The sequence below is a fragment of the Ambystoma mexicanum genome, chromosome 5q, assembly GCF_040938575.1.
Source record: "Ambystoma mexicanum isolate Mex_15411 chromosome 5q, UKY_AmexF1_1, whole genome shotgun sequence".
Taxonomy (NCBI): Eukaryota; Metazoa; Chordata; class Amphibia; order Caudata; family Ambystomatidae; genus Ambystoma; species Ambystoma mexicanum.
This window is the reverse complement of record NC_090933.1, coordinates 1,211,700,322-1,211,772,410: the sequence shown is the minus strand read 5'-3', so window position 1 is coordinate 1,211,772,410 and position 72,089 is coordinate 1,211,700,322.

The following is a 72,089-nucleotide window of genomic DNA, read 5'->3' as shown; positions in this document are numbered from 1 at the left end:
TGTTGGTTTTGGATGGTGACCTGATATTTCCATCTCCGGAGCCCTCTCTTCTGTGTGCCGCGTCCTCGATCCAGGGCTGAGACTAGGTAGACTTTTCTCCCTTTGGTCCGCTGCTCTCTGCCAGGGTATAATGGAGTCCCTGTGATGTCGTCACCGTCTTCCTCAGTCGAGGAATTGTTTGCTACGACGCGCCTCGTGACTCCCTGTTTCTTCTTTTTTGTACTACTCCTCTCCTGAGGCTTCGGCGGAGCCGGTAGTGGAGCACCTGAAGAGCAGCACACCTTTGCATAGTGGTCCTTTCTGCCACATGCCCCGCACGTTGTGCCTTGTGCCGGGCAATTTTGCCGTCCGTGACGCGGTCCACCGCACCATCCACACTCTGTGGGCCCCGGGATCTGTGGTTGCCATCTGGGCGGTGTGGAGTTTCCACCGTATTCATTCCTTGGGTATTGACTATTTGTGACCTGGGCCACCCTGGACGACGCGAGAGCCGACTGTAACTTGTGCAGAGTCATGCCCATGTTGGCAGCCCTGGTGTGCGCTAGCTCCCTCTGCCGGCCTAACTCCAAAATGCGTGTCAAAGAGATGCCCCTCTCACCCACCACCAACCTCCGTAGTTTCTCGGAATGGATGCCATTGATAATTTGTCTCCGGATCTCTTGCTCAACATCCATGAACTCACATGACATCGCTAACTTCCTGAGCCGGGTGTGAAACGCATCCAACGTCTCCTCTTCCACCTGAAAAGTGGTGTAGAATATGAATGTCTCGTAATCGGGATTTAGTTGTGGGAGGAAGTGAGCCGTCAGCGCGTCCTTCGCTCGCTGGTAGACGTCCAGGCCATCCGCGATGACGAGCGCGTTGAAAATGCATAGCACCTCGTCCCCTACGTTCAGAAGTAGGTGCGATCTCATCTTCCTCGACGATGTCACATCCTTGCACTCCATGGCCATCTCAGATTTTTGGAGCCATAGCTGCCAGCGGGGACCAACTGATGATGGATCCGTGAAAGGATCGAAAGGTTGAATCATCGTGGTCGAGTTGCTTTGTGGGCGACCTGGCGGTGGCGACAATGGCAGGTTCGCCGCGATTCTGGACGGCGTGCCAGGGCCGGGGGTGGACGTGCCGGTCGCCATGTTGTGTGACGATGTCCCCTGACGGTTCCTGTTGAGGCTGCCCTTTGAAATTCGTAGGCGGATAGGGCCGCTTCCTGTCCTCCACTGTCTACAACCGTGACCGCATGTGCGTGTTTCGTGCGCGGTCGGCCCACGTGTCGACAATCGGTGCCATCGGCTCGCTGGAAGGAGGTGTCAGTCGTGCGATGCAGGAGGGATGAGATGGTTGGGCGCCGAGCGCTTGTGCTGGGTCCCATTTCCATCGTTGCCAGTCGTTCCAGCCCCGCGCGGAGGCAGCTCGTGGTAGGCCGCAGCAGTAGGCCTCAATGACGCAGCTCCAGCCGGAGCGAGAAGAAAGACACGACACACGCTGCTAGGGTCTGTGCCCGGAACTGCCTCCCTCACGCGGGGGCGGGACTTTTATTCAGACGCCCTACGTCACCACATAGCGGGGCGAAGGGCGGATGTAACAGGCACTCCTGTACAAACGCCCATGCCACATGGCCTTGAGAGGCAGGAACAAGGCGAAAGCATGCCGCAGACACATGCATCTTACATGACAGACATCCCGACTCTGACATAATGCCAGGGAATGGCAGAAGATCCACCAGATGTCACATGTATACCAAGACCACTCGGACTATGTGAACATGGCAAACACTATGCAAGACAGACACAGCATCCACAGGATATACACATCACACAGTGACACTGACACATTCCAGCACATTCCAAGATAAAAACATACAAAATGCACACAATGCCATGACTACACATGTGACAGCATCAATGCCTCCTGGCTCCCCAATCATCAAACAAGGTGCACAAAAGGAAAATGATATAGCCCTGGTCACATAATGGCCATTATACCTGTGAACACACTCAACCAATGCAGCACACATGGATAACACTACAAAGTGTATGACACATACCTGTAATCAGTGTGGTAAACACCACCACCATCACCATTTAAAATAAATAAATACCCTCACTCCAGTAACCCCAATCGACCGACAGAGATGTCGTGGTGTCCAGCAAAATGTAAGCTACAAAGGAGATCCTGTACAAGATGAACTTTGCCAAAGTTGAGGTGGACCTGATAGTGGAGTTCATCCACAGCCACCAGACCTGCATGCTCCGGATGCCGGGACATCGCACGATGCAGAGCCAGCGGCATGTAGACAAGCTCAGACTCACAGAGAAAATCAATGCCATGGGTATCGAGTAACGTACCTGGTGGGAAATCAAAAAGAAGTGGTCGGACGAGAAGCAGCAGGTGAAACTAAAATACACCCAGTGCAACGTTGCCCATGCTCTTAGACAAGAACCACCAGGCCACGGGTTGTGACGGACACCCAGGGAAGTGAAGATATTTAGCCTCAGCCCAGAGGGGGTGTGCACTGGTTTACGAGGCACAGCGACAGGCATAGACTTCCATGGTAAGCACATCACCTTTGCGCACCCACTCACATCCACGTCTCTGACACCCACACATCACTTTAACAATTCCTACAAGTTGCTCAAAGGGAACACAACATACATGTATACAGGCCATGGCTCATATGCATTGCAAGTACACCACATGGTCCTAAATCAAGAATTACATGCCATAGTTTGCTTGCCACATCCGTATCTGGACTCAGATGTCCACAGATCACACATTCACATTACACACACTCACAAGTCATCATACCACATGGTAGACAACATTGCTACAGTATCATGCATCACAACTCCACAGAAAACACATAGAACACATTTAAATGTATGTCTCAGTTACAACTAAAGGGAGAATTCTACAATGCCACATGTGCCACATGTGCACTGCCAACAATCAACATATTCCACCCCTCTCCTAAAGGAACATCAATGGCAGACTAAGGCAAGGGCAATGACTGATAGAGGGTGGGGGATGCTGCTGAGCAACCTGCAAAATGCCTGCCTGCTTCTGATCCTCTATCACAGTGACTCATTCCACATGCATTATGCCCTAGAAAAGGTAGACAGTACGGAACAAGACAAGGTATCCGAGTACGTACAGCACTGACGGCCAAAACCTGGAACACATCGTCTAAAGAGGAGCGAAGATATTTGCATCGGAAGGTTGAGCTATAAGCAGCACTGGACTGGGGGTAAGAGCAGAACTGAGGGACACGGCCTGCAGTCGAGTAGTCACCTCATCCTGCAGTGGCGGTAAGTGGACTTTGGCCGGGAGAGCACAGGGCCGTACAAAGCCCATTAGAAAAGGCTGTAGGACAGAGGAAACAGTACAGCAGACCACAATTCTCCAACTGAGGGGATGCAGAGAGGGAGTGCATAGATAAGTCCTGTTCCAACACTATAGCTGGATGTCACTGGATGTAAAAGAGGGAGTCATATTTACAGCCCCCCACCCCTCGAACATTAGCCGAGATAGGCGGTGGATGGCGGCTGCGAGGGAACTGATCATGAATGGCGCACAGGGCCAAACAAGCCCCCTCAGGAACTGCTGGAGGGATGGAGTAGAGGGGGTCCTATATACCCCCCACCTGGAATATTAGCCAAAACATGAGGTGGACAGCCTCTGCGTGATGCTTCAACATAAACAGTTACCAGGGCATGATACTGCAAAAACCGACGTGCTTTGGGATGCAGGCACATTTTAACCATGATGAAGGGAGGTGGATGAAGCAAAAAGCAAAGCAACATGAAGGCACAGGGTTTAGCAGACTGGTGTGTTTATGCTCCATGTTGCATATACACAACAGGCTGCTAAACACTGTGCCGAGTGTGGTACTGCAACTGGTGAGATTGTCACAGCAGTCAAATCAGGAGGACCTGGACCTGCACCAAATCCTAGCCAGCATTCAAACTGGATTTGCTTCTGTTAATAATAATCTGGACGACATAACATCCAGTATAGGTTCCCTTAGAGACATAATGGAGCAAGAAAGTAATAGGATAATGGAGGCAGAGACTTGAATCAGCACGGCAGAAGACAGCATTCACGACTTACAAAACCAAATGTCTAAGGTGACTAAGGAACGCAAGGTAGCTCTGCAGAAATGCGACGACCTAGAATCAAGATCGAGGTTCAATTACATCCGTAGGATCAGCCTCCCTGGGAACATTTGACAGAGTCCTTTGCAGGAGCTAGTAAAACAGCCACTGTGCCAAATCCTGGGTGACCCCACTTTCTCCAGCACATTTGTGGTTGAAAGGACACACTGCATGCCGGCGGCCAGACCAAGGCTGGAAGCACCACAGAGACCTATCATAGCCTGACTGATGAACTACATAGACAGATAGAAAATCCTACAACTGGCACAGGAGAAACAATCCCTACACAGTATGAGATGAGTAAAGTTCACATCTACCCAGACTTCTCTATGGCAGTACAAGCAGAATGGAGATCCTTTGCAGGGGTTAAGAGGCTACTGAGAGAAAGGGAGGTCCAATATGCTATGCTCTTTCCAGGCAGATTGAAGATACAATACAAAGACAAACTGTTCTTCTTTACAATACCTGAGGAAGCAGTGAACTGTGTTGAAGTAAATATTTACCTCCCACTTGTGATTGGAAAGCGATGCCAGAGCGGTAACAGAATGAGGAGAGAGTGAGAGATACGTACTATGGCACTCAGATTCTCCTTATGTATTGTCAAGATTGGAGGCAGTTCAACCTAATGGTCATAATATGTACACAACACCTTGTTTATTGTAGAAGGGCATGAACCAAAATGTCTTGTCTAGTTAAAGATGCTTTTGATTAATGGATGGCCGAGTTAATAAGTTGAGGACGCACGCAAGCACCAGCAGCCGTCTCCACCCATGCAAGGATGCTGGCTTTTGTTATGGGTTGTTACTCTTTTTAGTGTGTTTAAATGGGATGATATCACCCTGATTGGGAGGTAGAAGAGGGTTGGGAGAGAGGGAATTATTTCTTCAATAGTTAGCTAGGCAGACACGTTAAACTGCATTAATGGATTCAATGTGACCTGAGCAATGCAGGGCAGCTGGCAGAGGATTTCAAGTGGGCCCCACCGGTTCACCACAAATGAATGACTGGCAATAATATACTAAGCTGAAATAATAGGGGGATGGGCAATCTGACTAAGTCCTGGAAAATTATGACCTACGTGACAAGACATAGAATTAATATTCTACTACTCAATTAAACATATGCTACTGGCACTATACATAATAACTTTTCCAAATCATGGGGAAGCCACAGATACTACTACAAACTATGATTGATAAATATTGCAGGCATTCACTTGGCCTCTGGGCAAAAACGCTATGTATGTTGAAGAACCCGCTGCTTGTCTAGCAATCACCACTCTTGTATCTGCCCAAGAGATTAGAGAAAATGACTATGTTTATTTGTTATGATTGTTATCTGCTTAAGTGCTAGTCCACATTGTTGATTATCAAAACATGCAATAGACGACTCGCGATTGACATTTTTGAAAAGCATGTTCTTTAATTATGATGAAACGAAGTTTTGTTCCAATGTTTTCTCAGAAAAATATTTCTATGACTTTCAATTATTTAATCATTACAACTTCAAATTGCAGTCCTTCAGTACTTTCAAATTGGAATCCTAAACACATGGTTCACGGTACAAAAGCTACAAATCTGGCTCGAGAAGACAGCTGTTCCAAATGAACCCAACAAATTCATCAAGAAAACCGTCTACAAGAGCAAATATTTCAACTATATCACGCCGCACAGAAGAGAAAAAAGGGTGGGGGAAAAACATAGAAGAAGACCAAACAGGGGTCACCACAAGATCACGTACAAACAAAATCAACAAGTAGATATAGTATTCAACTTATCAAGTATGGAACCTTCAAGTGACCTTATATCTGACAGGACAACACTTATGATGATTATTTTTTCAGCCTTTATTTGTAGATTTCGTGATGATGATTTCTGTGTTTGATCTTAATAAATCCAGGTGTTTACTTTCTGCCATTGTGAGATTGTGTTTGATTTAACTTTTAGTTTTGTTCAGATAGTCTTCTTAGATCCTCCATGACTGCCTATTGTGACATGTGGCAGACACTATATCCAACGGTAGAACAATACACATACTATTCCACAGTACACAACATTGCCTCTAGAATAGGCTTGAAACTAATTTTACGTGAACTGGTGCATCTTGTACATATCAATCGCACTATGCTCCTATGACATAAATATGTTATCTCGTCTTCTTTTAATCCCCTGCACCTGTTCATTTATTCTTCTCTCTTCCTCATCTCTCTCAATTCATCTTCCTCTGGCCTTCTTTGGAACCTACATACTTCTATTCTGTGGGCTTCAAGCTCTTCTCATTTCTTCTCTTCTTATCTCTCCTTTTTTTTCCTTGCCACATATCTAATTCGTTCTTCCCTTTGCTTGCATTATTTATCCCTTTATTCTTTGTTTGTTCTTTCCTCTTTTTTCTCTTTCTTGAAACCCATCAATACTCTTATCAACTAGCTTAAGTAATATTTGTCCTCCCATCCATTTATTCTGTGCTATCGTTATTCCCCTCGCTTTATCCTTTATTTCTTTCTGTTTCTTCACTTCTTCCTCTATCTCCATTTGCCTGTTTTGCCAGTCCTCTATCTCATCATGCTGTTTACTTTCATTGCGTGTTATTATATCTTTGCGTTCTCTGCTTTTTCTCTTTTCCAAATGATCCTTGCTGTTATAAGCGGGGGGCACATACGTTTATTAACATACCCCTGTAAAGGGTAAAATCTCTTCTCCTCTGTATCTACGGTATTATCTTCAGGATGGGAAAGTGGCTCCTTTGATTGAGCATCCACTCCTTGTAACCTAGATCTTCTTTCTCACTCTGGTACATCTTCCATTATTCGAAAAGGGCCAGCCATTTCTGTAACTTTTTTCCCTTATATGTGGCTCACAAATAAGTTGACATATGCCCCAATATGGTTTTCGACAGCAAACCCTCCTGAAGCCACAGCATGAGTGCCTTATTAGTCGTGCCTCTGACCCATTCTGAATTATATTTCCTATTCTTCGCTGTATACCTTGGCAACGTTCTGCACAGATGTAAAAAAGGAGTGTCCCCCATAATGTCGATTCCGACCGTCAATACTTACCCGTCCTTTTATTCGATTCTTTATTTTATCGAATACACCACGCTGATCAACTGGTGCAGGCACCATCAATCACTGTTTATAATCCCAATTTTGACTGCATACATTTTTATCTAAAAATCCATGCATTAATATTCTATTTGCTTTTTTGTTTATGCTTTTTATCAGGTTTTATCTTGCTCTTTTATTATTAGTATTTTACGGTATTGATTTCTTTTTAATTTTTACCCTCCTGTTTGACGTCAGTCTTTTGGTCCAAATGTTAATTAATCTCCTTAATTTTGTACTATTGTTTTATAATCATTCGTTTAAACAAAACACAAGCTTTATATTGACATTGTTATAACCCCACACGTGCACTTTTTCAATTTTACTGCTTACACCTTCCTTTACTATTTTAGTAAATGTATCCCTTCTCCGTTTTACTCCATTTCAGAGTTTGATATGCACCCTTCTGCTGGCCTTGCTTCAAGAATCCTTAACACCCCTTTTTGGAGTCTTGACTTTAGTGCATACCCTTCTGACCCTCTTAGAGCATGATTCGAGCCATCTACATCTCTTTATAATCCCCCTAAAAAGTTCCATTACTTTTATAGGTTTTATTTGCAACACAATGCTTAGCCCTGTTTTTCCCCCTTTTTGTTCTACTTATATCCGTGACTCAGCTCGAGTCCCTCTCCATCGACTCTCCCTCATCCGACCAGTTTGCCTTCCTTACACGGGATGCCTGTGGGGACCGGACAAGAATTTCATCAACGGGGAACCTGCCAACAAAATGTTCTTCAACGTGACTCTGTGCACTGATCTCCACATGAAGCCCCGCAGTCTCCTGGTTAATGGCGGGAGCAGAAAACATCCGAGGGTCTGGATCTGGCTAGGTCGACTAGACTGTAACCATCTGCACTGCTACCAAATGTGCTCTAGCACCTTGAAGCATCTTGTTGTGCTAGATGGAATTACAAATAAGGATCTCAGACCAAATAATCAGACAGACTCAAGGAATATGGCAAAGTACTATTTATACTCATTTAATAAAACAAGGAGAACCAACAGGCATTGGACTGATGCATACACACTCACACATCAGCAACTACCAGCGGACAATGCCATATATCTATTTAACCAGGCAGTCACACATCAGCGTACATTATACCCCAATATGTGTCATATATGACGTCATTCTATGTGGTAAATAACACATCAGCGCACATTATACCCCAATATGTGTCATATATGACGTCATTCTATGTGGCAAATAATAAATCCTATTGAGGGAAGGGATTGGTTAAGAAAACATATCTACAACATCATTCCTATCTTAAAAAAATCTACAGCTAACCCTCTTGTGTCAAATTTCTGCCCTATTTTTCTCCTACCCAATCTCTCTAAACCTTTAGAGCATCTTGTGTACACTCCAATTTCATCCTTTGTCACTGATCTATCTCTCGTTCCTCACTTTCAATCTGGCTTTTGTCCTCTTCACTCAACTGAGACGGCTCTGATCTGTGTGCTTAACTCTCTTCTCTCAGCTCGCTATTCTAAACACTCTTCTTTTCTTATACTTCTTGACTCATCTGCTGCTTTTGACACTGTGGATCATTCTTTGATCTTGTAATCTTTTTCTTTGTGTGGTCTTAGAGATTCTGTTCTTTGCTGGTTCTCTTCTTATCTGTCTAATAGAACTTTTTCTGTCTTCTGGGCTGGCAAGACCTACGCGCCTTTTCCCCTCGAGCACGGAGTTCCACAAGGATGAATCCTGGGTCCTTTGCTCTTTTCTCTATACACTTCCCAACGTGCTACTATAATCTTGTTTGTAGGTCTTTCCCATCTCATTTATGCTGATGTGACACAACTTTTTCTATACTTTTTGTCCTTAACCCTGAAATTCATCCCACTCTCACTGCCTCTCTTTCTGCTATTAAATCCTTGATGGCTTCGCACTTTCTCACCCTAAATGAACGGAAAACTGAAGAATTTCAAGAACAAGAATTTCATCAATGGGGAACCTGCCAACCAAATGTTCTTCAATGTGACTCTGTGCACCGATCTCCACATGAAGCCCTGCAGTCTTCTGGTTAATGGGGGGAGCAGTAAACATCCAGAGGTCTGGACCTGGCCTAGGTCGACTAGACCGTAACCATCTGCACCAACTTGCTACTATAATCTTGTCTTTTGGTCTTTCCCATCTCTTTTACGCTGATGTGACACAACCTTTTCTATCCTTGTTGTCTTTAACCCTGAAATTCATCCCACTCTCACTGCCTCTCTTTCTGCAAATAAATCCTGGATGGCTTCTCACTTTCTCACCCTAAATGAAGGGGAAACTGAAGTTCTATTCTTCTCTGCTAACACTCTTCCTCCCCATCCTTCACCTTCTTTTATATCTCACCCCCCCTCTAACATCTCTATTTCTACCACAGCTCTCAATCTTGGTCTGTACCTTGATTCTAATCTCGCTTTTGCTCACCATATCTCTCTTACTTCTCATTTGTGTCATTTTCACTTCTATAACATTTGCAAAGTTTGTCCTTTCCTCACTTTTTAAGCTACTAATCTTTGTATCTCTTCCTTAATCTTTTCTCGGTTGTTCTACTGTTCCTACACTCTTTTTGGTCTTCCATGTTCCTGTCTTTCTCCTTTAAAATCCATTTATAATTCTGCTGTTTGTTTTCTTTGTTCTCTCTCGAATAGAGATTCTATTTCCTCCTCACTTTCCTCTCTCGGCTGGTTACCCTTTCACTCCCAACAAAAATTTCAATGTCTTTGCTTAGTCTTTAAATCTCTTTATGTGCTTGCACCTGACTATCTTGCTGTATTCTATACTCCCTCCCATTCTCTCTGTTCTTCTTGTCACTTTCAACTGAATGTTCCCCATCCTCAATGCGCTCAGTCTACCTTTCGATATTTTCAGCTTCTTGCTCCCCTACACTGGAACACTCTCCGACTTTCTCTCTGTTCTATCACTGTTTACTCGCTCTTTCATCTTTCTCTGAAAAATCATCTCCTTTATTGCTCCTGATTGCTTGCTACCAGAACCGAAGTACTGATGAACTGATGTTTGATGTTTATTACTTATCATGATTCTGTACCGTACCTTGTTTTAATAATTGTTTTAATAATTTTCAGCGCTTCTTATAAAAGCGCTAAATAAAATACAATAATCACGTACATGAAACAAATCTTAGGTATTTGAATCCTGTCAGACTACTCCCTATTTTTCCGATTAGTCCATCTCTCTTCAATTGGCCATATCCCAAAGTCTTCTGTCTGTAGTTGACCTTGTGGCCTGCTCACTGTCCTGGAGCACACCACTATCTCCGTCTGAGGGTCTAATGAATAGCCATTGTCTTCAACTTCTGAGTCACATGTGAAGAGACCACAAATGTGTCAATTTTAGCCTCTTATTTAATGCTATTTGATTCAATTGCGTCGGGTGCTGTTACTCCTCTTGACATCTAGGGACTTGTTCACTCTACCTTGTATGGCCTTCATACACTTTTAATTGTGCAATACTTTGGCCGCAGCAGATGCTTTTGTCTTCTAAGAGAAATCTGCCCTTTGTTCATAGCTTATCTGGGTTAGCTCCTATTGTACCTTGTAATTAAAATAGCATCCTCGATCCTTGGGCAACATAGCCTTCCTGTTGTTCTGCGTCTGGAGCTCTTCAGCCTCACCTGGTTCTGTAACCTTGGTCTGTCTCTAATGTAGCTCTAAAGTAGCCTGGTTGAATTCGATGTGAGCCAGCGTACATTTTCCTATCATGGCCAACCTTGCCTCGTTATATATTACTCTCTATACCAAGCCGCTATATGTTTCCTTTCTACCTTGCGTTACAGCATATTTACAGTTATTGACTAGTACGTTACTCATCGCCTTTGTATTCACGATTGCTTTAGCTTTAGGTACACGTTTCTCTTGGTGCTTCATTTATATTGTCATATTAAGTATTTCCATATTGTTTCAGCATAGGTTCATATATCCTCTTTATGACATTACTCTGCCTTTGTCAGAGTTCTCCTTAACGTTCCATAATGTCCATAGGTGCATACTGACATTCTTCCATGCGTCATCCTTCTACATCTTCAGTGTGAGGGTACATTCTGTATGGCTGGCTGAGTGCATAACATCTCTCTTACACTCAATGTGGTATAGGTACGATACAGGGGGTCCCATTTACTGTTCTTCTTCTGTGGTTCCAGTATGATGGTGGTGAGTGATATGATATGATATGATAGTTTATTTGTATAGCGCCTATACACAATGTGTTTCAAAGCGCTTCAAGGCAAGGGAGGGAACAAGGGAAAATACAATGACATTCTTACAGGCCATGAACAGTAAGGATGTGAAATTAACTATCGTACTCGGCCTGACGACATTTCAGATAGTGCAAGAGCTATGACATAGATAAGGAAGGGAGGGGGAGAGTGGGAAGGAAATGGAAACAGACAGGCGACTACCGTACTAGGCTTGACGACATTTCTGGTAGAGCCGGAGAAAACAAAAGGTGAGGGAAAGGGGTGCAGAAAGGGAGGGGAGGAACAAAACAAGCAACTTTTATACTAGGCCTGACGACATTTCAGCTAGTGCTGGAGCGGTTGTGGGGAGCAAAAACAGTAATGGGAGGGTGGAGGAAACAGACGAGGTTGCTATCATATTAGGTCCAGGGACAATTCCGATAGAGTAAGTGCACAGAAGAAAGTAAGGGAAGAGATAGGAAAAGGGAGAAAGGGAGAGAAGGAGAGAACAGAGAGTAAGCAGTACAAAAGAGTGGAGAAGCAAGAGGGGGGAGCGAATACAATTGCAGAAGTCAGTAGTAACACATAATGTTGGCAGATGAAAGGGTAAATGCATGTATCTGCACCTCTACCGAACGAAAGAAAAACATGAGAAGGTTAGAAATGAGTATAGTTCATATGGAGTACAAATGTAATTTAGCCTCGTCAGTAATACTGCAACATTTCACTTTAGAGTTTAAGAATGTGCTTCCTGCAGTCATCAGTACTCGAAACGCTGGAAAAGGAATCGTGGAATAGTCCCATGTTTTGAATCATAATAGAGTGAAAAGGAAACTGTAAACTGGCTTTGTACAAAAAACGATACGGGGGCTCCTTTGTGGAGTGAAATAAGACATGTTTACAAGGTAATTTCAGCTTTTGTGATGTGGCACTTCATACTTGTCATCTTTAACCTTGAAAATAGTTTATGTTCGGGATTGCTCTTTTGTATTGAGTCCTAACTAAAGATAGCTCAGTGGGTTAAGCGCTTGCTGTTGCAATCTGCTTTTGATTTGCATTTTTGGAAGTTGGAATCTCAACAAAGCCAAATTCGGTTGGGTGATAATTAGATGTTAATATGTTCTATGTACTGCACTTTGGCAAAAGTTCTATAAAAAACCTCATCATTAACTGTTGAGGTCTCAAAAATGACCTCTGCAATCTAGTTCCAAATGATAACGATGTGTTTACAGCTCAATCCAGAGCTCAAATTCTTATCTGGAGCTCTGGCTCAACCCAATAGGTTGGTCCTTCTAATCTCCATGGCATTTTAGAGGTCTCTGGGTGCATTGCATTGCTCTTAGCCTCTCATTATACACCCTGTAAGTAAACACCAATATATTCCCCTTGTGTCGTTGCCCACAGAATTGGAATATGCTGCTCTTCAACAAAACTTAGTGCATGCATCAACGGGGATGAAAACCAAATCCGCATGCACCCTGCTGGCTACTGCAGTACCTCATCTGTCAACTGTACATAAAGCAGAAGGGAGACCTCTGTGCGCACTGGGATCTTGCTGGTCCCTCGTACACTTGCTTATGGAGTGCACAGCGTCGTAGCGAGAGATGCCATGGCTCACTTGCTCTGAGATTCGCAAACCCTTTTTAAATTTGCATTCCTCTAACTAGACCGGAAATTTCACAAACTGCTCTGCTTTCAGTCACAAATGCTAGTTATAAAAGTGGCTATTCTGCTCTTTAAAAAATTATGTTGGAGTTTTCCATTTCCAGAAGTATCAGTCTCACTGCCTGTTGCAAAACATTCATATTTTTAGCGATTGCTGTTGAAATCATTACGTTTGGTGCTGAAATACCGAGGTGCGTATCTCTCTCTGGTGTGAAACCCAACAACAAAAACTAGCGCTGCATTACAAAGGCCACGTGACCCAGGCAGAGAGTGAAACCAAACCAAAAGGAACACGGTTCACATTCACGTGCTTTACAATTGACCCAACAACAGGTGCCAATCTGCTTTCACTTTATGTGACGACCTGGCTCCCTCCCCAATTTGATGTCACGTGTACTACGGGAGACCGGTGTCACGCGATGGGGCCAGGGATTATAATAAAGGAATCACCGGAACTGCGTCAGTCAGACAGCAAACTCAACTGGGAAAGCCACATTGAGAATACTCAGCAGAAGGCAACAGGAAAGATGGCAGCACTGTACCCACTCCTGAAGAGCAAGTCCATGCCACTCCGGACAAAGATCAACGTCTACAAGGCGATCATCAGACCAACCCTGACTTATGCCTCCCCAGCATGGATGACCTGCCATGAGCGACACCGGAAGAGTCTTCAGATAGTCCAGAACAAGGCCCTGCGGATATCGTCCGGAGCACCAATCTTCACAAGGATAGCAGACCTTCACAGAGACCTGGACATCGAGATGTTGGATGAACATCTAGCGAAGCTGAGTAAGAACTTCTGCCAAGAACTGGATCAGAACCTGAACCCTCTGATCAGAAGACTCACTGCCACCACTGCAAACCCCTTCGACCGCTACCCGCGGCCCATCACTGCGAAGACCCTGTGAAACAAGCCCTACTGTGACAAGACCACACAGACCAAGAAGAATACAAACCCACGACTACACACTCAACCCGAGAAGATGGAGTAATGAGGCTCAAGCCTCGATATCCAAAAAATCACCGCTGATGGATAAAAATCTATCAGCAAGAAGAAGAACAAGCGCGTCAGTCAGGCAGTCCGGGAATATGAGCCATACCTGCGTGTTGTGTTTGATTGCTGTGCTCCATGCTGAAGGCCCATGCGGGCCTGCATATGCTGTTCTGGCCTCCTGCATCAACAGAGGACAGAGTTTATAATATTGGAAAACCTGCCATCCGTCTCTACACCACAATACATACTATAATGCCGTTGAAGTGCACGAGGCTGTGGAAGGCCCTGTGCGGACACAGCAAGCTCACCTCACGTCTCATAGAGTCTTCTGAATACCATGATGGGAGGGAGCTGTGGAGTGCTGGGGTGACCAGCCAGCAGAGAAAGGACCACTACACTGCCTGAATAAGATGAAAACATGTGATTTTAAATGGGACACCCAATTGGCACAATTACTGTACGTTTCCTCACTGGTTGAAATGGCCTCAGCACACCGAAATGAGCACTCTCTTTGTAACTAAGCATTTCTCATTACCACGGTGACCAGATCCACTGCTATCAGAAACCCTACTTCTCTCTTTTCCTTTAGAAATCTTTTGCCACTTAGGGGGCTAGCACCGCCAAATACGCCAAAACCAAAAATGTATTGAGTGTGTTGATAGGTTTTCTGTTGACCTCAGGCAAAAAAGGGTAAATACACATTTTTTTTTGTCAACGCAGAAAAGCATTATTAGGAAAAATCTGTAAGTGACAAGTCAAACTATGCATCTGCCATATCCATTTGTATAGTCACCATTAATGTGGAATTCTTATTCCACAGATGCATCAGCACAGCTTCCTTTATTCGAGCGAATACCAAGGCTAATCTGTCACCCTTGTTAGGCAGAATTATATGCAGTACCCTTTGGGAACACTACACACAATTAGGACTAGAAGTGACAGTACAATTTCACCTTTGGTAGAAGCCTGTACTACACAGTTATAGTGGTAGCGGAGCAGCCAGACTTATCTCAAGAGCAAGTGAGCAGTACAAGGAGTTACACAAAGGGACAGCAATTACTATCGTTCAGGCAAACACTGACCCAAAGTTTCTAAGTAAAAGAATGTATATTTATTTACTCAACAGTTGTATAACATTTCACTATTCTAAACAAATTAGAAATCACAATCATAAATACACCACACCACTTCCATTAAATTCCAGACAAGTTAAGCTCACAAAATGAAGTGGGAGCAAAATGGCACTCCAGCAATTTAAAAGGGAGGGAAAGACAAAGTTATTTAGAAATTAGGCAAAACCAACAGGTACGTACTCAGGGCAATCTGAACAAGTATACTACAGTGAGGATATCAGATAGAAAAGGTTTAGGGCCAAAGCCAATAGGACAAAGGTCTTTTGCTCAAGATCACACAGTTCAGGGTATTTTGCGGTAAAATTTGTGGCACAGATTCCGGACGAGGTTGGTTGGTAGAAAAGTTAGTTCAAAGAGAACAGAAGGACAAGCCCTCGGATTGGAAAACACTTTCACCGTGGCTGACCGAAACGGACAACCGGATTTGCACAGTACTTTAAAACGGAGAGGGAGCTGTAGCTGAGGCAGACGTTCCTGGTGGTTACTGCAGGATCACGGTTCCTGAAAGGACTTTTGGACTGAAACGAAGTAGGAAGACTGGAGGGTCCTGCACCACCCAGGGAAGAAACCAGCAGCAGAGCAAAACACTGAATAAAAGGTGCGCTCCATAAAACCCAAGCAAGGTCCTACCTTCCTGGCTATCTGGCCCACTGTAGTTCTGTTCAGCGAATTTGACCAGAGGAGGGGTCCTGGCTTGTAGTTGGGGCCAACTTGTTGGTCCCACCAGCTCAAGGGAAGAAGTTTCCTGGAGGATCTTCTCTGTTGTCAGATTCAGAGATTCGGCCCTGCAGCATGGCTTCACCGAGCGGTTCAGTCGTGGTAGGGGTCCTCTACTTCCAGTTCCTCATTGGTTCTTTCGTTCCAGTGGCAACTCTGTTCCTCCAGTCCCGGAGACCTGCTTTTTATGCAGTTTTCCCCCATTCATACAACCTGGCTGTCAATCACAAAGCAGGGTGGCTGGCCAGGCAAGGCCAGTCCCCTTAGCCAATCAGACAAGAGTGCGACTTGGGCTACCAAGGGAACCCATGGCAGGGGTCCAAAGATCTCTCCCTCACATCCTGCCTACCTAGACTATCAGGCGCCTTAAGTAGGGCTTCTGTGCAGAAGTCCGCGAAAAGACAGCAAACAAAGGAATCATCCCCGGATTGGCGAACAGAGAAAAAAAGACTTTAACAAAAAAAAATGGTGAATAAACCCAGCCGGAACCAAAATAAAATGTATTTGGTCAAGCTGGTTTATGTTCTAGGCTAATATAATAGCCTGTACCAACACATTTATATAAGATAATAGCTGGAGAAAAGTTAGGGTAGTTACCACTGCCACCAGCCAAGTCTTAATGTTAAGGGAGACAAACAAGGCTCCAAGAGGTACATACAAAAAGGGAGAAGAGTTACCCCTCTCGAATACTCCATGTAAGATGGGGTGTACTGGGTCTGTGGTTTAAAGTGACTATATAAAGCTAATGGCAACTTTACATGTTTCTGGGGGACAGTAGTCAGCCCCAGAAAAATAGAGTCAGTGGGAAGTCTCAAAGACAACGCTGTGTCACTGCACTGAAGGTGCTGTGTAACACACACAGAAGTGGTGCACATGGAGTAGGTGAGGCTCTAGTGCCCAAGATCACAAGTAAAGTGAAAAAACACACACAGCAAAACACATGTAAGAGTGGAAACAAGGCTCACACCCTTACCAGGTGAAAAAAAAAATCCTAGAAATCCAGCAAAGTTGCTGGGGGACTCTTTAGTTCAGAGAAATCAGCCATTTATGAGAATTCTCCCTAACAACCCTTTACATGAGAGGATAGCTCAGGGGCAACACACAGGCCTTGGAAACAAGACAATGCTCCCGGTCCGCCTTAGAAACCTCTGGGTATTAAGCACATTATAAATAGCCACTTACAATTACACCCTCAAATGGACAGAGCAGAGGCATTGCTAGGGCTGGGGATGGGGGGGCGGTTTAGGGGGTTATAGCCTTGGGTCTTTTGGTTGTAGCCTCGGATAGAAGCTCAGGTGCTACAACCAAAATACTAGCTCACCCCAAGTCCTGCCAGTCCCGATATTAGCTTAGCCTGCTGAGCTTTTCCAAACCTAGCAACACACCTGGGGCAGACATATGTGCATCCAGTCCTCGGATCGCATTTCCATACCACTGACATGAAGACAATAAACACCATATAAAATCGAAAGACGACTTATGTTGCGAGCGAGGATCAACCTTAAAAAGCATAACTTTGAATCGTGGTTAGACGGCAGTTCATTGTAAGGTGAACCGCTATGCACTCGCTTCGGCGTAGCCCGGGGGACTGACAGCTGTGAATTTTAAAAACATTTCCAGCTGACTCTCAAATGTGCTGTCCATAAAGATATGATTTTTTAGAATGTATGAGAGAATAGTTTGGCATGCTGTTACTGTGAAGTGATCAATTATGCCACATCTAGTGATGTGAGGACAGTGCCACGAGCAAGAATCAATACACAATAAAGGTGATGGTGAATAAAGGAAAGGATGTCATTTGCACTTTGGATAGTGTGAGAAGGAAAATCATGTGAGGCGGGGAGCATTGCTAAACGGATGGCAAGTTTAACGTAGGTGAGTGGTAGCTTTACATAAATAAAAATTATGAATATGATATTAATGGTGGATAGCGAACTGGTGGACATCAATTAAGTGACACAAGCGGCCTTTACAATAGGGTCCAAGGGACTGTTCATATAGTGATGAAAGAGAGAAGGTGTTGAAAATTGAGCCATGCCACAGTAGCTGGACTGGCTTTCTTTACCCTGGAGAATTGCCTTTAAAGGACTCTGTATTGTATTCAAGGCCATCCACCTCAAAACCCCATCTTACGGTCACAACTAACTCGAATCCATCACCCACACAAACACCAGACCAATGAGACAGTAGCTTCTACACATTCCACTCTACAAACTAAAAAAATGCGCACGAAAACAAGCATGTACCCAGTGGTCACACAAAGCTTGGAACACCCTACCTCTTCACATATGGTACTGCACCCTCCATTGCTACTTTCATAAAGAACAACAAAACATACCTGTAAGACACTTTATACCACGGAATTCTGCTTCAACGAGATGGACACTGAATTATTTTTCGGGGTCTTGCGCAAAACCATTAAAACTATCCAACCAAAGCTGAATTTCAGTATTACATTTTGAAAACTAGAAAAGGTCCTGTATTTAGCACTGAGCATCCCAAATGCTCAGGCCTCAAAAGACACTGATCCCACTGTTACCTGTTACCAGGAAGAATTTTGCAAAGGTCTCCTGTTGAAGAATTGTATTCATATTCACTGCACCGTCTGTGAGTGACTGTGTCTCAACATTGTATTGACTGCACACTTGAGTAGAATGTACTAAAGACCATGATCCTTCCCCATCACTTGCTTCAGTTACCCTGGGGTCCCTGGCGCTGTGATTTGAGATTCTTCAGACTGTACACCCACCCTGGTGTAGGAGTCACGTGAGGATCCTCCGGTCCATTCCAATAGATTCTTACACACAGTGAAGCATTGCTATTCCATATACCTTCATCGGAAGAAGTTACTTCAGCAGCTTCTTCAGATTTTTGATTTTGTAAAGGGGGATTTATTTTATGAAGTAAAAGGGCACTTCCAATTTGGGTTGACTTTAACAGATTTTCACAGTAGTATCAATGCCCAACAAGAAATGGTGCTTCTGAGCAAGCCATCACACATCTGCTCTGCTCTATTTGACAGCTTTTCTTATGCAACTTCGTTCTGTCTGTTTTTTTTTAATGTACATTAACAGTTTTAGAAATGTTAGTATGTGCAAATACTTTACGGGTGTCAGTGAGTATAATGGTTTCAGAAAAGAGTTGAAGGAAGGGCGGCTAGGGCTGCAGCTGTCTATCAGGAGCTACATCACCCTAGATCAAGGGTCATGATCCGAGCTATGCTATCCATGGAGCAGGCTAAGCGGTGCCTCAGGATGATAGAATGGGGCGCCGGAAGGAACTCATTTGCAGGGATAGAAATGGCTCTGAATGGCTTTTAACCTGGGTGCATGGGAAGCCCTGCGAGTAGCAGCTGTGTATGTAAGTTAATTGCAGAGACATGTGTGGTATCTCAAGATGAAGGGGCATTGTCAGAGCTGTGGTGACCCCATGTTTAAAGTAATGCATTTTCAAATCTGTTCTGGCATCAGAATTGAGATGGGCCTTGATTAAAGGAGAGTTCCGGGACTTTTTTTTTATTGTCCCTACGGTTCGGCCATGTGTTTTTAAGCATAACTCGGTAGATCGTGGAAAACTTTCCTATGGACCTTACCCGACTTTTCGTCCATTAACGCACTCGAAATCAGCTGCCATTTTATGATAATCCTATCACTTGCCGCATCGCCCTGGCTCACCTGCTTTTGCGGCACTAAATCAAATCCCCCGCCCCTGAAACAGACTTGATCAAAACATTCATATTCCCCGCCTCTATCCGTGACGTGACTGAGCTGCGTAGGCAAACGCGCCCAGGCGTCTTCTACGCGACTCCACACAGAACCAGGAAATCAACACAGATGAGCTCAAACAACACAGCGCGCCACAATTGGGAATATGAAACTGTACTTTTAAATTAAACCGCAAGATTGTAAATTTGGTAAAGTACATTTATTTGACATCAAATGTTTTGAGAATATTCAGCGATTAGCATTTTTATTTGCACATGTTCCAAAAAGTTCGTTTTGAGGCACACGATGTTCCTTTGCTGTACACAGGGTCTTAGATCATCTCACAATACAGCGCCACAATTCGGAATATGAAACAGTGGTTTAAAAGCAAACGGCAAGATTGCCTTTGATAGGGCGGGGGGTGGATTGGGGCGGTGGTCGTGCAGACAAGACACAGGAAGACTCGTGAATGGAGACACACTTATGTGGATTGCAGGGGGCCGTCCAGCGTGAGGGGAGATGCTTGGCAGGAGACACGGGGTCTGGCGGTAGACATGGGAACAACAACCCATGCTCTATAGACCACTTTGAAGTGTACATGGTCTTTGGCACCTCTTGGCCTTTATCGCTCCCTGACAGCTCCACTTGCCAGCGCAAGTACCCCGGTGCGAACTGCCTTTGATCAGCCTCCCAGGAGAATATATGGGTGCAGTTCACCCTGGAGACCCTGAACAAAGTGGTGTGGTAAGTATTTTTGGGGGAGGAGGCAAGGCCGGGAGGCTTGATGCCAACCCGCAAAATAACATATGTATGTCTGCTGCATATGGGTTCAACGGTTATGTGGATTGAAGGTGGGCGGCCAGCGTGAGGGAGGATGCTGGCCGGAGACATGTGGTGTGACAAGACAAGGCACAGGAAGACTATTCAATGGAGACACACTAGATTCATTTAAAAAATCAAAACAACCATTGTTAAAATATATGTTGGGTTTTATTTTAGATCTTAATTTCAATTGAACATAAATAATAAACATTACACATTGTAAAGTTGCGGTTGCAGCACATCCCGGGAAAAGCCGCGGTATTGTCCACTGTCGCTGGGGAAATGTTGTCTAATGGCAAGTACCGCACAGGCAGGTATTACTCTCCGAACGCGGTGTCCGAGCCTCCCGTGAAGCCACCAAGTGAAGCAACGATAGGCCACCAGCCTGTACCACCTGTGAAAATGAAAGATGCAAACTGTATTAAAATGACAAAACTTTCTTATCACTGTCGATTCAGGTAAAAAATGTCATTCTGCTTTGAAAAAAATTCTATCTAGAAAATGCACAATATGGAACCAATTTACATGCGTTCGAATGATATGTAGATGTAATTTTATATGTGGGAGACGACCATGAAATAGTAGTGGCATCACTGACATCACAACCAGAGTATACTTACTCGTTACTCGGATTACGCGGACGAACAGTGCCGCGAAGTTCGTGCATAAGCACCATCATCATCCTCAACACTGTCCGTGAGAGGCAGGCTTCCCTGAACTCTGGCAGCTCGGTGATGCATTGCGGACTTGGCTCGCCTTCCGAAATGTAGGCCAAGCACCCGGAATTTTCACGGCAGCAGCAGTTCTCCTCCTCAGTTGGCATTAGCTCGCACCGATTGCACGTGCACCAGGTGGAGACGCCGTCCATGCGACATGGTCCAGGCTCTTCATCCGTTGACTGGTCCTCCCAACTGCCGTCCGAATCCCCATCGTTTTCGCGTGCTTGCCTTTCCAGTAGTTCTTCCTCGGTGTACTCGGGCTCGTACATATACGGCATTATTGTAGCCATTGTGTGGTAAAGAAAGTAAAATAATTTATAGCGGTGGTACTGGTATCTGTTCACACGGGCTACAATCAACGAAGGTAGCTGACCAGAGCACAGAAACGAGTCACAGAATACTCAAAGTAACACAGCGAGAGTAATGGAATCGAAAATCTGCTGCTGTGTGTTGTGAAACGGTGTGTTTATACTTATTGAGGAAAGAGGCGTCCTGCCGTTTCCATGGCGACACTTCATTAGCTGAGGCGCAGCGATTGTTGACACGAAACGTGCTTTGGCGTTGGGAAATGGGCGGTACTCGTCTGCTGATGTCAGCCTCGGGGGCGGGGGATTTGATTTAGTGCCGCAAAAGCAGGTGAGCCAGGGCGATATGGCAAGTGATAGGATTATCATAAAATGGCGGCTGATTTCGAGTGCGTTAATGGACGAAAAGTCGGGTAAGGTCCATAGGAAAGTTTTCCACGATCTACCGAGTTATGCTTAAAAACACATGGCCGAACCGTAGGGACAATAAAAAAAAAGTCCCGGAACTCTCCTTTAAGTTTGAAGGAAGACTTATCTTCAAAGCTAGTGGGGTTCAGAATCTCGGTGTGTTGTTATCGCTGTGTGTGCGGGTGCTGGGTTGCGGTGAAAGGGCAGAACCTGGGCTTGAGATGTAGGTGCATTGAAAGAGCAATCGGCAGAGGCTTAGTGCATAGTGTGGAAGAGCATTGGGAGATTATGTGGACCTCCACACAGTAAACAAAAAATAAATGAAACATTGCAAGAGTCATGGTAGTATGAGTACACATGCCTGCCACTAACAAAAAAACTGATGACTCCGATAGAGAGCCAGAAATGAGATGGGCTCCAGGAGTCACCACTTTAACTAAATTAATTTAAGATACAAAGGGTCTCATCACGAGTTGTGCGGTATCCCGACTGGTACAGCGCCCAACTGTATTTGCGTTACCGCCCACCCATCCGGTGGTATTACTGCGGATCACCGGTTGGGCGGTAAACGTAATTCCCCCTTCCCCATTGGGTCCATAATTTTCAGTGCAATTACCACCAGTGGTATTACAGCATTGTAATTGCACCGAAAATCAGCATTTTTCCGGCACATTTACACCCAGTTTAGAGCTGAGGGTAAATGCTGCCAGACTCGAGATTGGGCGGTCCCTTAAATACAGCGGTAACACACTTCAGACTTGTCATGCAGTTTCCTATTGTACATGGATCTTCTCACCTTTGGAAAATCTCTCTGAATGAATAAGGAGTCGGAAGAATATTCTTCCAATGTTATTGTTGAGTCTTCTCTCACATCCAATCTTTCACTTTCACTTTGTCTGATTTGTGAGCATCTGATACTTGGAGCGGTAAGGGAGTCAACTCTCCTGTGTTTGTTTGACATGACATTCGAGTTAGATTGTTCAACTGCATGAATTTCAAGTTGTGCAGTATGTTTTTGGTTGTCAACTCGACTGTTCTCCATTTGCAATGATATTTCAGCTATGTCACGTAATAGCCTGTCAGCAACTGCTAATGAGTTCCGCTGGGACGATGATGCTACTCTGATAAGTTCTAACTCATTCGGATTGTTCCCTGATTTTATTTTCGTAGGTAATGCAAGCTTAGAATTTCCTTGAAATTCGGGAGATGTGTTCTCCATTCCACATTGCCCTGCTTGACTTTACGTATAGGTTTTATTTTGCTTTAATGTGCTGATGTCCATTTTCTGAGCTTGGATTCCAGGTGTCACTTGCCCAGGTCTGTGAGGAGCTGTCATCTTGGTACTCAATGTGATGTTGCCTCGTGTTGGATCAAGCTGGTTTAGGCAAGGCTCCATGTTTAAGCTGACAAAATCATCTGGTGGCCATGGAGGTCCGTCTTCTTCCTTGTTCCAGTCGTGAGTGACAACAACCGTGGCGTCAAGCAGCCATTCCTGCCGCTTGGCCAGCTTGGACTGAAAGTGAAGTTTAATGGCACGCCAGCGCATGAACTGCCCCGCTATCGCAAATCAAGGATGTGTCCGTTAGAAGAGTGAGAACAGAATAAAAGCAGGAGGTGTTCTCTGCTGTCCTACACATGCCCTGCGTCCCGTTATTGGTTTCTGTGTGGGTTTACATTACACCCCCCTAGCTCTTTGCTTCTGGAGTGATCGTGCAGGTGGGTGGGGTTCACAGTGTAAGGTGCCCTTACCTCTTCCTCTGCCTTGACATTTGTTCTGCTTACATGTCTTGAGGCTCCACATAGCTCCTCAGCGAAGCTTGATTGTTTCAGGAGGAAGAGCCACGTCTGATGTCTCATTTGGACTGGAGCTCTGGTCATATGATCCGGCTCAGGTTCCGAGTCAGAAGTTGTTGTGGAGGGATGGGTTTTTCCAGATCCGGTCCCATGGTCCCAGATTTACCCAGGGAACATAGGAAACAATCCTGACACTCTGCGACGCTCTGCGTCGTGGAGTGGGTATTTATGAATTTGCTCCTCCTCGTCACAGCTTGCAGTAGACAGCAAGAATAGACTTCCAGGAAAGTAGAGGACACAAGTAGATAGGACGCTGACAGCCCCAACATAGGAAACACTCCTGACAATCCACAACCCCCCACGTTGTGCAGTGGGTATTTATGAATTCACTCCTCCTCCTCACAGTTTGCAGTAGACAGCACAAATAGATGTCCACGAGAGTACGGGACACAAGTAGATAGGACCCTGACAGCCCGAACACAGGAAACACTCCAGACACTCTGCAATGCTCTGTGTCATGGTGTGGGTATTTATGGGTTCGCTCCTCCTCCTCACAGCTTGCAGTAGACAGCAAGAATAGATTTCCAGGAGAGTACAGGACACAAGTAGATAGAAGGCCAACAGCCCGAACACAGGAAACACTCCTGACACTCTGCGACGCTCTGTGTCGTGGAGTGAGTATTTATGTATTTGTTCCTCCTCCTTGCAGCTTGCAGTAGACAACAAGAATAGTCTTCCAGGAGAGAACAGGACACAAGTAGATAGGAGGCCAACAGCCCCAAAATAGGAAACACTCCTGACACTCCACAACACTCCACATCATGCAGTGGATATTTATGGATTTGCTCCTCCTCCTCACAGCTTGCAGTAGACAGCACAAATATACTTTCAGGAGAGTACAGAACACAAGTAGATAGGACACCGACAGCCGCAACACAGGAAACCTTCCTGACATTCCCCAATTACAAGGGGGTGAAAAGGGAAGCCGTCAAATAGACACACACTTTATAAATCCAATAAGAACATCCCAAAGAGCACAAAGGGGGTGAGAGAGAGGCAATACAATTTGAACAGTGGGAAGCAGATAAACATACCGCGAGGGACACACGGAATTCATGAACAATGGTGTGAACAAGTGGAACCAGAAACGCAGAAAGAGGTTCTCTCCAGGACGACAGGGAACTGGGTTATCTTTAAGTTGGATGAACAGTGAACATTTAACTGTATACATTCTTTTGCGGAAGAACTGCTCTATGGTGTCACCATCCCGAATGGAAGAGGTCTACTTCTGGGATTAAGAAGACACCCATTTTCCTTTGGTTTGGATTGAAAGTGTAAGGGACGGAAACAGGTTTAAGACACAAGATGGTGGACATGTTTTGTTTGCCAGACATCCTGGCCGGGTACAGAGTATTCTTTTGTTGAGGAAGGGAAAAACCTCATAGTAATTAGGTACAGTTAGGCCTTTCCCCAACCCTTTTCCCTTTCTCCAAGACAAATACAAGTCTATAATAATCATTTCCACCAAATTTGTGTCAGGTTTCTTACTTCTGCACCCGTACAGAAGACTGTTTAAATTACGCGTTGTGTTGTCTTCAATGACACTTTGATTAGTCCTTGCTCTTTATAGTATGGATTATTTTGTGCAATGACTCCATCTGAGTTTCCCTCACTTATGAGTTGTAAGAAGATTCAATTCAACACTACAGCTAAGTCAATGCCTAGTCTGGGATACTGAATGGAAACCCTTATTGATATATCTTTATGTCCAGTTCATGAGTTCTGGATGACTACCCCTATATAACACCCCTCTCTTAGAATCCCCCTGACCCCACTGAGCCAAGAAGTAGTTCTGTTTTGCAAGTTTAAAAGGTTTATTTGAGAAATAAGACAAAATATAGATACCACGCTTTTATAATAAATTAATAATCAATATCGCCCTTATAAATATAATGTTAATCAACAATGGGTAATCTGACACTAGCACACTTCTTTATAATCAATGAGGAGTTAGTATAGGATGGATCAAGTAGCAAAAATACTTTTATGATTTCAAGGGAAAAGCAATGAGGAATAAAAGTCAATACAGAAATACTTGAGATGATTTTAGCAAAAGATAATATAATCACTTTTTCTCTGGCAATTCACCCCCCTCCCCTATGCAATGTAAGACATGGAAGTAGATGGAAAGAGGAGCACACAGTTCTCAGGAATGCAATCAAATACAATACGAAATTCAGTTCCCCCCCCCAGCAAGCTTAGAGAAAACCGGTATGAGTTTTAAAACACAGGCCCAAGTGCTTTGAATGTGGTGGCAATGAAGTGAGAAATATGCTGAAAATGCTTTTAATTCCCTTTAGGAGGTTCAGGGTGAGTGAGAGATACTTGGGATGAGTTCAGGCTCACTTTAGCAATGATTCAGAGATGGTGATTAAGAGGTAAACGAATTTTTAGCAAGGAAAGAAATGACTGCTGATGGTTACACGTGGCTGGATTTTTAACCAAATCGCAAATCGCGGTAAAATTCGCGAGTGCGTGAATCGTGATTGCGGTAAAAGTATAAGGAGTAGGAAGTCGTTTTTAGGCTTGTTGGAAAGCTTAGATTCTAAGCGTTCAGAGGAAAGTTGAACCAAGTTCGTAGCCCAAATGGTTCCAGAGATATGAACGATTTTGTAAAGGTCGTTTTTCGGATTTAAAGTAAACTCAAAATGACAGGTGACAGCTTTGCAGCTGCAGAATTGACAAATGACAGTGGTGCAGCTTTATAAATGACAGGTGACAGTTAGGAGGCAGTTCTACTTAGGTTAAATAGATTGAATTATATTACTTTAAACTAAGAGATTTGTTTTTGCCCTGTCCTAGCTGTACTCACAATATATTTGGAAGGTCTAGGTCTCGCCACGGATCTGTCAGGTTTTCGACTTCGGTTCCAGTCTCGCCACGGACGGTCTCTGCGCACAGCGTCTGGTCTCTGCTCTGCTGGTCTGGTCTTTCCAGATACAGCGGTCTCTGCACGGCTCCTGGATCTCTGCACTGGTCCTAGCAAAAGTTCTTGGCAAGGGGTTCAAGCAGCTCGCCCGGCTGTGAGTAGCTTGCAATGATTTGAGGCCTGCTGCAGAGAACTCAGCTTGTGGTTTTAGGCCTCTGATTTAGGTTCTAAAGTATAAGTTCTAGGTTCTGGAGTATGTAGCTGGAGTCAGTCTAGAACTGGTATCTTCTGGATGTTGTGTGGTCCGGCAAAACGCTCCGCAGCAACTGGATTTGAATGTTCTCTCTAGCTTCCAGTGGCTCTTTTTATGTCTTTTGAAAGTGGGTGTGTGCGCAGCATCACTAAGCCAGCCCCTCTCTCAACTGATCATTGGTCAAGCTTTTCTCTCTTCCTTGATAGGGGAAAGGAAATGTGAGTCATGGTGATGCTGTTTTATGGCCTGCAGAAAGGACACTCCCCTGTCAAATTGCACATAAATCTATATTTGACCCAAATACATATTCCACAGATACACAGTTGTTTGTCATTGCATACACACATCATGCATTACTGATGGGAGGCACTGTTCCGACCCTGGCGTTTCTAGGAGCTTGGGTAAAGAAATGGTAACTTTTTGCGCTTTTTAGTAGCTTTCCCCATATCTGATTTTTCTCCAAATTTAGACAATTGTGTGCAAGGCATGTGGGCATTTAGATAAGGAAGTGTCAGATTTTTAACCTGCATACATTTAGAGTAACAACCTCTTTTCCGCTCGTAAACCCCCAGATCATACCACCAGGTCCTAAAACCTCTTAAACTGTGGGCAGAAAAATCACAAGAATTATGGTATCATTTAGATAATTTTGACAAGTCCGCACCATGAGTTATACATCTTTCTTAAAATCATATTCTGGCCAACAGGGGTTTGTCTTCCCAGGTCACATGGTTGAGAAACCAGTTTGCCCACTTTCTTTAAGCTCAGTCTGTTCTCAGAGGGGGCTGCCCCTCCCCGTTTCTGCCAAGAGGTGCCACTTAACGACCTCCCCTATAAACCATCTGCCTGAGTCAAGGAAGGGCTTTGTTCAAAAGGAAGCCATTTACGACCCCCCAAATAAAACGTGGCTCAGGACACCCAACAAGGCCCCCCCACGCGACTGCACTTTGAATTTGAGTTGATGGGGAGTCGGGTGCACAGAAGGTTTTGACCCACGCACTGGTATGTCCGCATACTCTTCTTCCAATTCTGCAAATGGCACAGTTCAGCATCTTTTCCTCCATCCGGTACTGATCGATCGGTTCTCTTCGCCGGTCCTGATGGGAATATTGGGCGGTACCCCGGGCCCCTTGGGTCTCTGCTCCCGGTCTCTGGATCGTCCTCCTTGGCCAGTATCCAGGTTTTCTTTCTCCTAGGACGACAAAGGAAAAGCGGCAATACCTATTCATGGACATTTCTCCCCCACCATTGATATAGTGGGGTGGCAAATATATTTTAGAACTCAACAGATATGAACATGCGCATTTTTTTAAATTAAGAGACAGGAACACATAAACTTGAGAAACACAGAATTTGATAGGCTATATGTAGGATATTTAGGATATTTTAGGGTAGGAATTGAATTACTCTGGAGCGGTACCCTCTGGGATTGCAGAGGACTCCTCCAGTTGCTGCAAAGTGTGCCTGGGATGGCAACACTTCAACTGGTTTATGTGGACCCACTTGTCTTCCCCCTCGGCCAAACCACCTTTGGGGATGCGGATCTTGTAGGCCACAGGGGAGATCTGGTCTATAATCTCAAAAGGTCCCTTCCATGTAGGCAAAAATTTGCGCTGTCTTACCTGGTTTCTTTGGAAGTTGTATAAATAGACCCGATCACCCACCTGATATTCCTTCCTGGAAGTTTTCAGGTCATAGTGGGTCTTCATACTCTCAGCTGATCTTTCTAGATTCCGCTGAGCATAGGCAAAAGCATGTTGAAGGTGTTTCCTTAAATTCTCCACATACTCATGAGTTGTGGAGGCATTTATCAACGTTTGCTCTTGGGTTCTGTAGAGCAAATGCTGGGGAAGCACCATCTTTCGTCTAGTCATCAACTCAAATGGTGACATTTTGGTTGCAGATGAAGGGGTAGATCTGATGGCCATTAGGACCAGAGGTAATCGGATATCCTAACTTGGCCCAGAATCTGCCACAAACTTCTTTAATATGCTCACAATGGTTCGGTTGTATCTCTCCACTGCACCAGAAGAAGCTGGCCTGTAAGCAATGTGTAGCTTCCTTTTAACCCCCAGTATCTCCCACATCTTTGTCATTACTTCACTGGTGAAGTGGCTACCTCTGTCTGACTCAATCTTTTGAGGTAGACCAAAACGGGAAAAGATGTGGTTAATCATCAGGGCAGCTGCAGTTTCTGCCTTGCAATTTGGGGCTGGGAGACATTCCACCCGCTTGGTAAACAATCATGTAACAGTCAACATGTACTTGTTTCCTCTAGACGAGCGAATCACAGGGCCTACAAAGTCGATTTGCAAATCTGACCATGGCAGTGTCATCCCCCTCTTTTGGAGGGGTGCACGGTGTGTGAGGGATGATGGCTGAAATTATGCACACACAAGACACCCCTTCAAGTATTGGTCAAGGTCGTGCCCCATGTGTGGCCAGTATGCAACCTCTCTTAAGATTTCCAGTGTTGTGTGAAACCCCCTATGACCGGCGGTGGCCGCGTCATGGGTGTGACTTAACATCAGGCTTCGGAATGAAGTAGGAACCACCCACTGATCGTGGCCAGCTTTGGATTTCCTTACCAGCAAACCGTCTTGGATCCGGAACATTTTTGGACATTTCATCAACACTCTTAGGTCCTCTTTCCCAATGTAATCGGTATCCGTCAGGGGAAAGTTCTCAGGGTCCTCAAGGTGTTGGTAAAACTTACCAATAATTGGATCGCCCTTCTGAGCTGTAATTAAATCAGCATCAAGGGTCTCCTTGCTCCATTGGGCAGTTGAAAGATCATTGTGAGCATTTGTCTGGGACCTAGTGATAGCAGTGACCTGGATTTTCCCCAACAGGAACTCTATTTCTATTAGATCCCCTTGGATGGCCCCGGTTTTGGCCAGCTGATCAGCTAAGTCGTTTCCAGTTTTGTCTGGTCCCTCTACTTTGGAATGACCCGTGGTCTTTTTCCAGTAGATGGTCATCCCATTCGATGTGACCAGATCATCAATATTTTGGATTAGCTTCCCATGTTTCAGGGGTTTGTTATTAGCACATAACATGCCTCTGGTTTTCCAATTAACCAGGTGCTCCACAAACCCGTTCCGTACATAATCCGAATCTGTGATTATGACCAGTTCGTGGAGTTGATGCTGGACAGCAGTGAGGATGGCCTGATGCACAGCCATCAATTCTGCCACCTGACTACTTCAGGGACCAATTTTGTATCCAGCGGAGGTTTCTGGGAACTCCTTCACCCAGGCATTCCCTACGCCGGCCACCAGTTCTTTCTCCCCGTTGTTGTCAACATGGTATGAGCATCCATCCTGTAAGAGGATTCAATTCAACACTACAGCTAAGTCAACGCCTAGTCTATAATACTGAATGAAAACCCTTATTGATATAACTTTATGTCCAGTTCATGCGTTCTGGATGACTACCCCTATATAACACCCCTCCCTTGGAATCCCCCTGACCCCACTGAGCCAAGAAGTAGTTCTGTTTTGCAAGTTAAAAGGTTTATTTGATAATTTAAACAATAGATATAGATATCAGACTTTATAATAAATTAATAATTGAATATCACACTTAATCTGGTATGATAAAGATTAACAACGGAGAATCTGGCACTAGCACACTTCTTGATAATCACTAAGGAGTTGACATGAAATGGATAAGATAGCAACAATACTTTTATGGTTTCCAATGGATGCAATGTGGAATGAAATGCAGTACAGAAAATAACTTGATAGGATTTCAGCAAAACAATGTAATCACTTTCTTGTACAATTCACCCCCCCCGTTTTATGCAATGCAAGGAAATGGAAGGAAGGCACACAATTCTCAGAAATGCAATTAAATGTGATTCAGTTAACCCCAGCAACTTAGACTACAGACGTTGAAAACACAGGCAAAATGCTTTGATATGTGCTGGCAATGGAGTGAAAATATGTTAAAATGCTTTCAATTCCCTCTAGAAGTTCAGGGTGAGTGGTATCTAGTTAATATTAGTCCAGGCTCACACTAGCAATGATTCAGGGATGATTAGCAGGTTAAACGAATTTCTGGCAAATGGAAGGCAAGCAGCAGCAGCTTTTTACACGTGAAGAAATTTGCAAATCGCGGCAAAATTCGCGAATGCGTGTTCCGCGATTGCGGTAAAACTATAAGGGGTAGGAATGTGGTTCTTGGTGCGATTAAAAGCTGAGATTCTAAGCTTTCAGATGAAAGTTACTGCAAGTCTCTAAGACAAACGGTCGCGGAGATATGAGCGATTTAGTGAAGGTCGTTTTTGGTTTTGCAAATTTTAAACGCAACACTTTTTCAGCCTTAAAAATGATGGCAGAATAACACAATTGCTAAGCTGCAGTTCTACTTAGATTAAAAATGGATTGAATTATATGATTTTAACTAAGAGATGTGTTCTGAGTTTTGCTGAGTACTCACAAGAGATTTTGAACCGGAAAGCGACTTGGTCACGGACTTCAGTCTGGTCAGGTCTTCCCGAGTTCCGCTCACAGCGCCTGGCCTCTGGAACTGCTCACAGCATCGGGGTCAGCACTCTGGATACAATGGCCTGGTCTCTGCTAGGCACCGGTTCTCTGGGTCGGGTCCTGCCTTCTCTTTGGATATTTCTGTCACTGGGTTCTTGCAAAAGTTCTTGGCAAAATTCAGACGGCGTCAGCCGGCTGTCTGAAGAGTTCAGTTGCAAAAAAGATTTTCAGGCCTGTTGACAAATACTCTTGCTGGCAGTGGCCTTTTTGGTTAAGGTTCTGTAGTCTCTGTTTATCTTGGAGTCTAAGTGTTGGCTCCTTGAAGGTTGATGGAGGTAAGTATGGATTTTTCCGGCAGAGCGTCCCGCTGCAGATGGAAATGAAAATCTCTACCTAAGTTTCAGTGGTCCATTTATATGTTCTGCAAGTGGGTGTGTGTGTTGGTCATAACTAAACTTGCCCCTCTCACTTGTCATTGGTCCAGCTTTCATTTCTCCCCTGATTGGGGGAGCTAAGTTGTGTCAGAGTGATGTCAGCCATTTATGATCTCTTGAAAAAACTCCCCTGTCATCTGTGCACCCAAATCTATATATGATCAAAATACATATTTCACAGTTACACAGTTGTTTGAAATTACATACCCATGTCACATATCACATGAGGTATACTCTGTCCCAAATCTGCTGTTTCTAAGAGCTTGCATTAAAAAATGGCAACTTTTAGCACTTTTTAATGTGCTAAACAACATTGGATCTTCATTAAATTTTATACAACTGTTCCTCACATATCTACCCACATACCAATGCATTTTCATTTGTCTAGCTGAAACAGGGAGTCTGTAATATTAATAAACAGCAGGGTTTTGTCCCAGAATATCCCACAATTTGGAGTTTGGGCTTGAATTAAAGGTACATTTTTTAAATTAAGTCTCTCAAAGTTATACATTTCTGTCATTTGATTACAAAGAGTTATCAGTGTTTTTGTAAAATATATATTTTACTTTCAATTCAGTCCTCAGAGTGTTGGAGTCCGCCTCCAAGACTTGGGTGGGTCAGTCACATGCATCCTCTGGGCAGGCAGGCCTTTGTTGACAGGAAACAGTAAAAATCAACATATTCCTTTCAGAGGAGAGGGGCCATTGTGTGGTCTCTGGGAAGCTGACATCAGGAGGTCAGGGAGCCACTTTGCATTTAATTAACAGAACCCTGTGATTTCCTGGCTTCTTGTGTTGAGTTCTGAAGTGTCAAGAGTTCTCAGGACAGGCAACCCCTTTGAACTTTTGATGAAATGAGACCCCTTTCTTTGCACTAGACAGTTTTGCAAGACAGCTCTCCTGTCAGAGTTTAGACCGCCAGCGCCACCCTCAGGATTTTGTTGGTACTGCATGCAATTTTGGGATCTTTCTTGGATTAATGCATTCTAAACAGGAATGGTTCTTACATGGTAGTAAATCCTTGCTTAACATTGTTTTGATGGGGCTCCTTACAGTAAGATGGTTATGTGGAACCCCACAAAAAGGTTGAATCTTTAAAGTGGTCCAATGAGTCATGATTTCAGCAACTTTTTGACATCAGTAACAGTGGATTTTGTTAACAAAGACCTTTCTTTACACTGGTGGGTGGCAAGTTAGGTAACCATTTTGGTGTGCGCACAACTGCGCAGCTCTCCTGGATTCTGGGATGAAATAATGGGCGGCGACAGCGCATCCCCATCTTTACCCACTCCAATGATTTATTTTTGTTCTGGGGTAAAATGATGGGCAGCGACAGCTTAATCCCCACATTTACCCCGTCTAATGATTCCACATGGGTCAAAACCCTCCACAAACCCCCCCGCCCGACTGCGCTTTGACTTGAGTCGAGGGGGAGTCGGTTGCAAGGGAGGTTTTGAACCCTGGTGCTGGTATGTCCACATTACCTTCTTACAATTCTGTAGATGGCACAGTTCAGCATCTTCCTCTCCATCCGGTCAGATCGATCAGTTCTCCTCGCCGGTCCTGATGGGAAGATTGGGCGGTAACCCGGGCCCCTTGCGTCTCGGCTCCCGGTCTCCGGATCGTCCTCCTTGTCCCGTCTCCAGGTTTTCTTTCTCCTAGGACGACAAAGGAAGAGCGGCAATACCTACTCATAGACGTCTTTCCACCACTGTTGAGATAGTGGGGCAGCATATGCATTTCATCAAAACGAAACATTACATTCTTATTTTGAAAAAAAAAACAGTATAACTAAGAGACAGTTTCATGCAAATCACAATATTTTAGAGACTAGATGTGGTATGTTTTATGGTTGGAACTGAATTAGTCTGAGACAGTACCCGCTAGGATTCCAGAGGATTCCTCCAGTTGTTGCAGAGTGTGCCTGGGATGGCAACATTTCAACTGGTTTATGTGGACCCACTTGTCTTCCCCCGCTGCCAAAGGACCTTTGGGGATGTGGATTTTGTAGGCCACAGGGGAGATCTTGTCGATGATCTCAAAGGGTCCCTTCCATGTAGGCAAGAATTTCCGCTGTTTTGCCTGGTTTCTTTGGAAGTTGTATAGATAGACCCGGTCCCCCACCTGATATTCCTTCCTGGAAGTTTTCAGGTCATAGTGGGTCTTCATGCTATCAGCCGATCTTTCTAGATTCCGCTGAGCGTAAGCAAAAGCATGTTGGATGTGTTTCCTTAAATTCTCCACATACTCATGAGTAGTGGAGGCATTTATCAGTGTCTGCTCTTGGGTCCTATAGAGCAAATGCTGAGGAAGCACCATCTTGCGTCCAGTCATCAACTCAAATGGTGACATTTTGGTTGCAGATGAAGGGGTAGATCTGATGGCCATTAGGACCAGAGGTAATCGGATATCCCAACTTGGCCCAGAATCTGCCACAAACTTCTTTAAGATGCTCACAATTGTCCGGTTGTAGCGTTCCACTGCTCCAGAAGAAGCTGGTCTATAAGCAATATGCAACTTCCTTTTGACCCCCAGTATCTCCCACATCTTTGTCATTACTTCACTGGTGAAGTGGCTACCCCTGTCTGACTCAATCCTTTGAGGTAGACCAAAATGGGAAAAGATGTGGTTAATCATCAAGGCAGCTGCGGTTTCTGTCTTGCAATTTGGGGCTGGGAGACATTCCACCCACTTGGTGAACAAGCATGTCACAGTCAACATGTACTTATTCCCCCTAGCAGAGCGAATCACGGGGCCTACAAAGTCGATTTGTAAATCTGACCATGGCAGTGTCATCCCCCTCTTTTGGAGAGGCGCACGGTGTGTGAGGGATGATGGCTGAAATTGTGCACACACAAGACACCCCTTCAAGTATTGGTCGAGGTCCTGCCCCATGTGTGGCCAGTATGCAACCTCTCTTAAAATTTCCAGTGTTGTGTGAAACCCCCTATGACCGGCGGTGGCCGCATCATGGGCGTGACTTAACATCAGGCTTCGGAATGAGGTAGGAACCACCCACTGGTCATGGCCAGCTTTGGATTTCCTTACCAACAAACCGTCTTGGATTCGGAACATTTTTGGACATTTCATCAACACTCTTAGGTCCTCTTTCCCAGTGTAATCGGTATCCGTCAGGGGAAAGTTCTCAGGGTCCTCAAGGTGTTGGTAAAATTTACCAATTATTGGATCCCCCTTCTGAGCGGTAATCAAATCGGCATCAGGGGTCTCCTTACTCCATTGTGCAATTGAAAGGTCGTTGTGAGCATTTGTCTGGGACCTAGTGATAGCAGTGACCTGGATTTCCCCCAACAGGGACTCAATCTCAATTAGATCCCCTTGGATGGCCCCGGTTTTGGCCAGCTGATCAGCTAAGTCATTTCCAGTTTTGTCTGGTCCCTCTACTTTGGAATGACCCTTGATCTTGTTCCAATAGATGGTCATCTCATTTGAGGTGACCAGATCATCAATGTTTTGGATCAACTTCCCATGTTTCAAGGGTTTGTTGTTAGCACATAACATGCCTCTGGTTTTCCAATTAACCAGGAGCTCCACGAACCCGTTCCGTATATAATCCGAATCTGTGATTATGACCAGTTTGTGGAGTTGATGCTGGACAGCAGTGAGGATGGCCTGATGCACAGCCATCAATTCTGCCACCTGACTACTTCGGGGACCAATTTTGTATCCAGCGGAGGGTTCTGGGAACTCCTTCACCCATGCATTCCCTACGCCAGCCACCAGTTCTTTCTCCCCGTTGTTGTCAACATGGTAAGAGCATCCATCCACATAGACAGTGGGCATTCCCTCACACTTGTCCTCTTCAAAGACTTTGTGTGGGGAATTAAGGTATGCCTCCGTGTTGTCCTTGATTTTTAGACTTTCGTCCTCGAGACAGTTTTCTCTGGCACAATCATGCAAGTCAGCCAGACCTTGCGCGAGGGGACTCTTCTTGTTTTGGCCATATCGGACCTCCACAGGAAAGCCTTGCATTGACAGAATCCAGGAAGTAATTTGGGAATTACTCACATTTCCGGTCCGGATTCTATCACTTTGGAGATATTGCAGAGGCTGGTGTGGAGTCTCCACTATGATGTGTTCCCCCTGGATAAACGGGCGGTAATTCTTCAATGCCCACACCGTTGCCAGGAGTGCCTTCTCACAATCGTTGAATTTTTCCTCCACAGAGGATAAAGTTTTGCTCGCATAGGAGATTACTTTATTGACCTTGTCATGCTTTTGGTATAATACTGCCGTCAAGCACGTATTAGAGAACCCCGTCTCCAGGAAGAACTCCTTGTTTCTGACAGGGTAAGCTAGGCAAGGCGCTTGTGAGAGGCTTCTTTTGAGTTGTCTTACTGCCTCGGATTGTTCTGGACCCCATTCCCACTTGACCCCCCCCTTCAAGAGATGAATCAGGGGTCTGGTAATCTCTGCGTAGCCCTCAATGAACTTTCTGCTGTAATTAGTCAGTCCAAGGAGGCTCCTTAGTTCTCGCAGAGTTGTGGGGTCTTTCAGTTTCTGAAGTGCTTCCACTTTCTTTTCCTGGGGACAGAGACCCTGAGGAGTAATCTCATGCCCCAAGAAATTAACACGGGTTCTACACCACTGTGCTTTCTGAAAGGAAAGTTTTGCTCCGGGGGCCCTCAACTGCGTCAGAACATAACGGATCTCCGCTATGTGTTCCTCCACAGATGAACTTTTGATGAGGACATCATCTACATAAACCAGGTTACCCCTCGCACCCAGGTCGGGCATGGCCTTATGTAGGAAAATGTTGAATTCATTGCCGGAGTTGAGGTATCCGAAGGGAGTCCGGGTCCATGTGTACTGCTGGCCCCCAAAGGTAAAAGCCAGTTTGTATTGGTCCTCCCTGCTGACAGGCACAGTCCAGTTTCCATTGGTCAGGTCTATTGCAGTGAATACCTGTGACCCCTGGATCTGGGCCAGCCCTTGGTCAATGTAGGGCAGAGGCCATCGGGAAGTATGGACCCGTTTGTTGAGCTCCCTAAGGTCAGCGCAGAGTCTCCACTGGCCGTTTGGCTTCAATATTCCCAGCACCGGATTATTGAAGGTGCTGTGGACTGGACGGATTATTCCCCGGGACTCAAGGTTCTTAATTATTTCAGTAAGGGACTCCATTGATGCGAGAGGCAAACGATATTGCTTCACAAATACAGGAGTCATGCCAGGGTCCGTGGGGATTGTTGTTGTGTGGATGTCAGTGCGACCACAGTCATATGAGTCTACCGCAAAGAGATCTTGGAAATCCAAGAAAACTTGTTTCAACTTTTGCTTCTGTTCCAGAGTCACACAGGCATCAGCTAGGTTGACTCTCTCTTCCACCAACTGCCTGAAGCCTGGAAAGACTTCTGGTTTGGCTATCTCAGCGGCCTCCTCCAGCTGGGTGGAGAAGTCCCTGGTCAGAGTGCTGATTTGGACTGGAGGCTTCAGGTGGGAAAGGCAGCCCTCATGGACCTGGAAAATCACCTCATCCCTCCTGAAGTCACAAGTCACATCTTCCTTACCATAGGGGCAGGAAGTGTACACCAGGAAGTTCCCCCCATGCCGGGTAAAAATCCTGTCTGGTGTTGTATTGTCATCACTGTCACTGTCAAAGCAGTCCTTGGGGATTGGCCCTAACAGTTCATTTACTAAGTCGATGGAAAAATGTCGGTCATCAACCGCCATTCCAATAATGGTGCCTGCGGCTAGAGTAATACTCTTTAAGTCGCTGTTATCCACCTCTATTAGAATGGTGTCATGTTCTATGTTGACTAATGGAGTTGGGTTTACCCCTAACCCTTGCAGTTGGAGAGAAGCATTTAGATGTATATAAGCATCAGGGTTTTGCAAATATTGTCCTCTTTTAACTTTCACTTCCAGGGAGAATTGTCGGGTCCTTTCGGGGATGGTGACTTCCTCTTTGATCTGAATTTCAACTGCATAAGGTAGCAATTGAGCTGACCTAAATGCTTTTTCTGGATCATCAAAGCCCATGGGGTTATCCGCTAATCGGGACCAAGCTTTGAAGTTTATTAGGTCCAAACTAATGGCAAAGCGATTGAGAATGTCACTGCCTAAGTAAAAGGCGGCAGTGACGTCTCGCACGACCCAACAATTATGGACTATGCTCTTGTTGCCAATGGAGATTTTGAGCATACACCTGCTTGGCAGAAGATGTTTGGAATTAGGCGCTTCCAGGTCCATTTCCCATTTGTCTATCAGTTTGAATGTGGGAATGGCTGGATCTTTTGGGAGTTGGCGGAACATGGCTTCGCTGATGAAGCTCTTACCGTTGTTCACACACACTCGAGCGAGAACAGAGTCCTTCCCATCATTTAACTGAACAGGGATGAACAACTGCTCTCCAATTTGCTGAATATCAGCCAGGCTCTGAGCTGATTTCACATCTTTCTGGACTATAGGAGTGGGAGTTTCTGATTGTGGATTAGTATAGAATCTCAGAGTGTTTCCTTCCAGCGTGGAGTACCACTTTAGACTGGAAGGAAGGTTGATTTTCAGAAATAGAGAGGACCCCCCATCACCAGTCTGTTGTCCTACTGCTATTACTGTCACGTCTGGAATTTGGCTATTCTGGAAGTGAAATTCTACTTGGTCAGATTTTTGTTCAACCATGTGGCAGGTGCCGTTTAAACTAACATGGTTGACACTCTGTTTTAATTTTATGAGTCGGCTAGTCTGGGTCCAGAGGACCTTGTTTACGCAATCTATTAGGGGTGACAACCTTCTCAGGAGGTCATTCCCTAGTAAACAAAGGGTGCCCTCTGGAGTCACAACTATGACTGGGTGTTTCAACTTGTGTCGCCCGATCTTAATGTCCAAGTCTGCAGTCCCCTCAACGGGAATTTCCTTCCCGTCAAAGTTCTGCAGTTGTCCAGGAAGAGAGGTGAGAGGAATTTGGTAATTCTCTTCCCTTCCTGCATTCAGTTCGTCAAAGGCCCTTCTGGACAGAAGGGTAGCTTGAGATCCAGTGTCCACCAGTGCCAAGATTGTACCCTTCCCCTGTACTTGTACCGGGGCATAGTATCTTCCCTCCTTCTCCTCAAGGGGGCACAGATAATGTACATTTTTGGACAACTGGTGAGCTAACTTTCTGGTTTTGGACATCGCTAGCGAAGATATTTGGGCAGAATTCTGTGGAGAGCCTTGGGAATCTGAAAGAAAAAATTGGCAACTGGAGATCAGAGCCGTTGTGGGTTCCCCTGGCTCCGGTTCCGGGCCGCCCCCCCCTTTTTGGAGGCAGTCACCAGGATGGGTTTGAACCAGGGGATTTTCTTGTTGTTGGTTCTGGGATGAGATGGTGGGCGGCGGTAGTTCAGTCTCCACATCTCCCCAGTCTGGACTTGCTTCCCTAGGGACCCATTTTTCTTTGGGAGGAGTTCCCCCCTCTCTGAAGGAGAAGATCCTTTTCCCAGGATCCTCTGAGGAGCCCTCTCCCTCAAGTTGGAAGATCTGTACCTCCTCCTCAAACTGAGTCTGTTTGGGTCTTTTGTTTCTCCTACCCCCCCTCTGCTCCTTAGGAGGCAGACTTTCAGGGGCAAGAGATTTTGTTTCCGGTTCCTGGGTTTCCAGGGGCTGTTTACAAGTAAGGAAGGAAGCTTCCTCCAAGGCTTTACACCCCCCTTCCCTTTGTGCCTCCTCCCTGGGAACCGGTGAGTTATCGGGGTGCTGCCCCCGTCATTGTTCTGGAGCACCAGGTCCAGAGTTGGGTGCGTTCTGCGCCGGCACGCCCATCTGAGGGTTCTGCTGAGCCCTCAGTATGTGACCCAGATCCCACACCATGTTTTGAACCTGGCGCTCTAACTGGGAAACCCGCTCAGGCTGATACGGGGCCCTGTTTTCTCCCCTGGGCTGATCCCGGGAAGGGTAGCTGTCCCTCCTCTGGTAATACCCCGGGTTGGGAAGATTTGGGTACCCCTCCACCCTCGGCCTCCCCTCTCCCGGATTCAGTGGTCTGGGCTCAGGGAATTGGGGAAAGAAGGATGGATGGTTTTGGGGCTGAAAGTCGGGTGGATATCTGGGGAAAAAGTTCTGCCCAGGGTTTGGTAAATTTCTGCCCTCCTGTGGGAAGTTTGGAGGGAAGTTCCCTGGGTTAGGTGCTTGGCTGGATCCCCCCCCTTGGGCTGGAGGAGTCCACACATAACCCAGGATGGGTCGATTTCCCTTGTAACGGGGACTTACATAATCAGGAGAGCGAGGGACCCCATTTGTGGGGCTGCCTCCTTGGCTCCCTGTCTGTGACTGACCCGAGGACCTCCTGGGCCTAGCATTATTAGGTGCAGGTAGGTTTTTAGGCCCCCCCATCTCCAAATCCAAAACGGGGGTGACCTTTACCTCTGCCACCTTGGCAGCAGCAGGGGTGCTGTTGGCTTTGGGGGTTTTCTGGGCATTACTTTTGCTATCTATCGGTTTCTGCACCTCATAGATCCGGGTAGCCTGTTCAATGACCCAGTCTAAAGATCTTTTCTCGTGAAAATCCCTCACGAGCTGGGTCATGATATATTTGGGCAAGGCATGGAAAAACGTATTAATAAATTCTCTGCTATCCGTGCGCACCCTTCTTGTGGTCTGTGCAAAAGCACGCTTTAACTCCTGCACAAATTCTTGTGGGGCCTGATCCTCTCCACATTGCAAATTGTAGGCTGCCTTGCGAGCCTCTTGAGGATTTCTGTGAACAGAAAAATGTTTCAAGATGGCCGCCTTATAGGTGGACCATCTTAAATGATTTTGGTCCTCCAGCCCCGCAAAGAAACTGGAGTATTCCGGGGAGAAGGTCCACTTTACATATTGAATACAGCTTTGGCTGTCCTTCAAATGGAAAGTCTCCATCATTTGTTCAAACAACAATAAGTGCTCCCAAACAGAATACTTAGCGTTCTTATGGTAAGGCGTGATGACGCTCCTGATCGCCTTAATCTGCTTTAAGGGGTCCTTAAGCAAGGCCCTTTTTGCCTTATTGGCCTTTTTGGTTCGGATAACCCTTGTCCATTCGTCCTCAGACTCAGAGGCACTGCTCCCAGAGGTTCCGGTCTGTTCTTCCAGGTTTTCCCGGATTCTGCGAGCCTGGGAATGGCTGGCAGAATGTGGGGACCTGGTCTCCTGTGTCCTGCGCAGTTCAGAGGAGTCTTCAGATTCCTCCTTGCTGCCAGGATTTGATGGGTACCCCCTCCACTGACCTAACTGGGCAGAGGTTTTCAGGATGCCCTTAATGGGCCTACTCTCCTGGGGTTCCCCATTGAACTGTACTGTACTTGGGTGCCCATACCCGGATGCCCACCCCTCCATTCCTGAGTGGTACTGGCCTATGAGCCCCATACTCTTAGCTGGATAGTAATCTGCCATCCCTGTGGCCCTGTGCTCATGTGCGCCAGGGGACATGGGGGTGGTAGAGTCCAGGGACTGGGGGAGATGAAGGCCCCTGGTGTTAGGGCTCCTGCGGTTATGGTCAGGAATCTCTCTTTCCCAGCGGACCTCATCTCTATCCGCCCCTGCTCCCTGTTGCAATGCAAGAGCCTGCATTTGTGCTTTCAGTTCCTCTGTTAAGGCCTTACTCGACTCTATCAGTTTCTCCTGCATCGCTACCTGTTGCTGGAGCCTCTCATTGTGCTGGCAGAGAGCCTCATTTTCCCTCCGTGCTTCCTGGTTGGTCCTGGAGAACTGGGCCAGTCTTTGCTGCAGGAGGGTTACCTCCTGAGCTGTGTCCCTATTGGCCTGCTCCTTTCTTGCTAGAGCATCCTCCACCCTCCTGGTGTGCTCTAGCAAGTTCTGGTGTTCTTTTTGGAGGTCACCCAGTCCCTGGTGGGCCAGGTGATTTTCTTCCATTTTTCTTTTTAAGTGGCAGACTTCCTGGCCTAAGGTGTCCCTTTCCTGACTAAGAGTCTGCATCTGTACCGTCAGGTCGTCCCTTTGCCTTTGGAAGGCACCAGCTTTCTGGCGCTCCTGATCAAACTCTGCCTGGGTATCCAGGTCTTTCAGAATCAGTTTATTGCTCTCTGCCTTCTCCCTATCTAGGTGGCTTTGCAGGGTGACTACCTGCTCAGCACATGCCCTATTGAAGTCTAGCTGTTGCTCCAGCTTTTTCTGGCTTTGCAGTAGGGAGTCCAAACCTTCTTGGTGTTCCTTCTGCAAGGCCAGAAATCTGGTATCCTGTTCTGACTTTTCCTTTTGCAGCACATCCATATCCTCCTTTATTTTAGTGATGTACTGTCTGGTCTCATTTTCTGACTCCTGGCTTCTGTGCAGCCTTTGCTCAGAAGAGTCCAGATCAGATTGGGCCTTCTCTAACGCCATCTGTTGCCTTTTTGCCAGATCATGGCCTTCAGCACATTTATTCTGTATGGCTCCCATATATAAATATAAATATGCCGCTATCCTAACGATCTTGTCGTGTTCATCTTTGGCCTTAGGAGCCATATATAGTTCACTCAGGGCCACATGTAATGGACCCTGATCTCTCCATAAGTCTGACCCTGTTTCAGTGACCTGTCGGGTGATGGCCTGCAACCAGGCATCCTGGCCCTGCTCAGCCCATTCACCTCTCACAAATAGTTTATGTAAGAAGTGCTCTCTGGCTATTTTCATATCTACCAAGGTCGTCATTCTAGAGATTGGTCTCTGTCCTGACTTACAGAAGTTAGTATTTTATTTTTGCAGAACAGAACTTTTCTTGGAGTGTCCCTTTTGAGGAATGCTTCACAGCGTAATGCAGCGTGGTGATCCGACTGGATGTATGTATCCCGTCAGTTAGCACACTGTATTAAGCCGCACAAGTGGTATTCTAACCCAGAATCCCGGATACGAGCCCCCAATTTGTAAGAGGATTCAATTCAACACTACAGCTAAGTCAACGCCTAGTCTATAATACTGAATGAAAACCCTTATTGATATAACTTTATGTCCAGTTCATGCGTTCTGGATGACTACCCCTATATAACACCCCTCCCTTGGAATCCCCCTGACCACACTGAGCCAAGAAGTAGTTCTGTTTTGCAAGTTAAAAGGTTTATTTGATAATTTAAACAATAGATATAGATATCAGACTTTATAATAAATTAATAATTGAATATCACACTTAATCTGGTATGATAAAGATTAACAACGGAGAATCTGGCACTAGCACACTTCTTGATAATCACTAAGGAGTTGACATGAAATGGATAAGATAGCAACAATACTTTTATGGTTTCCAATGGATGCAATGTGGAATGAAATGCAGGACAGAAAATAACTTGATAGGATTTCAGCAAAACAATGTAATCACTTTCTTGTACAATTCACCCCCCCCTTTTATGCAATGCAAGGAAATGGAAGGAAGGCACACAATTCTCAGAAATGCAATTAAATGTGATTCAGTTAACCCCAGCAACTTAGACTACAGACGTTGAAAACACAGGCAAAATGCTTTGATATAATAAATAAAATAATAATAATATGTGCTGGCAATGGAGTGAAAATATGTTAAAATGCTTTTAATTCCCTCTAGAAGTTCAGGGTGAGTGGTATCTAGTTAATATTAGTCCAGGCTCACACTAGCAATGATTCAGGGATGATTAGCAGGTTAAACGAATTTCTGGCAAATGGAAGGCAAGCAGCAGCAGCTTTTTACACGTGAAGAAATTTGCAAATCGCGGCAAAATTCGCGAATGCGTGTTCCGCGATTGCGGTAAAACTATAAGGGGTAGGAATGTGGTTCTTGGTGCGATTAAAAGCTAAGATTCTAAGCTTTCAGATGAAAGTTACTGCAAGTCTCTAAGACAAACGGTCGCGGAGGTATGAGCGATTTAGTGAAGGTCGTTTTTGGTTTTGCAAATTTTAAACGCAACACTTTTTCAGCCTTAAAAATGATGGCAGAATAACACAATTGCTAAGCTGCAGTTCTACTTAGATTAAAAATGGATTGAATTATATGATTTTAACTAAGAGATGTGTTCTGAGTTTTGCTGAGTACTCACAAGAGATTTTGAACCGGAAAGCGACTTGGTCACGGACTTCAGTCTGGTCAGGTCTTCCCGAGTTCCGCTCACAGCGCCTGGCCTCTGGAACTGCTCACAGCATCGGGGTCAGCACTCTGGATACAATGGCCTGGTCTCTGCTAGGCACCGGTTCTCTGGGTCGGGTCCTGCCTTCTCTTTGGATATTTCTGTCACCGGGTTCTTGCAAAAGTTCTTGGCAAAATTCAGACGGCGTCAGCCGGCTGTCTGAAGAGTTCAGTTGCAAAAAAGATTTTCAGGCCTGTTGACAAATACTCTTGCTGGCAGTGGCCTTTTTGGTTAAGGTTCTGTAGTCTCTGTTTATCTTGGAGTCTAAGTGTTGGCTCCTTGAAGGTTGATGGAGGTAAGTATGGATTTTTCCGGCAGAGCGTCCCGCTGCAGATGGAAATGAAAATCTCTACCTAAGTTTCAGTGGTCCATTTATATGTTCTGCAAGTGGGTGTGTGTGTTGGTCATAACTAAACTTGCCCCTCTCACTTGTCATTGGTCCAGCTTTCATTTCTCCCCTGATTGGGGGAGCTAAGTTGTGTCAGAGTGATGTCAGCCATTTATGATCTCTTGAAAAAACTCCCCTGTCATCTGTGCACCCAAATCTATATATGATCAAAATACATATTTCACAGTTACACAGTTGTTTGAAATTACATACCCATGTCACATATCACATGAGGTATACTCTGTCCCAAATCTGCTGTTTCTAAGAGCTTGCATTCAAAAATGGCAACTTTTAGCACTTTTTAATGTGCTAAACAACATTGGATCTTCATTAAATTTTATACAACTGTTCCTCACATATCTACCCACATACAAATGCATTTTCATTTGTCTAGCTGAAACAGGGAGTCTGTAATATTAATAAACAGCAGGGTTTTGTCCCAGAATATCCCACAATTTGGAGTTTGGGCTTGAATTAAAGGTACATTTTTTAAATTAAGTCTCTCAAAGTTATACATTTCTGTCATTTGATTACAAAGAGTTATCAGTGTTTTTGTAAAATATATATTTTACTTTCAATTCAGTCCTCAGAGTGTTGGAGTCCGCCTCCAAGACTTGGGTGGGTCAGTCACATGCATCCTCTGGGCAGGCAGGCCTTTGTTGACAGGAAACAGTAAAAATCAACATATTCCTTTCAGAGGAGAGGGGCCATTGTGTGGTCTCTGGGAAGCTGACATCAGGAGGTCAGGGAGCCACTTTGCATTTAATTAACAGAACCCTGTGATTTCCTGTCTTCTTGTGTTGAGTTCTGAAGTGTCAAGAGTTCTCAGGACAGGCAACCCCTTTGAACTTTTGATGAAATGAGACCCCTTTCTTTGCACTAGACAGTTTTGCAAGACAGCTCTCCTGTCAGAGTTTAGACCTCCAGCGCCACCCTCAGGATTTTGTTGGTACTGCATGCAATTTTGGGATCTTTCTTGGATTAATGCATTCTAAACAGGAATGGTTCTTACATGGTAGTAAATCCTTGCTTAACATTGTTTTGATGGGGCTCCTTACAGTAAGATGGTCTTGTGGAACCCCACAAAAAGGTTGAATCTTTAAAGTGGTCCAATGAGTCACGATTTCAGCAACTTTTTGACATCAGTAACAGTGGATTTTGTTAACAAAGACCTTTCTTTACACTGGTGGGTGGCAAGTTAGGTAACCATTTTGGTGTGCGCACAACTGCGCAGCTCTCCTGGATTCTGGGATGAAATAATGGGCGGCGACAGCGCATCCCCATCTTTACCCACTCCAATGATTTATTTTTGTTCTGGGGTAAAATGATGGGCAGCGACAGCTTAATCCCCACATTTACCCCGTCTAATGATTCCACATGGGTCAAAACCCTCCACAATCCAGATAGACAGTGGGCATTCCCTCACACTTGTCTTCTTCAAAGACTTTGTGTGGGGAATTAAGGTATGCCTCCATGTTGTCCTTGATTTTTAGACTTTCGTCCTCGAGACATTTTTCTCTGGCACAATCATGCAAGTCAGCCAGACCTTGCGCGAGGGGACTCTTCTTGTTTTGGCCATATCTGACCTCCACAGGAAAGCCTTGCATTGACAGAATCCAGGAAGTAATTTGGGAATTACTCACATTTCCGGCACGGATTCTGTCACTTTGGAGATATTGCAGAGGCTGGTGTGGAGTCTCCACTATGATGTGTTCCCCCTGGATAAACGGGCGGTAATTTTTCAATGCCCACACCGTTGCCAGGAGTGCCTTCTCACAATCATTGAATTTTTCCTCCACAGAGGATAAAGTTTTGCTCGCATAGGAGATTACTTTATTGACTTGGTCATGCTTTTGGTATAATACTGCCGTCAAGCACGTATTAGAGAACCCCGTCTCCAGGAAGAACTCCTTGTTTCTGACAGAGTAAGCTAGGCAAGACGCTTGTGAGAGGCTTCTTTTGAGTTGTCTTACTGCCTTGGATTGTTCTGGACCCCATTCCCACTTGACCCCCCCTCTCTGCATAGCCCTCAATGAACTTTCTGCTGTAATTAGTCAGTCCAAGGAGGCTCCTTAGTTCCCGCAGAGTTGTGGGGTCTTTCAGTTTCTGGAGTGCTTCCACTTTCTTTTCTTGGGGACAGAGACCCTGAAGAGTAATCTCATGCCCCAAGAAATTAACACTGGTTCTACACCACTGTGCTTTCTGAAAGGAAAGTTTTGCTCCGGCGGCCCTCAACTGTGTCAGAACATAACGGATCTCTGCTATGTGTTCCTCCACAGATGAACTTTTGATGAGGACATCATCTACATAAGCCAGGTTACCCCTCGCACCCAGGTCGGGCATGGCCTTATGTAGGAAAATGTTGAATTCATTGCCGGAGTTGAGGTATCCGAAGGGAGTCTGGGTCCATGTGTACTGCTGGCCCCCAAAGGTAAAAGCCAGTTTGTATTGGTCCTCCCTACTGACAGGCACGGTCCAGTATCCATTGGTCAGGTCTATTGCAGTGAATACCTGTGACCCCTGGATCTGGGCCAGCCCTTGGTCAATGTAGGGCAGAGGCCATCGGGAAGTATGGACCTGTTTGTTGAGCTCCCTGAGGTCGGCGCAGAGTCTCCACTGGCCGTTTGGCTTCAATATTCCCAGCACCGGATTATTGAAGGTGCTGTGTATTGGACAAATTATTCCCCGGGACTCAAGGTTCTTAATTATTTCAGTAAGGGACTCCATGGATGCGAGAGGCAAACGATATTGCTTCACAAACACTGGAGTCATTCCAGGGTCCGTGGGAGTTGTTGTGGTGTGGATGTCGGTGCGACCACAGTCATATGAGTCTACCGCAAAGAGATCTTGGAAATCCAAGAAAACTTGTTTCAACTTTTGCTTCTGTTCCAGAGTCACACAGGCATCAGCTAGGTTGACCCTCTCTTCCACCATCTGCCTGAAGCCTGGAAAGACTTCTGGTTTGGCTATCTCAGCGGCCTCCTCCAGCTGGGTGGAGAAGTCCCTGGTCAGAGTGCTGATTTGGACTGGAGGCTTCAGGTGGGAAAGGCAGCCCTCATGGACCTGGAAAATCACCTCATCCCTCCTGAAGTCACAAGTCACATCTTCCTTACCATAAGGGCAAGAAGTGTACACCAGGAAGTTCCCCCCATGCCGGGTAAAAATCCTGTCTGGTGTTGAATTGTCATCACTGTCACTGTCAAAGCAGTCCTTGGGGATTGGTCCTAACAGTTCATTTCCTAAATCGATGGAAAAATGTCGGTCATCAACCGCCATTCCAATAATGGTGCCTGCGGCTAGAGTAATACTCTTTAAGTCGCTGTTATCCACCTCTATTAGAATGGTGTCATGTTCTATGTTGACTAATGGAGTTGGCTTTACCCCCAACCCTTGCTGTCGGAGAGAAGCGTTTAGATGTATGTAAGCATCAGGGTTTTTCAAATGTTGTCCTCTTTTAACTTTCACTTCCAGAGAGAATTGTCGGGTCCTTTCTGGGATGGTGACTTCCTCTTTAATCTGAATTTCAACTGCATAAGGTAGCAATTGAGCTGTCCTAAATGCTTTTTCTGGATCATCAAAGCCCATGGGATTATCCGCTAATCAGGACCAAGCTTTGAAGTTTATTAGGTCCAAACTAATGGCAAAGCGATTGAGAATGTCACTGCCTAAGTAAAAGGCGGCAGTGACGTCTCGCACGACCCAACAATTATGGACTATGCTCTTGTTGCTAATGGAGATTTTGAGCATACACCTGCTTGGCAGGAGATGTTTGGAATTAGGTGCTTCCAGGTCCATTTCCCATTTGTCTATCAGTTTGAATGTGGGAGTGGCTGGATCTTTTGGGAGTTGGCGGAACATGGCTTCGCTGATGAAGCTCTTACCGTTGTCCACGCACACTCGAGCGAGAACAGAGTCATTCCCATCATTTAACTGAACAGGGATGAACAACTGCTCTCCAATTTGCTGAATATCAGCCAGACTCTGAGCTGATTTCACATCTTTCTAGACTATAGGAGTGGGAGTTTCTGATTGTGGATTAGTAAAGAATTTCAGGGTGTTTCCTTCCAGTGTGGAATACCACCTTAAACCGGAAGGAAGGTTGATTTTCATAAATAGAGAGGACCCCCCATCACCAGTCTGTTGTCCTACTGCTATTACTGTCACGTCTGGAGTTTGGTTGTTCTGGAAGTGAAATTCTACTTGGTCAGATTTTTGTTCAACCATGTGGCAGGTGCCGTTTAAACTAACATGGTTGACACTCTGTTTTAATTTTATTGGTCGGCTAGTCTGGGTCCAGAGGACCTTGTTTACACAATCTATTAGGGGTGACAACTTTCTCAATAGGTCATTCCCTAGTAAACAAGGGGTACCCTCTGGAATCACTACTATGACCGGGTGTTTCACCTTGTGTCGCCCTCTTTTAATGCCCAAGTCTGCAGTCCCCTCAACGGGAATCTCCTTCCCGTCAAAGTTCTGCAGTTGTCCAGGAAGAGAGGTGAGAGGAATACAGTAATTCTCCCCCCTTCCTGCATTTAGTTCCTCAAAGGCCCTTTTGGACAGAAGGGTATCTTGGGATCCAATGTCCACCAGTGCCAAAATTGTACCCTGCCCCTGTACTTGTACCAGGGCATAGTATCTTCCCTCCTTCTCCTCAAGGGGGCACAGATAATGCACATTTTTGGACAACTGGTGGGCTAATTTTCTGGTTTTGGACATTGCTAGCAAAGAGATTTGGGCAGAATTCTGTGGAGAGCCTTGGGAATCTGAAAGAAAAAGTTGGCAACTGGAGATCAGAGGCATTGTGGGTTCCCCTGGTTCCGGTTCTGGGCCGCCCCGCCCTTTTTGGAAGCAGTGATCAGGATGGGTTTGAACCAGGGGATTTCGGTATTGTGGGTTCTGGGATGAGATGATGGGCGGCGGTAGCTCAGTCTCCATATCTCCCCAGTCTGAATTGGCATCCCCTGGGACCCATTTTTCCTTGGGAGTAGTTCCCCCATCTCTAAAGGAGAAGATCCTTTCCCCAGGATCCTCTAAGGATCCCTCTCCCTCAAATTGGAAGACCTGTACCTCCTCCACAAAGTGGGTCTGTTTGGGTCCTTTGTTTCTCCTACCCCCCTCTGCTCCTTGGGAGGCAGGCTTTCAGGGGTAGGAGATTTTGTTTCCGGTTCCTGGTTTTCCAGGGGCTGTTTACAAGTTGGGAAGGAAGCTTCCTCCAAGGCTTTACACCCCCCTTCCCCTTGTGCCTCCTCCCTGGGAACCGGTGTGTTATCGGGGTGCTGCCCCCGTCATTGTTCTGGAGCACCAGGTCCAGAGTTTGGGGCATTTTGCGGTGGCATGCTCATCTGAGGGTTCTGTTGAGCCCTCAGTATGTGACCCAGATCTCGTGCCATATTTTGGACCTGGGGCTCAAGTTGTGAAACCCGCTCAGACTGATACAGGGCTCTATTTTCTCCCCTGGGCTGATCCCGTGAAGGGTAGCTATACCTTCTCTGGTAGTACCCCTGGTTGGGAAGATTTTGGTACCCCTCCACCCTTGGCCTCCCCTCTCCCGGATTAGGTTGTCTGGGCTCAGGGAATTGGGGAAAGAAGGATGGATGATTTTGGGGCTGGAAATTGGGTGGATACCTGGGGAAAAAGTTCTGCCCAGGATTTGGAGAATTTCTGCCCTCCTGTGGGAAGTTGGGAGGGAAGTTCCCTGGGTTAGGTGCTTGGCTGGATCCCCCCCCCTTGGGCTGGAGGAGTCCACACATAACCCAGGATTGGTCGGTTTCCCTTGTAGCAGGGACTTACATAGTCAGGGGAGCGGGGGACCCCATTTGTGGGACTACCTCCTTGACTCCCTGTCTGTGACTGGCCCGAGGGCCTTCTGGGCTGTGAATTATTTGGTGCAGGCAGGTTTTTAGGCCCCCCCCCCATCTCCAAATCTAAAACGGGGGCAACCTTTACCTCTGCCACCTTGGCAGCAGCTAGGGTCCTGTTGGTTTTGGGGTTTTTCGGCGCGTTATTTTTATTTTCGATAGGCTTCTGCACCTCATAGATCCGGGTAGCCTGTTCAATGACCCAGTCTAAAGGTCTTTTCTCATGAAAATCTCTCACGACCTGGGTCATTATGCATTTGGGTAAGGCATGGAAAAACGTATTGATAAATTCTCTGCTATCCGTGCGCAACCTTCTGGTGGTCTGCACAAAAGCACGTTTTAATTGTTGCACAAACTCTTGTGGGGCCTGATCCTCCCCACATTGCAAATTGTAGGCTGCCTTGCAAGCCTCTTGAGGATTTCTGTGAACAGAAAAATGTTTCAAGATGGCCGCCTTATAGGTGGACCATTTTAAATGATTTTGGTCCTCCAGCCCCGCAAAGAAACTGGAGCATTCTGGGGAGAATGTCCATTTGACGTACTGGATGCAGCTACTGCTGTCCTTCAAATGGAAAGTCTCCATCATTTGCTCATAGAGCTCCAAGTGTTCCCAAACGGAATACTTGGCGTTCTTATGATAAGGCGTGATGACACTCCTTATTGCCTTTATTTGCTTCAAGGGGTCCTTAAGCAAGGCCCTTTTTGCCTTATTGGCCTTTTTGGTTCGGGTAACCCTGGTCCATTCATCCTCTGACTCAGAGGCACTGCTCCCAGAGGTTCCTGTCTGATCTTCCAGGTTTTCCCGGATTCTGCGAGCCTGGGAATGGCTGGCAGAATGTGGGGACCTGGTCTCCTGTGTCCTGCGCCGTTCAGAGGAGTCTTCAGATTCCTCCTTGCTGCCAGGATTTGATGGGTACCCCCCCACTGACCTAACTGGGCAGAAGTTTTCAGGATGCCCTTAATGGGCCTACTCTCCTGGGGTTCCCCACTAAATTGCACTGTGCTTGGGTGCCCATACCCGGATGCCCGCCCATCCATTCCTGGGAGGTACTGGCCTATGAGCCCCATACTTCTAGCTGGATAGTAATCTGCCATCCCCGTGGCCCTGGGCTCATGTGCGCGAGGGGACATGGGGGTGACAGAGTCCAGGGACTGGGAGAGATAAAAGCCTCTGGTACTAGGGCTCCTGAGGTTATGCTCAGGAGTTTCTCTTTCCCAGCGAACTTCATCTCTATCCGCCCCTGCTTCCTGTTGCAATGCAAGAGCCTGCGCTTTCAGTTCCTCAGTTAAGGCCTTACTCGACTCTATCAGTCTCTCCTGCATCGCTACCTGTTGCTGGAGCCTATCATTGTGCTGACAGAGAGCCTCATTTTCTCTCTGTGCCTCCTAATTGGTCCTGGAGTACTGGGCCAGTCTCTGCTGCAGGAGGGTTACCACCTGAGCTGTGTCCCTATTGGCCTGCTCCTTTCTTGCCAGAGCATCCTCCACCCTCCTGGTGTGCTCTAACAAGTTCTGGTGTTCTTTTTGGAGGTCACCCAGTCCCTGGAGGGCCAGGTGATTTTCTTCCATTTTCCTTTTTAAGTGGCAGACTTCCTGGCCTAAGGTGTCCCTTTCCTGACTAAGAGCCTGCATCTGTGCCGCCAGGTCGTCCCTTTGCCTTTGGAAGGCACCAGCTTTCTGGTGCTCCTGATCAAACTCTGCCTGGGTATCCAGGTCTTTCAGAATCAATTAATTGCTTTCCTCTTTCTCTCTGTCTAATCGAATTTGCAGGGTGGCTACCTGTTCTGTGCATGCCCTGTTGAAGTCCAGTTGTTGCTCCAGCTTTTTCTGGCTCTGCAGAAGGGAGTCCAAACCTTCTAGGTACTCCTTCTGCAAGGCCAGAAATCTAGTATCCTGGTCAGCCTTCTCCTGTTGCAGTCTATCCATGTCCTCTTTTATTTTAATGATATACTGCCTACTATAATTTTCTGACTCGTGGCTCCTCTGCAGCCTCTGCTCAGAAGAGACCAGGCCAGATTGGGCCTTTTCTAACGCCAGCTGTTGCCTATTTGCCAGATCTTGGCCTTCAGCACATTTGTCCTGCATGGCTCCCATATATAGATACAAATATCCTGCTACCCTGGCAATCTTATTATGTTCATCTTTGGCTTTAGGGGTCATATATAGTTCACTCAGGGCCACATGTAGGGGACCCTGATCTCCCCATATATCTGACCCTGTTTCAGTGACCTGTTGCGCGATTGCCTGCAACCAGACCGTTTGGTCCTGATGAGTCCACTCACCTCTCACAAATAGCTTATGTAAGAAGTGCTCTCTGGCTATTTTGATGTCTACCAGTGTCGTCATTCTGGAATTTGAGTTCCTTCCTGACTTACAGAAGTTTGTATTTTATTTTTGCAAAACAGACCGTTTCCTTAGAGCGTTCCTTTGAGGGGTGCTTTATAGCGTAACACAGCGTGGTGATCCGACCGGATATGTGTATTTGGTCAGCTGGCACACTGTATTAATCTGCACAAATGGTAAATCTAACCCAGAATATCCCGACTCGAGCCCCCACTTTGTAAGAAGATTCAATTCAACACTACAGCTAAGTCAATGCCTAGTCTGGGATACTGAATGGAAACCCTTATTGATATATCTTTATGTCCAGTTCATGAGTTCTGGATGACTACCCCTATATAACACCCCTCTCTTAGAATCCCCCTGACCCCACTGAGCCAAGAAGTAGTTCTGTTTTGCAAGTTTAAAAGGTTTATTTGAGAAATAAGACAAAATATAGATACCACACTTTTATAATAAATTAATAATCAATATCGCCCTTATGAATATAATGTTAATCAACAATGGGTAATCTGACACTAGCACACTTCTTTATAATCAATGAGGAGTTAGTATAGGATGGATCAAGTAGCAAAAATACTTTTATGATTTCAAGGGAAAAGCAATGAGGAATAAAAGTCAGTACAGAAATACTTGAGATGATTTTAGCAAAAGATAATATAATCACTTTTTCTCTGGCAATTCACCCCCTCCCCTATGCAATGTAAGACCTGGAAGTAGATGGAAAGAGGAGCACACAGTTCTCAGGAATGCAATCAAATACAATACGAAATTCAGCTCCCCCCCCAGCAAGCTTAGAGAAAACCGGTATGAGTTTTAAAACACAGGCCCAAGTGCTTTGAATGTGGTGGCAATGAAGTGAGAAATATGCTGAAAATGCTTTTAATTCCCTTTAGGAGGTTCAGGGTGAGTGAGAGATACTTGGGATGAGTTCAGGCTCACTTTAGCAATGATTCAGAGATGGTGATTAAGAGGCAAACAAATTTTTAGCAAGGAAAGAAATGACTGCTGATGGTTACACGTGGCTGGATTTTTAACCAAATCGCAAATCGCAGAAAATTCGTGAGTGCGTGAATCGAGATTGTGGAAAAAGTATAAGGTGTAGGAAGTCGGTTCTAGGCTTGTTGGAAAGCTTAGATCCTAAGCTTTCAGAGGAAAGTTAAACCAGTTTGTAGCCCAAACGGTTCCAAAGATATGAACAATTTTGTAAAGGTCGTTTTTCGGATTTAAAGTAAACTCAAAATGACAGGTGACAGCTTTGCAGCTGCAGAATTGACAAATGACAGTGGTGCAGCTTTACAAATGACAGGTGACAGTTAGGAGGCAGTTCTACTTAGGTTAAATAGATTGAATTATATTACCTTAAACTAAGAGATTTGGTTTTGCCCCGTCCTTTATATAAATAAATAAAGAATAATTCTTCCAAAAGAACATGAGTAATTTCATGAGTAATGAATATATTTGGAAGATCTGGGTCGCGCCACGGATGTGTCTGGTTTTGGACTTCGGTTCCGGTCTCGCCACAGACGGTCTCTGCGCACAGCGTCTGGTCTCTGCTCTGCTGGTCTGGTCTGGCACTGGTCTGGTCTGTCCGGATACAGCGGTCTCTGCACGGCTCCTGGATCTCTGCACTGGTGCTAGCAAAAGTTCTTGGCAAGGGATTCAAGCAGCTCGCCCGGCTGTGAGTAGCTTGCAATGATCTGAGGCCTGCTGCAGAGAACTCAGCTTGTGGTTTTAGGCCTCTGATTTAGGTTCTAAAGTATAAGTTCTAGGTTCTGGAGTATGTAGCTGGAGTCAGTCTGGAACTGGTATCTTCTGGATGTTGTGTGGTCCGGCAAAATGCTCCGCAGCAACTGGATTTGAATGTCCTCTCTAGCTTCCAGTGGCTCTTTTTATGTCTTTTGAAAGTGGGTGTGTGCGCAGCATCACTAAGCCAGCCCCTCTCTCAACTGATCATTGGTCAAGCTTTTCTCTCTTCCTTGATAGGGGAAAGGAAATGTGAGTCATGGTGATGCTGTTTTATGGCCTGCAGAAAGGACACTCCACTATCAAATTGCACATAAATCTATATTTGACCCAAATACATATTCCACAGATACACAGTTGTTTGTCATTGCATACACACATCATGCATTACTGAGGGGAGGCACTGTTCCCACCCTGGCGTTTCTAGGAGCTTGGGTAAAGAAATGGTAACTTTTTGCGCTTTTTAGTAGCTTTCCCCATATCTGATTTTTCTCCAAATTTAGACAATTGTGTGCAAGGCATGTGGGCATTTAGATAAGGAAGTGTCAGATTATTAGCCTGCATACATTTAGAGTAACAACCTCTTTTCCGCTCGTAAACCCCAAGATCATACCACCGGGTCCTAAAACCTCTTAAACTGTGGGCAGAAAAATCACAAGAATTATGGTATCATTTAGATAATTTTGACAAGTCCGCACCATGAGTTATACATCTTTCTTAAAATCATATTCTGGCCAACAGGGGTGTCTCTTCCCAGGTCACATGGTTGAGAAACCAGTTTGCCCACTTTCTTTAAGCTCAGCCTGTTCTCAGAGGGGGCTGCCCCTCCCCATTTCTGCCAAGAGGAAGCCACTTTACGACCTCCCCTATAAACCATCTGCCTGAGTCAAGGAAGGGCTTAGTTCAAAAGGAAGCCATTTACGACCCCCCAAATAAACCATCTGCCTGGGCCCTTTCTTTGGTTTCTTGCAGTCCCCTGGTAATTCAATCAGAGAGTGTGTGACCTCCTTTTGGCAGGGGCAACAGAGTGCAGCCAGGCCTGGGAACCTGTCAGGCAGAATTCGAATCTCTTTAAGCCAGTTTTTAGCTACATGTTATTTTTTTTTCCCAGTTTAAGTCAATACAATTTTTACATATGCAGCTAGAATGCTGATTCTAAGTTCAAAACTATGACATTTTAACAGTTACAAACTATGTGAAACTCAAAAGTAGGTCACTCAGTTAATTTAAACATTTCGATTTTGGTGGTTTTAATCCAGTTTCAGTTAGGCTGCTGACATGCATAGCTCAGCCAGTTTTGTTATGAACATTGTTTTGGGCTCTTCATCTTCCCAGATTTTGTATGCACACATACTTCATTCTGCCAGATGTCCGCTGGTGTTCAGTGAGATTTTTGGATGTGTTGCAATGTTTGAAAATAGGCATTTTGAGCTGCCATTCAGAGAAACCAAAGGTAATTTTAAAGCGTTTTTGAGCTAACAGGCGCTGCTCTTTTACCTTTGGCACTGATTCCACTCATGGCACCCTGGCCCATCATGCTCGCACTGGTGGGTGGCAAGTTAGGCAGCCATTTTGGTGTACGCACAAACTGCGTGGTTCTCCTGGATTCTGGCACACATGTGGGCTTTTTGGCCATCTTGGATTTTTTAAGCCCACAGCACCAAATGTTGCAGCATGATAGCTCAAACGTGGGTCAGGACACCCAACAGAGTTCTCTAAATCACAATCTTAATGGGCAAAGGGGTGCCAAACTGCCACCCATTATGAATGGTTACAGCCAGCCCAGCAAAAACACTAAGTGTGTCCTCAGCTAGCAGATGAGAGAGTGCTGCTGTGCTGGCTTTAACTGTCAAGAGGAATCACAGTGTCCCTTTGACAGTATCTGTTGCCTGGCACACATGGCCAATAAACTGTGAAAACTGTCTGTGTTTTTATTCCCCAGCTTTGCATGGCCCATTGGGGATGTAGGATGAGAAACTGCCGGTCTGAATATGCATTGGGAGGAATCCTGCACCTCTCTGCACATTCAGACCGATTGTGCCATTAAGACTGGAGCGCTCTGGTGCCTCCATGCACATGCAGAAACTAGGGTGCTCTTCTGGGTAATGTCTCTTAATGCCCCGGGATGGCAGAGGTCCTATATAGCAGGCGGTGTGAGGACTGATGAGCAGAGTTCAGACAGAGGCTGAAGGTAAGAAAGGAATATGTGTTCATATGTGTATGCATGACTTTGTGTCTGTAAGTGCACGTGTAAATGAGCAAGATAATTCTATATGTAGCATATGTGATTGAGCAGTTAATGTTTTAGGTATGAACACATTAATGCTGTATGATTGTGAGTGCTGCTGTTTCCTCTGGGCTCGTGGGAGCTACTGATTTAGGGCATGGATGGCATGGGGCTTACTTGGCAGTCTGGCTCTATTTTCCTAATGTGACATGACATTTGGTATTAGGCATCAATGGTAAATCATGCATGCATTTTATAACATGCCTGTACTGGTCTACTTAGATGCAGAATTCTGGATATATGTTCTTACTGTTGTGTGGTATTTTCTAATGGGGATTAATGGTAAAGCAAGCTTGATGAGTCGTATTATGTGGCTTGACTGGCCTACTTTGCTGCAGTCAGTCTGGCTATATTTAGTTGGATCAGCACAAATAGCAATCAGGAGTGTAGTCCTGGTGTGGGGTATACCCTTCCTATTTGGGCATTCTCAGTGTATCCAGATGGGCCGCTCCTGGTCCTCCTCCTCACAACTAATATGATGTTGTAATATAACGAATGTTATTTAATCCCTATATGTAGTCGCTAGGGGATCTAATTGTGGCTGCAGAGCCTCCACGTATGCCAATAACACATCTGCACATCTCTGTCACAGTGTGTCATCAGATGCCGATGTCCTCTCCCTGAGAATTTGCCTCTCAGTGATTGAGATTTAGATGCTCATAGCCAGGCTCCAATGATATTCCTGAAAATTCTTATTTTCTCCTTGGAGTGCACAACTACATCTGACTCCCACTAAAGCTAGCTTTTCATTTTTGTCAAAAATTGCATCTTCCGCAAGTCATATATTCTGGCCGTTTCTTTGATTTTGTACTTGAAAATCTATTTCCATCCTCTTATTTGTAAAAAGCACAAATGGCGGCGTATCTGCGTTCTCTGCTTAGTTGTTGTTGTAAACCTTTATTCAGCGTGAGCCATCAGGTAAAGAATACAAACAAATCATAAAACACCCATAGACCCAAGAAGTTACAGATTAAAATCCATATAAACAAGGAATACATTCGGGTTTGGACAAACTAGAACCATATATCACAATTTGTAAAAATTACCAAAGTAAAAACATAAAGTGCTAGTGCCGGGGGTAGGTAAAGTTCAACTTGTAATGGTCAGCAAGATTTTCAGCTGATTTACAAAAGTGCATGTCTTCCCAAATTGTTGAAATCCCATGGAGTGTGAACTGAGGCATCAAAAACGGTCTCCGGAGAGCTTTAAATCCTGCACATAGGAGCAAAAAGTGAATCGAGCTCTCATTCTCAGCATCACAGATTGGGCATCATTTCCTCTGGGTCTTGACCCAGATGGCAATGACAGACCTCAGTGGTAGGGTGCCCAAGCTTAGTCTGGTATATAATGATCGAGTATATGGGCCAGCTATATAGAGAGTGTTGCCCACAGGCCAGTCAGAGCACATTATACTTACTTTATTTCTCCTATACCAAAATACTCTGATTTGGCTGTTAGCTTTGTAGTATTAAGCCATTGGTTTCAGCTACCTCCTTTAGAATTCTGCAGTTCCTTGTTGTATCTCCTGCCAATGCAGGGAATGACTTGTTGTTTGAGCTACCGAAATCCACTCTTCTTCCACTTAAAGAAGGCCAACATTCCGCGGAAAGATGTATTCCTCATCCAGAAAATGTGATCCCATTCCGCCCATTTTAATAGTACTCCACCCACTTCCCTTGGAAGACTGCATTAGATTTAAAATATGCTGAATGGTTTTCAAGGGGATTCGTTTGTCCCAAGTATTGAGCTAAAAAAGTCGTCCACTCCTGGAACCATGCATGATACACACATTAAGGCAAGTGTTACCACCCACTTTCATAAGTTCCTTGAATGAAGCAGGCCCTGACAACAGCACTGGCCTTCTCTGATGCTACTCTTTGACTTTCAAATGCCCGGCCTCTATTATGAGTTTAGGAAAGTCCCTGCAAGTGACTCAAGTAAAACTGACATGTGGCTGGGTGATGGGAAGGCTGTTCGAGAGTGTGCAATTCAAGGAGATGGACAATGTGTAGAGCCTGACTGAAAAATATATAATCAGAGTATTCCCCATCAGAGTGGTAGATGTTTGCAGCGGGGTGGCTATACCTTTGGAGGGATACAGCCACAGAATGAGGAGTGCACAAGTGATGAGTGTAGGCCACACATCCACAGTGATTTCCCAACCCACCTGCCAGTCATAGTTGAAATGCATTACAATAACATAGCCACATTTCATTTCCACATGGACAACATGAGACTCCAACAAGTGTGTGATCATGAATCATAAACTTGTATTAAATCATTTGCAACAAAAACAAAACATGGGGAGGTGGAAAATGTCCAGGGCTGAAACTAAATTAAACCTATCAATAAGAACTATATGTACAGGCAGTGAGATTATATGTCCTTCAATCCTTCCTCCAGGGCAGAGTCACATTCCTTATCTTCTGTTCTTTGGTGGAGGTCTGGCAGGTCCTTTTTCATTCTCTCATCCTCCTCTGCATCCCTGCAAGTAGCCTCCAGGATGATAGCCCTCCCCGATGTGTGCCTCACAGCCACCTCTGCCCTGGTCTTGGCAATTGTTGCTTCTCTAGTCCACTACCTCTCTGTCATCAGCTGACTTTGAAAATGTGCCCAGATGCACACCAGCTGCCGGAGATGCCTTCTCTCCTCCTTCCAAATGTTAATCATGTCCTTCCTGAATTGCTTCCTCAGTGTCGAATGGCCATGAATTCACTGCCTCTGCTGGCTGCAAATGTGCTGCTACCTGGCAGAGTGCAAGATGCACAGGTACCCCCGCCGTCTGGATGACACTTGTTAGGGGGTGGCACAGCACCTGCACGGGCCTGAAGTGCCAGCTACCCCGACACTGCCTGACCATTTGTTGGTGCCTGGGCAGGCACAGTGACCACCTCATGTGGCTCACATGGGACCTCCACCAGTGATATAGGCACTACCAGACTGGGTGCTGTGGGTGGGATTGGTGCACCCGAGGCTGTGGTGGAAAGTGGCAAGAGAGGCTCCCTGAAGGATAACTGGGGAAAAGAGGAGGAGGTGGAGGAGGGGGTAATTGAATGTGCCAGCGAACGGAGACCACCCAAGGGCGGTGTTCTTGTCGTATTGACACATCAACTTGTGATGTTGAGCCAGCTCCTCACGAGTAGCTGACACAGTATCACAAATCAATCCCATCCCCCTTACCAGACCAGCCAGCAGGATCCATGCCACTTCTGGGGTGGCCACCTTGGGCACAATGAGGGCCTTGGCCTGGGTGGTGGCATCCACGAAGGTGGTCACTGCTGCAGCAGATGGTCCAGTGACAAGAGGTTGTTCAGCAACCTCCAAGATGGCCTGCACAACCTCATGTCTCTGGGCCAGGTGTGCAGCCCGAACACTCTCCCGTATGCCCCCACCAGACCCTTTTCAGTGGCCTGAAGTTGCCACCTTCCCCACCTTCACCTCCATCGCCCCGGATGACACAAGAGAGGCACAGTGACCACCTCATGTGGCATACATGGGACTTCCACCAGGGATATAGTCACTACCAGACTGGGCGCTGTGGGTGGGATTGGTGCACAGGAGGCTGTGGCGGAAAGTGGCACGAAAAGCTCCCAGGAGGATAACTGTGGCAAAGAGGAGGAGGTGGAGGAGGGGACAATTGAATGTGCCAGCGAACGGAGACCACCCAAGGGCGGTGTTCTTGTCGTATTGACACATCAACTTGTGATGTTGAGCCAGCTCCTCACGAGTAGCTGACACAGTATCACAAATCAATCCCATCCCCCTTACCAGACCAGCCAGCAGGATCCATGCCACTTCTGGGGTGGCCACCTTGGGCACAATGAGGGCCTTGGCCTGGGTGGTGGCATCCACGAAGGTGCTCACTGCTGCAGCAGATGGTCCAGTGACAAGAGGTTGTTCAGCAACCTCCAAGATGGCCTGCACAACCTCATGTCTCTGGGCCAGGTGTGCAGCCCGAACACTCTCCCGTATGCCCCCACCAGACCCTTTTCAGTGGCCTGAAGTTGCCACCTTCCCCACCTTCACCTCCATCGCCCCGGATGACACAAGAGAGGCACAGTGACCACCTCATGTGGCATACATGGGACTTCCACCAGGGATATAATCACTACCAGACTGGGCGCTGTGGGTGGGATTGGTGCACAGGAGGCTGTGGTGGAAAGTGGCACGAAAAGCTCCCAGGAGGATAACTGTGGCAAAGAGGAGGAGGTGGAGGAGGGGACAATTGAATGTGCCAGCGAACAGAGACCAAAATACCTTCAGCTATTCCTCTGCAAATACCTCCCCTCTTGAGCTCTTTGTTTCTCTACCTCTAACCTCAGGGTCAGTCGTTTTTCAAAGAAACGAGCTGGGGGTAAATCTCTGTCTTCGGATGGGGCCTCCCTCTGGAGTAGCTCCCTGCCACTCTAAAACCTGCCATCTCTGGTTCTGGAAGCACCTCAAGACCTTCCTCTTTGCTTCTGCCTTTGCTCCCCATTTCCCCTGCTGATATGCTCTCTCTTGGCACTGTGCACCTGGCCACCCTCTGTCCGCTGGGCCCAGGTACCTGCTCACCCTGCCACCCTCCTGCACTGCCTCCTGGCCACCCCTTGCACTGGGGAAGTTTCTGTACCCAGACAGTGCCCCACCCCCATTCTCTTCTTTTTATGCACTTATCAGACTTACCCAGTCTGCTGCCGTAAACACAGCACTTGCCACTTGTTGGCTGCACTACCACTGTTTATTGCCTCTATTATCTATTTATTTTTATTTATTATTATTTATCTGTTTCTCCTCTGCCCCGCACTCTCCCCCTTCCGTGCACGTTTCCCCTTTGCCTTCCCCATGCACTTGCGCATTCTCAATGTCACTAGGCCTTAGATCGTTGTTTTATTCTCCCCTGTTCCCCTCCCTTGCCTTGTCGCGCTCTGAAACACCTGTTTATGAGCGCGATACAAATAAAATATCCTATCATATCACCCGAGGGCGGTGCTCTTGTCGTATTGGCACATCGACTTGTGATGGTGAGCCAGCTCCTCACGAGAAGCTGACACAGTATCACAAATCAATCCTGTTCACCTTACCGGACCAGCCAGCAGGATCCACACCACTTCTGGGCACAATGAGGGCCTTGGCCTGGGTGGAGGCATCCTACGAAGGTGGTCACTGCTGCAGCAGATGGTCCAGGGACAAGAGGTTGTTCAGCAACCTCCAAGATGGCCTGCACAACCTCATGTCTCTGGGCCAGGTGTGCAGCCTGACCAACACCCTCCCGGATGCCCCCACCAGACCCTGTTCACTGGCCTGCAGTTGCCACCTTCCCCACCTTCACCTCCATCACCCCGGATGACTCCAGAGAGTCTTCCACCCTCAATGGCCCTTCTGTCCCCACAGTATCTGAGGAGTCCCCCACCACAATAACTTCCTGGGACTTACCCCCAGCAGCCTAGCCTGATGGTACTGGCGCTCACCCAGCCAAGTCTACATCAGGAGAGGCGGTGTCAAGGGTGGCTGGCAGGGGTGTCTGCCTGGGTCTAGTGGCCCGGTCCCTGCCCTTCCCCTCCATAGCAAATACTCCATCCTCTTCACGAGCCACAGCAACTGTGGTAAATGGGACAAAAAAACATCAACATCAGTCATCAGTGTCAAAGCATGTGTGGCATACGCAACATTATCAGTAACAATCATGCAGCATGTGTCAACCAGCAACTCAGACACAGACACACGCACACACACATTGCACGCACACACACACATGCATGCTCATGTAATCAGCATGCCTACTGAAACACTAGTGTAGGAACATCAATGAATCACAGTCATGACACACACACGTCAATACAGCACATTGTCATGTGGCTACAAACACATTACAGAAACATGCAATTCCACCATACTAATGCCAAAGTGACACAAGTATGACATGCAGCCAGGGCCATGGGAAGGGCACCTGGGCAACTGTCCACCAAATTACAGTTAGCAACATGCATATCTGATAGCATGCAACATGTAACGGCACACATGTCTGAGGAACAATCACTTATGTTGCGTGGCCCAGCACATAAATATTACATGAACACACATTAACTTGGGCTTCAAATCAAGTAGGATGTCATCACAACCCCTTCTCTATGAGGTTAAATTACCAACTTGACATTAACAGATATCCATGCAAATGTTTCATTCTCAGGTGATGTGTGTGGATGGACTCACTTGCCAATCTGCTACATAGAGGTGTCCTGCATACATGTCCCTCACATGGCCACAACATTGTAAGCTGGCATCTGTACTGTCCCTGCACTTGGTCCATGATCTCACATAGTATGTGCCTGAGTTAAACACATCACCAAGGGCAAATAGTGCACATACCAACGCATTTACCAGTAACTTGTGTCTGCCACCACATACGCCCAGCATTGGCATGAAGCTCCATGCAGCTCACAGCAAAACACATGCTGTAAACAGAATGGGGCACATGCAATCATGAATGCCACACATACACTGTAGAGCAGTGCTCCACATGGGTATGCACTAGCAGCTTCCAGACATTGTTTCCACTCACAGATCTGCGAGTGACGTTCTGGGAAGAATCACTCAAGGACCTGCAGCTGGTTTTGTGTGAACTGGTGGCAGCCTGCATGGTACAACGCCACAGTGGGCTTCATAACAAGGGCTGCAGCAGCCTTCTCATTGCTATGGGTCTTCACGGCCTCCCATCACTTCTTCACGGTCTTCAATGGATGGTTGGCCACCCCCTCCACGTTGATGGCAGCCATGATCTCTTCCCAGATCTGGTGACGTCTGTCATTACCCAACTGCATCATAGGGCTGAAGATGCCAACTTCTGTGCTGGTGAAGTTGGCAGCCCTATGCCTCGCTGATATGTGGGTGCCACTCTCTCCAGAAGATGATGGTCCCAACATGGCAACACCTGAGGCAGGTGTGGCTTTGCTGGGTCCTGGGTAGGTGATGTAGAGCTGTGGTGGAGTTGGTAGGGAGAGGTGGAAGTCCCAAATTCCAGATGAGGTGGTCACACACCCAGCACAGGAGAACAGACAGCTCTGGTAGGCAGCAGGCACTTACACTCAATCAGGTAGCAGAAGATGTTGAGCGTTTGAGGCAATGCAGGGCCAGAGGAGGCAAAAACATGACATGGAGGCAGGAGGAACTTTGGTTTGTGTCTCTCATCTGAGGCATCAGAGAACAGAGTAAAGGGGCTTAGCCCATAAATTACATGCTATGCACTGCACGCAGGATGCCTACACTGCTCACAGCAATGACAGTGATATTTAAGGGGTGAGACGCCCATCACTGGTTGTTAGTGAGAAGGTACGAAGACGGGTTCGTTTTGCCTTTTTTTTTTTGCGGGTTGCCTCTGTGCATACGCGCAGGTATTTCTGTCCATTTATAGGCCTACGATATATCACCTACACATTTGTTTGATTTCAGGTAGTTGCTGCATATCACGTACCGCTTTTTTTGCCCTTTCAGAAGCTTTTGGAGTATTGTAATTTTTGGCTCTTGGGGTGTCATGGCATCATATACTGCTCTTTTTCATTTTTTGAAGCTTTCCATGGTATGATGTATGCAATGGTGCCTCTGCATATTGTGTACCGCACATTTTTGCTTTTTGGGGTACATTGGAGCCTTGCATGACCATGCATCTACGTAGAACATCACATAGACTGTTCCCTTTCTCATATTGCCCAGAACAATATATTGGTGTGCATTCCATTCATCGATGGTTGCTGGACGGCACAGCTGTGATCTAAAGAGACAATAATCGATAGATTACAGGATGTAATAATTGGATATGGCTTGGTGTTTGATAGAGATTAGCCTACTAGCAAACCCTACCCAGCTTCCCACCAGGTGAATGTCTCCAGAAGCTACATGAGAGCCAATGAATAGAAACATCACAAAACGGGAAACATTTAAGTAACAGCAATGTACCTTTTTGTTCAATTTTAGACTACAAAGAAGTGAGAAAATAAGAATTACAGTCACAATTTGAGCTCCTGATGAAGGGAATGTAGTCGCGAAATGCATTGGGCCATGATTAGTATTTGACAATATCTGTATTTGTATAATGCAATGAAGTAATAGCAATATGAATGTAATATATGAACTGTGTGTTATGAAAAATTATTTTTGATAATAACATAACTATTACCACTAAAATTTAATTTATTTTCTTACATTTACATCATCAAACTTCCATCAAATCAACTATAGTTTGATTATACAAACATATTAGGTGTGCAGGGGAGACAAGTGATCTGTGGCATATGAATACCGGTTTTCTTCCCATCACAGGAAGTGATGTCATTTGACACTGCCCCCAAGTGACATCAGTAGAAGAGCAACCCTCAGATGTGTCTAACTCCCGTGTTTCCAGGCACTCTCATTTCAGCCAGATATAAGAACTGAGGTAGAGAGGGAGGCGAGATTTGTCTCCGATCACACATTTGGGGAATGTCATTTTCCAGATTCGATGTGGAGCCTATATGTAAATCATACATAATGCAGTACTTGTATCAGTGTAACCAACATCTCTAATTCAGGCTACAGCTAGTGTATGACATATCTGTAGATCAATCCGCACAGAAGTACTAGTTATCCGTGGCATTGATGTGTTAACCAAGCCAAAAAAGCACTGACCTTTTAGTATCACCAAAATTCTCTGGTTATAAATGTATCTATGAGTCAGCTCCCACTACGATAGAAGAAACCTATTGTGCGGGTGTTACCTGAGGCCATCTGTCTCCATTTGCATTTATCTTTAAGTTGTGTGACAACCAACCACATGTTATCCCCCACAACCCAGAGCCGAACATTACACCTAAATGTCCTAGGCATTGATACATGACTCTTCTTCAATTTTTTTTGATGGGGTAAGGTGTGGGGAGGGGGCTGAAAATCCCCGAAGAGTGGGGCTGAATGCATTTATGATTTTCATAGCTCTATTGACGAGGTGCCTTATTCAATGTCCCCCCAGGACCGGCCCATGATTGAAGCTTCCACAAAGCTTTCCAAAAAGGAGTTTAAGTGGGGAGGGTGGGTCTCTCACTTCTGAGACTCCTTGTCCAACGACTATTTTTGTAAACAGTGTTGCACCAGTGCAGAGCCCTGGTCAAGTTTGCGGCTCCTCTCAGTCATCCACATCACAATTTAATGCATTTAAGGTGAGCAGAGCCCAATCAGTGCCATAACAAAACATGTGGGGGCTCCCTGTGAGACAAGCTGAGGGACTCCCCAAGCTCCATAACAAAGCACAGGGCACATCACACCTCGGGCCAGCCCGGAACACCACATGCGCGCAATGTCCATGATGATTATGCCGCTGCAGGGACATGCACTACCCCAAGTGAAAGAAGTAAATATTTGTTTTAATCAAAGCTTAAATGTTTCATCTAGCATAGAAAGAAGGGGGTGGTGCCTGGTCCCAAAATATACCAACCCACAGTGGTAGCTGGTGAGTTGTTTTATTGGACGGTGTAATATTTGCCACAAATATGTGATTGTGACCGAGGGGGTTCAGTGGGATTCTTCCCCCTCCGATAAGAAAATGTTTTGAATATTGGGTTAAATGGTGCATTACACTGCACACTTTCTGTGAACATTTGGGTAGCAGGCCATACAGTTTGCAAACAGTTTTGTATGGTAACACATGGAAAAGAAGTACAATAGATGCAAGTCACCAAAAGTGCACAAGCACATTTCCCAATGCATTGTCATGCCGGTCCCTTCAATATATGCCAGTATAAAAAACATGTTTATGTGACTGTGCCATTACATTTCCATGATGGCTCCACCAACATACGCTAGTATTCCCATATAAGAACATACTCATTTTCACCTTCAGATGTTTTTTATAGTACCTTACTGGTTCTAGGCACGAAGCTGGCTCTGCCAATATATGCCAGGACTCCTATGTAAGAAAATACTCTTGTTGGTTTGGCCATTAAAAGTGACATGTCACAATGAGAAGACATGTACAAACTGGTTCCAATGTAAGCCAGTCTAGACCCATACAAACACTTATCATTCTTGCTTCTTCATAGATGCTTAGTTAATTAAATGGAATGCTACAGAAAGAAATATACAGGCTGCTACACCTGCAAGGTAATGCTACTTATAGTGCTTGCTTTATCAAAGATGCTGATTAATACATGTCATGCCACAGCAGGAATCCCCTTTCACCCATCCATACATCTCCTCTCACATTCATTCACACTGCATTCACCACACATCAGTCTGTGTCCCTCACGGTGGAGCAGGAGCTCCCCAAACACTGCAGGAGCAGTGCCTTTGACCAGACGGTTAATCTGGAGCAACACGCAGTTGCCAGGTAAGCCCGAGGGCTTTATTGCATACACAGCTACAATCAGCTGTTACTTTCTCCAGCAGTGCGACGAGACGCGATGCCACTGCATTTAAATATATTCAATTGAGCTGCATGCCCTGCTACACTGAAATCTGCGTTATTTTGAACCGGAGTGCAGCAAGCCAACATTCCTCACCTAGAGGAGTAACACAAGCCAAGATGGCCGCCCTGCTCCCTGAATCGGCACCACTGACCTAAACACTTCCTGGTTCTGCATCCTGACCCCGGATTGGCTACTCATTGCTTTTTCTAGCCAATCCTATGCCGGCAGGCATCAGCCGGCCCACTGAATGAAGGATCACTAACTAAGGCTCTTTCCTGTCCCGAGCTTGTCGGAGCCGGGAGAGACGGGAAGCAGGGACGATAATCAGCACAAAGTAACTGCCGCCCGTTCTCTCTCCCCTCCATCCCAAGAGCTAGCCTACCACTCACATCCTAGACCCATAGCCTATCGTCACCCCTCCTCACAGATAAATTGGCTCCATGTATGCCGCCGGAAACACAACGGAATAGTCCTCTCACAGCCGCACCAAACTTTACATGAGAGATTGACAGTACGCCCAACTTCACAGAAAGCCGAATCCTGTCCATTACCGTCTATAGCACCCCTTATTTTATGGTGACTGCCATGCATGTAAATTACAAATATTGCCGTATACTCATGTCCCCTCTTTCAGAATACTGTATGTACAGTTAATCGAATATGTGAGCTTGCACACCAGTAAAATGTTACGCATTAATCCACGTGCTGTTGCTACCCTAACACTTCACTATTAGATTGCTATCTGCCTCGTATCATTTGTTGCGCGCCTGCTAGAATGCTACTGATCTCGCATCACATGTTATCTTGCATGCTAGGATGCTATTGATCCCGTATCATTTGTTACTCGCCTGCTAGAATGCTACTGATCTCGCTTCACGTCTTATCTTGCCTGCTAGGATGCTATTGATCCTGTATTATTTTTTACTCGCCTGCTAGAATGCTACTAATCTCGCATCATGTGTTATCTTGCTGCTAGGATGCTAGTGATGCCGTATCATTTGTTACTCGCCTGCTCAAATGCTACTGATCTCACATCACGTGTTATCTTGGCTGCTAGGGTGCTATTGATCCTGTATCATTTGTTACTCGCCTGCTAGAATGTTACTGGTCTTGCATCATTTGCTAATTGCCTGCTAGAATGCTATAGGCCTCCAATCATTTGTTACTTGCCTGCTAGTTTGCCATTTTGCCACCTATTAACTGTCACCTGCTAGATTGCTATATCTACTGGTGCAATCGCACGACTTTTATCTGTCCAAGTGCCATTTACCTAAATACAATGCCATACTGTTACAATACTTCTAATGTGTTTAACGTGGTGTCTCACACCAACAGAGTGGCGCTCGCTCCCTTAATGTTGACCTCACACAGATCTTACTGACCGCCACCCACCATCCCTAAACCCACCCATCCACAATACTCTTCTGATTCTAACTGACCCACCAGAGCACCGAGCACCTAGGCCTACCATTCCTGAGCCAGTGACCGCTCCTGACCTTTACTCAAGCCTCATATCTGAAAGCCACATAGTGCTCTACTTGTGCCTTGTGGGCCTGTGCACTCCCGCTCAACCCTGCACACCCTCTGTGCCGCAGCCAAACCATAGCAACATCTACCCCTTGCACATTATGTAGGCTACTACCCACCAGTTCTGGTCACCATACCTACTGTGTACTTTACTGGCATTAGGCCGATTTGCCACACTAGGTGGACTTATCCCTTTGAATGCACTAAACCCAAACCAAGACTTGACAAATTTAACGACACCGGGAATGGGTATCGATCCTACACCATTTCTACCCTTGCTGAAGCATAACCATATGACAATCATTTCCACTAGATTTTTACCCTCACTAATGGCAAATAGCAAACCTTTTACAGTCCATCTTATCTATAGAATCCCAGGTCCCATTGGCCCGTTCGAGGAGGATGTCTCCATACTCTATCTGACAACACCAAGGCCTTCGTGCAATTATTATTGCTATGTGATCTCAACCTTGGCTTCAACGACACCAGCGACGAACAAGCCTCTGCTATAGCCAGCGGGCTCACTAAACTTGGTTTCACCCAAAGAGTGTCCCAGCCTACCCACAAGAAAGGCAGAACCTTAGATTGGGTGGAAGACCTCAATTGTACTTCATATGTAACCTCTATCACCCTTCAACTATGCACTGATCACTTCCTTCTGTCCTTCACCCTCGCAACTAATGCTCCTCCTACTAAAGTTAACACTATAGCACCTCCTCTCCTTACTAGGAATTAAAGTAACATTACTGTGGACAAGATCCTAGCACTTGTACTCCCCACCCTCAACTTGCTGCCAGCATCATCTGACCCTAACACTTTAGTAGATGAGTATAATGCTACTATGACCAAAGCCTTAGACCTAATCGCCCCATTAAGTTGAGGAAAAGCAAACCTAGAGCTCACCTGAACTCATGGTTCACCTCCCAACTCAAAACGCTAAGAGCTGAAAAGAGAAAACTTGAACTCCTCTGGAGACACCTACCTACCGAGGAAAAAAAAACCAACCTGTTCAATATCTCTGCCCAATATAAAAACAAAATTATACGTACTAAGGAGGTTATGTATAACAGTAGGTTTCACCGAGCTAGTTCAAATACTAAGGAACTTTTTGTGATCTTAAGGGAGATGGAAGCACCCATAGCTCCAACAGACAACTGCTCGAAGGATAACCTATGGTGTACCAACATTCAGAATGCCCTCTGTAGCAAAATTGACCTTTTCCAGAACAAGATTGCTGACAAAAGAACACGCTTACCTAACCTAACCACACATGCTGGCTCATCCTCACATTCTACCAAACCACCTCATTGCTTCAGATTCACACGAGTCACTATCCTTGAAGTAGAACAAATTATACTATCCCTCAAACCAACTAATTGTCTGGGAGACAGCTGCCCGGCCCAGATTATCAAAGTTGCTGCTAGAAACCTGGTACCTTTAATTTAAAAATTAATTAATGTCTCCTTCTTATCCGGCAAAGTCTCCAGTAGGCTAAAAGTATCCTGGGTCCTACCACTCTTAAAAAATCTCTCGACCCTTCTATTCCCACCAACTATAGGTCCATCACCACAGTACCATTCCTACTCAAGATCCTAGACAAAGTAGCATACCTTCAGGCCTCAACATGGCACCAAAACTGTGCTGATTGATCTTAAAACCCAAAGAGATTAACTGAAAGACAAGGGGAAAATAGCTCTGCTTCTTCTCTTTGATCTTTCAGCCTCCTTCGATTTGGTGGACCATAAAGTGCTATGTAAACACCTCGACTCAGTAGCCCATTTCTTACAAGACGCTATAGCATGGATTCAATCCTTTCTGAACAACAGGACCATGAGAGTCTTTTCTCCATCAGCAACTGCAGATCCTATCCGATTACATTTGGCGTGCAGCAGGGTTCCTGCGTCTCGCCAACAATGTACAATATATTTACAAAACCACTATTCCATGACCTGTACCATCTGGGTATCACCTACACGAATTATGCAGATGACACCCAGATCCTCATACCACTCCCCGGGGATGATGCAAAGGACAATGCCCAGGCATGGATGGCCGTCCACGGGGCCTGCCTGAATGATGTTAAAACCGAGATCATCATACTCGGAACGACAGCCAACCTGAACAAGCTCAACCCTAATTATACCTCTTTCAGCATCGACGGTAACCACATCAAAGTGGTCAAAGAGGTCAAACATTAGGTTTTTACCTAGACTCAACTCTCACACTCAGCAAACAGGTCAATGCTATGCCCTCGGCCACAGCACACGCCTGCAAGCTGATCAGAGCCTGCAAACCGTTTCTTTCTAAGGACAGCTGCACTATCCTAGCTAGAGCCCTCATCCTCTTCAAGCTGGATTACTGCAATGCCTTATACCTGGGTGCGAATAAGCACATTATCAATAAGAACCAAATCCTCCACAATAATGCTCTTAGAGCGGCGCAGGGCATACCAAGTAGGGATCATATCCCAGAGCTGAGGAGTCAAAACAAATGGCTTTCCATTAATGAGAAAATCTTGCTAAAAACTGTCCCATTAACCCATAAATGTCTCAACAATGCATCCCAAATCTACTTCTCTGAGAGAATCACCAGAAAAACCTCAGTACGACCCACGAGAACAGCCAACTCATTCTGCTTGGTTGTTCCGTGATTTAAACTTAAAAAAGCCGGGGGGAGCAGATTCCCTGTCATGGCCGCACAGTATTGGAATTCCCTCCCACCACCATTGAGAGCTGAGCAAACCTTCGTAAAATGTAGGCGCAATACCCTCAACTGGCTCACAGCCAAGGACCATTGCCCCACCTAAATGTATGCCCTTACTTGTACCTCAATGTATGAACCTGATTATTGTGCACAACTGCATTCGTACATAAATACTGTAATTTCTTTTATATTGCTGTGCTTTCTACATGTAGATAACTGTCAACAATGTAATCTCTTGTATATCTTGCCACAACTATTGTAACTCAAGCCTAAAGTATTCCTGTTACCTTTCGTGTTGCGCCCAGTTACCTCCAGGTTTGGTGCGCCTTATAAATTAATAAAACAAACAAGCAAACAAAACAAACACATGCATGTACACACTCACCCAGAACATTCACACACACAATCACATCATATACATTCACCCACCAGTCACTCACCCATATACCTTCTTTCACATACACTAACACTGGCACCCACCCACCCAGAACATGTACACACACACACACACACACACTGCAGCAGGCCCATAACTTGCTCTCGCCATCCCAGATAATTATACCATTACAAGACTTGACAGAGAATATTATAAAGGCAGTGGAGTCACTGTCATTTCCACATTTCCAAGACCCTAGGCCTATGAGCCCTCCAGCACCATCCATTCCCCTCAGCTGAACTTCTGTCCATGAAACTCCCACTCTCAGTCTCTCGCACCTTAAAATGTCATCTTGTATACAGACCACCTGGACCTATATCCACATTCGAGGAAGACATGCTACATCTCCTTGCCACTGACAGCAAACCAGGCTCACAAATCCTGCTACTTGGTGATTTTAACTTCGGATTCCTAGACTCAAATGATGATTCTGCAACCAGCTTAGCCAACTCTATCACTGAACTAGGATTCTCCCACCGCATCACGAAACCCACGCACAACAAAGGAAGAATCCTCGACTGGATTGCTG